The sequence below is a fragment of the Oncorhynchus tshawytscha genome, linkage group LG09 (assembly GCF_018296145.1).
Source record: "Oncorhynchus tshawytscha isolate Ot180627B linkage group LG09, Otsh_v2.0, whole genome shotgun sequence".
In the NCBI taxonomy this organism is placed as follows: Eukaryota; Metazoa; Chordata; class Actinopteri; order Salmoniformes; family Salmonidae; genus Oncorhynchus; species Oncorhynchus tshawytscha.
This window is the reverse complement of record NC_056437.1, coordinates 69,894,271-69,966,359: the sequence shown is the minus strand read 5'-3', so window position 1 is coordinate 69,966,359 and position 72,089 is coordinate 69,894,271. Positions and strand designations below refer to the sequence as shown.

Below are 72,089 nucleotides of genomic sequence, written 5' to 3'. Positions count from 1 at the left end.
GAGGCCCATTATCAGCAACCATCACACCTGTGTTCCAATGGCATGTTGTGTTAGCTAATCCAAGTTTATCATTTTAAAAGGCTAATTGATCAGTAGAAATCCCTTTTGCAATTATGTCAGCACAGCTGAAAACTATTGTTCTGATTAAAGAAGCAATAAAACTGGCCTTCTTTAGACTAGTTGAGTATCTGGAGCAACAGCATTTGTGGGTTCAATTACAGGCTTAAAATGGCCAGAAACAAAGAACTTCTCTGAAACTTTTCTCTGAAGATCTCGTACAACGCGGTGTACTACTCCCTTCGCAGAACAGTGCAAACTGGCTTTAACCAGAATAGAAAGAGGAGTGGGAGGCTCCGGTGCACAACTAAGCAGGAGGACACAAGTCTCAACGTCATCAGTGAAGAGGCGACTCCGGGATGCTGGCCTTCTAGGCAGAGTTCCTCTGTCCAGTGTCTGTGTTCTTTTGCCCATCTTAATCTTTTCTTTTTAGTGGCCAGTCTGAGGCTTTTTCTTTGCAACTCTGCCTAGAAAGCCAGCATCCCGGAGCCACCTCTTCATTGCAGTTGCCGTAATAACCATCATACGAAGTACATTTGGAGTCAACCGATAATATGGTGTTTTGTCCTCCCATTTCAACTTGGGAAAACATGCAGTTCATTAGGCTACAGACGAAATAAGTTATGATGAACTTCACAGAGTGGTGAAAGTTCACGGTGAAGAGCTTGATGCTGCTTTCCAATAAATATTGCACTGTACCTTTCTGCGAGCTATTGGCTGGAGCGCAGGTGCCACGACCAGAGTATTTTTTTGCTATTTAACTAAACAGTTTTTGTGACCAAAAAGTTGAAAATGCGATGGAAACACATTGAACTTTAGATTTGTATTTGGTACATGAACACTTATGCGAAAGAGTACATTTTGCGTGCACTACATCACACACTGATTTTCTATCCACAACAAGTCATTTTGGTGGAAACAGAGGCCTACAACTGGGTAAAATGCGCATAATTTATTTAGCCTATTTTAGAATATTCTCATGATAATCTGTCGCCAATTAGATGGAAACCTAGCTAATAACCAAGTTTCCACAGTTTTCATGTGAGTAACGTCATACAGTATATAAAAGAAATCATGACTGCTGTGATGGAAATAGGAAGTTTCGGTACAATTGACCTGGTCTGATCTTTTTGTGTCGATAAAATTAATTATGTGAGAAATGGCTGTGGACACGCCTTTAGGCACAAATATTTATATAATAGCCATCATAGGATTTTGCCTGTGCAAGCATATCCATACCATGATGCAGCCACTACCACACTTGAAAATAAGGAGGAAGTTACTCAGTGATGTGTTGTGTTCTATTTGTCCCAAACACAAGGCTTTGCATTTATGCCAAAAAGTGTATTCCTTTCCTGTGTTTTTTCCCCCAGTATTACTTTAGTGCCTTGTTGCAAACATATGCATGTTTTTGGAATATTTTTATTCTATATATTTCTATTATTATTTTCAAAATTGTGGAGTCCCTACAATGTTGTTGATCCATTTTCAGTTTTCTCCCATCACAGCCTGTAGCTGTAGCTCTGTAGATGTTTTAAAATCACCAATCCCTAAGCAGTTTCCTTCCTGTCCTGCAGCTCCGTTCAGAAGGACAACTGCCTCGTTGATGTGTCTGGGTGGTTTAATACATCGTCCACAGCATATTTATTAACATGACCATGCTTAAAGATATATTCAATGTCTGATTTGTTTGTTATTACCCATCTACCAATCACTGACCTTCTTTATGAGGAATTTCAAAAAATCTCTCTGGTCTATGTAGCTAAATCTGTGTTGAAATTCAGTACTTGACTGAGGGACCTTACAGATGTTGTATATATGGGGGAACGATGAATAAAATCATGTCAACCACTATTATTTCACACAGAGTGAGTCTATAGAACATATTATGTGATTTGTATTACAATTACATCTATTTCAATCCCACCTTGTAATAAAAAAACATGAGGTGGCGCACACCCAGAAAAAAAAAAACATTTTATGTAGAGGTGTTGACTAACGGCGAATAAACTACAAGCTATAAAAATTAAGAGAGTTGCACACTCCATATATACACTGTTGGGTAAAACTTTGTAACACAACAAAATGTGAAAGGCACTGTATGTGAATGACTCCAGTTATGTTGGGCAGGGCAGAGGTGTAGAAGCTTGATGCTCTCTCTGCAACTGCTTGGAGAGGACTTAAGGAATTGGGGATCTGGAACCTGAGATGACTGCCTTTGACCCCACGGTGTGTTAAGAAGGCACCTGGCAACCTGGTCCCGAGCAAACAATCTACAGAGATTGTCTCTGAGAGAGGGCTGTGAGATGGTGTGCTAAGAGTCACCGGTAGGTCATTCTGTAGCACCATTTGTACAGCTGAAACTTGTATGTGTTATGTTTGTTCCTTATATAGTGACAAACCGGGACGTAGGTTTAACTACTTTTAATGAACATACTGTATACTTTTTAAAAGAAAACTACTTTTCTATGTAACTACACGTCACATCACATTTGTTTACTCAAGCTGCATAACATGCCATTTTCAAGCTGCATAACATGCCACATTTCTTTCCCCAATTTTTTTAAAACATTGCTCTCATCACTTAAGAGGCAATAAACATATTCCGATGTATTGTTATTATTTTTTTCAACTAAATATAGTCTGTCCAACAATACTTTATTGTGGCTCTATTTCTTTTCACATAAACAAAACATTCTGTCACGACTTCCGCCGAAGTCGGTCCCTCTCCTTGTTCGGGCGGCGTTTGGCGGTCGACGTCACCGGCCTTCTAGCCATCGCCGATCCACTTTTCATTTTCCATTTGTTTTGTCTTGTTTCCTTCACAACTGGTTTGCATTCCCTAATCACACTGCATGTATTTATTCCTCTGTTCCCCTCCATGTCTTTGTGTGAAATTGTTTTGTGTTTACGTGGTGTTTCGCGTTATAGCTGGTTTGTTCGTGTATTGTGTACACGTAGATGGTTTGTTTGTTAAAAACCTTATTCAGGTTGTGATGTCTCGCGCTGTACACTTTTCCTGCCAAATAAAGTGTGCGCTTGTTTCACAACTCTCTGCTCTCCTGCACCTGTCTTCTTCACCAGCAGCGCCCAGCCTTAACAAAAACTTAGAGCATTGTATTTGGTACAAATCATATCCTATATTCTAGACCTCAGTTGAATCTGGTAATGAATGGTGTGGCTGTTGAACAAGTTGAGGAGACTAAATTACTTGCCGTTATCTTAGAGTGTATACTGTCATGGTCAAAATATATAGATTCAATAGTTGTAAAAATGGGGAGAGGGCTGTCCATAACAAGGAGATACTCTGCTTTTTTGACACCACACTCCAAAAAGAAAGTTCTGCAGGCTCTAGTTTTGTCTAATCTTGATTATTGTCCAGTTGTGTGGTCCAGAGCTGAAAGGAAAGACCTAGTTAAGCTACATCTGGCCCAGAACAGAGCGGCAAGTCTTGCTCTTCATTGTAATCAAAGGGCTGATGTAAATACATTTGTTCACCTTTATTTAATTAACCTTTCTAGCGCAGGCATTCCGCTAGCGGAACCCCTCGACAACATTCCACTGAAAAGGCAATGCGCAAAATTGCAAAATATTTTTTTTAAATATGTAACTTTCACACATTAACAAGTCCAATACAGCAAATGAAATATAAACTTCTTGTTAATCTACCCATCATGTCCGATTACAAAATGCTTTACAGCGAAAGCACAACATATGATTATGTTAGATCACCGCCAAGTCAAAAAACACAACCATTTTCCCAGCCAAAGATAGGAGTCACAAAAAGCAATAATATAGATCAAATTAATCACTAACCTTTGATGATCTTCATCAGATGACACTCATAGGACATCATGTTACACAATACATGTCATTACTCCAAGGTGGCATAGCAGTTCAGACGTCTTTTGTCCTCGTCTTGTCGTGTCCTGTATATATATATATATATTTACAACTTTTTTCACATACATTTTATTTTTTATTTTCCATCAACTCATCTTCAAAACACTCTCCTGCAACCCGCCTCACCAATTTATATTTATAAAAAAGTATTATTTACCTCAAATCTGTAATCCTCCATGAAGCTAGCCAGAAACTCCAAGAAGCTAGCCTGAAACTAGCCAGAAGCTAATCCAGAAGCTAATCAGAAGCTAGTTCAGAAGCTAGTTAGCTTCTTTACTGGCAAATCGTTAGTATTCAGCTAACCACGGTTTGTGGTCATCAGCTATCCTTTAGCTCGAAAATCTATCGCCAGTTCTGTACGGCGCAGCATGGCTCGGAACGGAACATACCGGACCAATTTTTCTCTCCATGTCCCTGGATTTCGACTGCTCTCTGGACATTCATACCCGGATCTCACAGCTAGCTAGCTGCTATCCGTGTGACTATCGGCCTTCGTCAATTCCGGAGCAAACATCAATTATTCCGGAGCTAGCCAGCTCCGTCAATCACTCCTGAGTTCCATCAATCACTCCTGGGCTGCAGTCACCTATCCGGACCCGTTTTACTGCCTACGCGGAGCCCCACCGGGCCTTCACAACTGGACTGCCGACGTTATCTACCCGAAGGAGATCCGGCTGGCTCCTCCGTCGCGACGTTACCTGAACGCCCATAGGCGGGCCTGCTAACCGTTAGCTGTCTTACCGGCTGCTATCTGAATAGACAATCGGACAATTTATTTATTTTTATTATTATTATGTTTTCTTCTTGGGCCTCTATAACTATATCTATTGTTTTTATTTTTGTTGTTGTTGTGTGATTTGGATTAATCCCCTCTACCACACGGAACCCCACTAATCTACTGACGGAACGCAAGAGGTGGCTAACAACAGACCTCCATCCTATGCTAGCTTGCTACCGATGGCCTGGCTAGCTGTCTAAATCGCCGTGACCCCCAACCAACCTCTCCACTCACTGGACCTTTTGATCACTCGACTAAGCATGCCTCTCCTTAATGTCAATATGTCTTGTCCATTGCTGTTCTTGTTAGTGTTTATTGGCTTATTTCACTGTAGAGCCTCTAGTCCTGCTCACTATACCTTATCCAACCTATTAGTTCCACCACCCACACATGCAATGACATCTCCTGGTTTCAATGATGTTTCTAGAGACAATATCTCTCTCTTCATCACTCAATACCTAGGTTTACCTCCACTGTATTCACATACTACCATACCTTTGTCTGTACATTATACCTTGATGCTATTTTACCGCCCCCAGAAACCTCCTTTTACTCTATGTTCCAGACGATCTAGACGACCAATTCTCATAGCTTTTAGCCGTACCCTTATTCTACTCCTCCTATGTTCCTCTGGCGATGTAGAGGTGAATCCAGGCCCTGAAGTGCCTAGCTCCACTCCTATTCCCCAGGCGCTCTCTTTTGATGACTTCTGTAACCGTAATAGCCTTGGTTTCATGCATGTTAACATTAGAAGCCTCCTCCCTAAGTTTGTTCTATTCACTGCTTTAGCACACTCTGCCAACCCGGATGTTCTAGCTGTGTCTGAATCCTGGCTTAGGAAGACCACCAAAAATTCAGAAATTTTAATTCCAAACTACAACATTTTCAGACAAGATAGAACTGCCAAAGGGGGCGGTGTTGCAATCTACTGCAAAGATAGCCTGCAGAGTTCTGTCCTACTATCCAGGTCTGTACCCAAACAATTTGAACTTCTACTTTTAAAAATCCACCTCTCTAAAAACAAGTCTCTCACCGTTGCCGCCTGCTATAGACCACCCTCTGCCCCCAGCTGTGCTCTGGACACCATATGTGAACTGATTGCCCCCCATCTATCTTCAGAGTTCGTGCTGCTAGGCGACCTAAACTGGAACATGCTTAACACCCCAGCCATCCTACAATCTAAACTTGATGCCCTCAATCTCACACAAATTATCAATGAACCTACCAGGTACCTCCCCAAAGCCTTAAACACGGGCACCCTCATAGATATCATCCTAACCAACTTCCCCTCTAAATACACCTCTGCTGTCTTCAACCAAGATCTTAGCGATCACTGCCTCATTGCCTGCATCTGTAATGGGTCAGCGGTCTAACGACCTCCACTCATCACTGTAAAACGCTCCCTGAAACACTTCTGCGAGCAGGCCTTTCTAATCGACCTGGCCGGGGTATCCTGGAAGGATATTGATCTCATCCCGTCAGTAGAGGATGCCTGGATATTTTTTTTAAATGCCTTCCTAACCATCTTAAATAAACATGCCCCATTCAAGAAATTTAGAACCAGGAACAGATATAGCCCTTGGTTCTCCCCAGACCTGACTGCCCTTAACTAACACAAAAACATCCTATGGCGTTCTGCATTAGCATTGAACAGCCCCCGTGATATGCAGCTGTTCAGGGAAGCTAGAAACCATTATACACAGGCAGTTAGAAAAGCCAAGGCTAGCTTTTTCAAGCAGAAATTTGCTTCCTGCAACACTAACTCAAAAAAGTTCTGGGACACTGTAAAGTCCATGGAGAATAAGAACACCTCCTCCCAGCTGCCCACTGCTCTGAAGATAGGAAACACTGTCACCACTGATAAATCCACCATAATTGAGAATTTCAATAAGCATTTTTCTACAGCTGGCCATGCTTTCCACCTGGCTACTCCTACCCCGGTCAACAGCACTGCACCCCCAACAGCAACTCACCCAAGCCTTCCCATTTCTCCTTCTCCCAAATCCATTCAGCTGATGTTCTGAAAGAGCTGCAAAATCTGGACCCCTACAAATCAGCCGGGCTAGACAATCTGGACCCTTTCTTTCTAAAATTATCTGCCGAAATTGTTGCCACCCCTATTACTAGCCTGTTCAACCTCTCTTTCGTGTCGTCTGAGATTCCCAAAGATTGGAAAGCAGCTGCGGTCATCCCCCTCTTCAAAGGGGGGGACACTCTTGACCCAAACTGCTACAGACCTATATCTATCCTACCGTGCCTTTCTAAGGTCTTCGAAAGCCAAGTCAACAAACAGATTACCGACCATTTCGAATCTCACCATACCTTCTCTGCTATGCAATCTGGTTTCAGAGCTGGTCATGGGTGCACCTCAGCCACGCTCAAGGTCCTAAACGATATCTTAACCGCCATCGATAAGAAACATTACTGTGCAGCCGTATTCATTGATCTGGCCAAGGCTTTCGACTCTGTCAATCACCGCATCCTCATTGGCAGACTCGACAGCCTTGGTTTCTCAAATGATTGCCTCGCCTGGTTCACCAACTACTTCTCTGATAGAGTTCAGTGTGTCAAATCGGAGGGTCTGCTGTCCGGACCTCTGGCAGTCTCTATGGGGGTGCCACAGGGTTCAATTCTTGGACCGACTCTCTTCTCTGTATACATCAATGAGGTCGCTCTTGCTGCTGGTGAGTCTCTGATCCACCTCTACGCAGACAACACCATTCTGTATACTTCCGGCCCTTCTTTGGACACTGTGTTAACAACCCTCCAGGCAAGCTTCAATGCCATACAACTCTCCTTCCGTGGCCTTAAATTGCTCTTAAATACAAGTAAAACTAAATGCATGCTCTTCAACCGATCGCTACCTGCACCTACCCGCCTGTCCAACTACTCTGGACGGCTCTGACTTAGAATACGTGGACAACTACAAATACTTAGGTGTCTGGTTAGACTGTAAACTCTCCTTCCAGACCCATATCAAACATCTCCAATCCAAAGTTAAATCTAGAATTGGCTTCCTATTTCGCAACAAAGCATCCTTCACTCATGCTGCCAAACATACCCTTGTAAAACTGACCATCCTACCAATCCTCGACTTTGGCGATGTCATTTACAAAATAGCCTCCAATACCCTACTCAACAAATTGGATGCAGTCTATCACAGTGCAATCCGTTTTGTCACCAAAGCCCCATATACTACCCACCATTGCGACCTGTACGCTCTCGTTGGCTGGCCCTCGCTTCATACTCGTCGCCAAACCCACTGGCTCCATGTCATCTACAAGACCCTGCTAGGTAAAGTCCCCCCTTATCTCAGCTCGCTGGTCACCATAGCATCTCCCACCTGTAGCACATGCTCCAGCAGGTATATGTCTCTAGTCACCCCCAAAACCAATTATTTCTTTGGCCGCCTCTCCTTTTAATTTTTATTTATTTATTTATTTTGCTCCTTTGCACCCCATTATTTTTATTTCTACTTTGCACATTCTTCCATTGCAAAACTACCATTCCAGTGTTTTACTTGCTATATTGTATTTACTTTGCCACCATGGCCTTTTTAGCCTTTACCTCCCTTCTCACCTCATTTGCTCACATTGTATATAGACTTGTTTATACTGTATTATTGACTGTATGTTTGTTTTACTCCATGTGTAACTCTGTGTCGTTGTATCTGTCGAACTGCTTTGCTTTATCTTGGCCAGGTCGCAATTGTAAATGAGAACTTGTTCTCAACTTGCCTACCTGGTTAAATAAAGGTAAAATAAATAAATAAATAAATAAATGTATGTTTTGTTCGATAATGTGCATATTTATATCCAAAAATCTCAGTTTACATTGGCACGTTACATGCAGTAATGTTTTGATTCCAAAACATCCAGTGATTTTGCAGAAATACTCATAATAAACATTGATAAAAGATACAAGTGTTATTCACAGAATTAAAGATAGACTTCTCCTTAATGCAACCGCTGTGTCAGATTATTTAAAAACTTTACGGAAAAAGCATTATCTGATAATCTGAGCGCTCAGAGCCCAATCCAGCCAGAGAAATATCCGCCATTTGGAGTCAACAGAAGTTAGAAATAACACTATAAATATTCACTTACCTTTGATGATCTTCATCAGAAGGCACTCCCAGTAATGCCAGTTCGACAATAAATGACTGATTTGTTCCATAAAGTCCATCATTTATGTCCAAATAGCCACTTGTTGTTAGCGTGTTCAGCCCAGTAATCCATCTTCATGAGGCGCGAGCACTTCATCCAGACAAAAACTCGAAAAGTTCCGTTACAGGTCGTAGAAACAAGTCAGACGATGTATGGAATCAATCTTTAGGATGTTTTTAACATAAAACATCAATAATGTTCCAACCGGAGAATTCCTATGTCTGAAGAAAAGCACTGGAACGAGAGCTAACTCTGCCGGGAGTGCACGTCACGAGCCTGGGACACTCTGCCAGACCACTGACTCAAACAGGTCTCATGAGCCCCTCCTTTATAGTAGAATCCTCATTCAAGTTTCTAAAGACGGTTGACATCTAGTGGAAGTCGTAGGAAGTGCAACTTGACTCCATAGACACTGGTAGGCCAAGCTTTGAAAAACTCCAAACCTCAGATTTCCCACTTCCTGGTTGGATTTTTCTCAGGTTTTCGCCTACCATATGAGTTCTGTTATACTCACAGACATCATTCAAACAGTTTTAGAAACTTCAGAATGTTTTCTATCCAATAATAATAATAATATGCATATATTAGCATCTGGGACAGAGTAGGAGGCAGTTCACTCTGGGCATGTTATTCAGCCAAAACTGAAAATGCTGCCCCCTATCCCAAAAAGGTTGGAAGGCCAATTGAGAACAAGTTCTCATTTACAACTTCGACCTGGCCAAGATAAAGCAAAGCAGTGTAACACAAACAACAACACAGAGTTCCACATGGAATAAACAAACGTAAAGTCAGTAACACAATAGAAAAGTCTATATACAGTGTGTGCAAATGAGGTAAGATTAGGGAGGTAAGGCAATAAATAGGCCATAGTGGCGAAATAATTACAATTTAGCAATTAAACACTAGAGTGATAGATGTGCAGAAGATGAATGTGCAAGTAGAGATACTGGGGTGCAAAGGAGCACAACAAAAAGATTATCAATATGGGGATGAGGTAGTTGGGTGGGCTAAATAAAGATGGGCTATGTACAGGTGCAATGATCTGTGAGCTGCTCTGACAGCTGATGCTTAAAGCTAGTGAGGGAAATATGAGTCTCCAGCTTCAGAGATTTTTGCAAATCGTTCCAGTCATTGGCAGCCGAGAACTGGAAGGAGAGGCGGCCAAAAGGAGGAATTGGCTTTGTGGGTGACCAGTGAAATATACCTGCTGGAGTCAGTTTTATGAGGGTATGTTTGGCAGCATGAGTGAAGGATGCTTTGTGAAATAGGAAGCCGATTCTAGATTTTATTTTGGATTGGAGATATTTAATGTGAGTCTGGAAGTAGAGTTTACAGTCTACCCAGACACCTAAGTACAGTGGGGCAAAAAAGTATTTAGTCAGCCACCAATTGTGCAAGTTCTCCCACTTAAAAAGATGAGACAGGCCTGTAATTTTCATCATAGGTACACTTCAACTATGACAGACAAAATTAGAAAAAAAATCCAGAAAAACACATTGTAGGATTTTTTATGAATTTATTTGCAAAATAAGTATTTTGTCACCTACAAACAAGCAAGATTTCTGGCTCTCACAGTAACTTCTTCTTTAAGAGGCTCCTCTGTCCTCCACTCGTTACCTGTATTAATGGCACCTGTTTGAACTTGTTATCGGTATAAAAGACACCTGTCCACAACTTCAAACAGTCACACTCCAAACTCCACTATGGCCAAGACCAAAGAGCTGTCAAAGGACACCAGAAACAAAATTGTAGACATGCACCAGGCTGGGAAGGCTGAATCTGCAATAGGTAAGCGGCTTGGTTTGAAGAAATCAACTGTGGGAGCAATTATTAGGAAATGGAAGACATACAAGACCACTGATAATCTCCCTCGATCTGGGGCTCCATGCAAGATCTCACCCCGTGGGGTCAAAATGATCACAAGAACGGTGAGCAAAAATCCCAGAACCACACAGGGGGACCTAGTGAATGACCTGCAGAGAGCTGGGACCAAAGTAACAAGCCTACTAGTAACTTTTGTTCTTGACCAAATACTTATTTTCCCCCATAATTTGCAAATAAATTCATTAAAAATGCTACAATGTGATTTTCTGGATTTGTTTTTCTAATTTTGTCTGTCATAGTTTAAGTGTACCTATGATGGAAATTACAGGCCTCTCTCATCTTTTTAAGTGGGAGAACTTGCACAATTGGTGGCTGACTAAATACTTTTTTTGCCCCACTGTATTTGTAGTTGTCCACATATTCTAAGTCAGAACCGTTCAGAGTAGTGATGCTAGACGGACGGGCAGGTGCGGGCAGTGATAGGTTGAAGAGCATGCACTTTGTTTTACTTGCATTTAAGAGCAGTTGGAGGCCACGGAAGGAGAGTTGTATGGCATTGAAGCTCGTCTGGAGGTTTGTTAACACAGTGTCCAAAGAAAGGCCAGAAGTATACAGAATGGTGTCGTCTGCGTAGAGGTGGATCAAGAATCACCAGCATCAAGAGCGACATCATTGATGTATACAGAGAAAATAGTCGGCCCGAGAATTGAACCCTGTGTCACCCCCATAGAGACTGCTAGAGGTCCAGACAACAGGCTCTTCGATTTGACACACTAAACTCTGTCTGAGAAGTAGTTGGTGAACCAGGCGAGGCAGACATTTGCGAAACCAAGGCTGTTGAGTCTGCCGATAAGAATGCGGGGCTTGACAGAGTCGAAAGCCTTGGCCAGGTTGATGAATACGGCTGCACAGTATTGTCTTTTATCGATGGCGGTTATGATATCATTTAGGACCTTGAGCGTGGATGAGGTGCACCCATGACCAGCTCGAAAACCAGACGAAGGTACGGTGAGATTCGAAATGGTCGGTGATCTGTTTGTTAACTTGGTTTTCGAAGACCTTAGAAAGGCAGGGTAGGATAGATATAGGTCAGTAACAGTGTGGGTCTAGAGTGACTCCGCTTTGAAGATGGGGATGACCTCAACAGCTTTCCAATCTTTGGGGATCACAGACGACACGAAAGAGAGGTTGAACAGGCTAGCAATAGGGGTTGCAACAATTGCGGCGGATAATTTTAGAAAGAGAGGGTCCTGATTGTCTAGCCCAGTTGATTTGTAGGTATCCAGATTTTGCAGCTCTTTCAGAACATCAGCTATCTGGATTTGGGTGAAGGAGAAATGGGGAAGGATTGGGCAAGTTGCTGTGGGGGTGCAGAGCTGTTGACCGGGGTAGGGGTAGCCAGGTGGAATGCATGCCAGTATCTATTGGCTAAGGGTTGAGGTGAGACTGAATTCATCACCTCTTCTTTTTATAAGAAACATTAATCTGATGAACATCGCAAATTGTTTGCATAGTCAATTTACACAGCTCTTACCCCACCAGACATGTATACTTTTTTTTCACAGTCCCCGAATCCAGAACAAATTCAAGAAAGTGTACAGTGTTATATAGAGCCATTATTACATGGAACTCTGTTCCATCTTACATGTACGATGCGACTACGTGTCTCAGCAGCATGCCGAAAACCAGCCCAGCCTCACACATTCAATTCGCGCATATATGTACAAAATGTATTTCAACAGATTTCGTGCGTTTTTGTTTATTTTGTGTGGTTCAATTCGTTCGAAAATACACGAATGTATGTGCTACTTAATTCGTGCGAAAAAACACGAATTTAACCAGTAGGCGACACACAAGCCTTTGCAACAACCGTACCTTTCAAAGCACCAAAATAACAAGGGTTACAAAAGCATCTCTCCATTGAATACAGGCGGTTGACGTCAACAACCCTTACTGAATATTCAAAAAACGATTAAAATAATGACGTAACCCAAATATAAAGAAAGGATAGACGGGAGATAGATAGACAGCCGGTGTGCTGCTTTGCGGACATCGATTCCCATTGTTAGGGCAGAGAGACGTGTTCCTTGTCAATATATCCCTAATCTTTGGTTTACCCTCTGATCATATCTGCTGTGGATTTTCTTTTTTCAATAGTTAAATGACTAGACAGACTGGACCATCGTAGAATTGTGTGCAAAAAGGTTTGTATTTTAGCCTTACTTTTCACTTAGCAGTTTTAAAATTGTGTTAGATTTTTCCGTTTGTATAGACTAGTAGGCTTAAATAGTTTTAAATGACTGTTTTGTATTGTCTGGAAACTCACTTGTAGAATTCGCTTGCAGCAGGTCTCTTAAAGAGAAGCCGTGCAAGGTTATTAAACAGAGGTGCCTAGTTTTTCTTCTTTTGTTGATATCAAGTAACGTGCAACCTAACCCTGGCCCTAACCCTGGCCCTGATATGCAATGTCTCCAAACCCCCTCTGATTTTAAATCAAGATCTGGTTTTGGTATTTTTCATTTAAATGTACGCAGCCTGTCAAAAATTGATGGGGTTAGGATTTTGGCTAAATCAACTGATGCAATTGTGTTTTCTGAAACCTGGCCGAGGAAGTCTGTTTTTGATAAGGATATTTGTATAAATGGTTACAATGTTTATCGCACTGATCGAGTTATGAAAGGTGGGGGGGGGGGGGGGTATATATGTAAAAACTAAATTCCCTGTAAGTGTGTGAAACTCTTTGTAAACAGTTAGAATTTCTTGCTTTGAATATTGAGGTTTCAAATAGTCTCTATATAACTGTGATTGGCTGTTATAGACCCCCCTCTGTTCTCGGTGATGCATTTTCTTCTTTGACGCACCTTATGTCTAAACTTCTTTACAGTGAAATGATCTTGATTGGTGATCTCAACTGGTGTTGGTTAAAGCCGGTGTCTGATTTAAAAATGTTTTGTAATTCTAAGAATCTTACCCAGTTGATTAACTCGCCCACTCGCCCAAATCTTAAATGCCCAGATAAATCTACCCTGATTGATTTGATATTGACAAATGTTGCACAGTGACCATTGTGCTGTTGTTGCTGTTAGAGATACTACGGTTCCTAAGACAAACCCACGTTTTATTCGTAAGAGAAATTTGAAGTGTTGTAATGAGCAGGGTTTCTTTCATGATTTGTTTTATTTTGACTGGAGGAAGATTGAGTTTATCCCTGATGTGGAAACTGCCTGGAAATTCTTTCATTATGGTTTTTTCCAAATAGTAAACAAACATGCCCCATTCCGCAGGTTCAGGGTTAAAGGGCGGGATAATCCATGGTTTTCTCTTGAGCTGTCTTGTATTATTCACGACCGTAATGTAGCCTGGGCTAAAGCAAGAAAATCATGTTCTGATGCTGATTGGCTTATTTTTAGGCAGTTACGAAACAAGTGTTATTTTCTTCTCAGGAAGGCCAAGTCTGAATATTTTATGTCAGTTCCCACTGATAACCTGAATGACCCTAGAAAGTTTTGGAAGGCTATTAAGTCTATGTCTGGTAACAGTAATGTTAATGAATTAATGTCATGTGTTTTGAAGGACTCTGTTGTTGTATATGACAACTGAAATGCTGAATTGTTTCAATGAGCACTTTGTATCATCTGGTAGGCTGCTTGATTCAGTGTCCTCTGTCTCTGTACAACCCTGTGTGGATGAACCAGTGAGAGCTGGTCAAACCTTTAGCTTTTTGCCATTCTCAGTGCAGGTGGTACATAAAGCCCTGAAATCCTTAGATCAGAGAAAACCTTCAGGTCCTGATCTTTTGGATCCCTGCTTTTTAAATCTGGCAGTTGATTTCATAGCTGAACCACTTACATATATGTTCAATATAACCCTGGAATGTAATGAAATTCTGGAAATCAGCATTTGTCCTACCACTTTTAAAAGGGGGAGATCCAACTCTCAACTTTATAATTATAGGCCAATCTAAAAGCTGTCACCCCTGGTGAAAATACTTGAAACCCTTGTGAGTGAACAGCTAAAAGAGTTTTAATTTACTAACTCTATTTTATCAATAATCCAAGATGGCGTAGCAGTCAGCCGTCTTTGTCCTGTCGTGTCCCTTGTATATATCGTTTTACATATTTTTCGTCACATATCCTTTAAAATATTTTGCTAAACCTCAACTTCTAAATACTCTCCTGCAACCCGCCTCACCCAATATGGCGTGGATCTTTTTTCTAAACTATTTATATTTACTTCGGATCTGGAATCCCTCAACTGAAGCTAGCCAGCTAACTACCAGCTATCAGTCAGCAAATCATTGCCAGCGGTCATCAGCTAACCTTCAGCTCGGAAAGCTCTCGCCAGTTCGAACAACGTGACTCTAACCAGAGCATAATGGACCTATTATTTTTATCCCCGGATTCCTACCGCAAACTGAACATTTTCATCTGGATCTTCACAACTAGCTAACCGCAATCCCGGATGACTACTCCTGGCTAGCGTTTCCATCCCAGAGCAAGCACCAATTAGCTTGAAGCTAGCCCGGCCAGGGCTCCTGTGCTACCACCGAAGCATACTCCTGGGCTACAATATCTGGACCCCTTCTACAGCTGGTACGGGGCATGGAACCCCGCAGATCCCCTACGACTGGAATACCGACATAATCTGCCCGAGGACTCCAACAGGCCCCTCAGACGTGATGTCCGCTGAAGGCCCATTAGGCCTGCTAGCTACCTAGAGCTACTTGGAACCCTACTAATTCCACGACTGGTCTATCGACGTCACCGCATGAAGAGTCAAAAGAAAAACAGACTTACCCCCATCGCAACGTCCCCCAAAGGCTAACTTTCTAGCCCCTGCTATCTGCTTGCTTGCTAACCCGGTCTGCTAGCTGCTAGCTTGCCAGGCCCGGTCTAACTGCTAGCTTGCCTGCCCGGTCTGCTAACTGCTAGCCTGCTCTGGTCTACACTCTGCCAACCCAGATGTCTTAGCCGTGTCTGAATCCTGGCTTAGGAAAACTACCAAAAACCCTGAAATAGCCCCCGTGATATGCAACTTTTCAGTGAAGTTAGGAACAAATATACACAGGCAGAAAACAAATATACACAGGCAGAAAAGCTAAGGCAAGATTTTTCAAACAAATTTGCATCCTGTAATACTAACTCAAAAAAGTTCTGGGACACTGTAAAGTCCATGGAGAATAAGAGCACCTCCTCCCAGCTGCCTACTGCTCTGAGGCTAGGAAAAACTGTCACCACCGATAAATCCACCATAATTGAAAATTTCAATAAGCATTTCTGTACGGCTGGCCATGCTTTCCACATGGCTACCCCTAACCCGGTCAACTGCCCGGCACCCTCCACAGCAACCCGCCAAAGCCCCCACCATTTCTCCTTTACCCAAATCCAGATAGCTGATGTTCTGAAAGAGCTGCAAAATCTGGACCCCTACAAATCAGCCGGGCTAGACAATCTGGACCCTCTCTTTCTAAAATTATCTTCCAAAATTGTTGCAACTCCTATTACTAGCCTGTTCAACCTCTCTTTCGTATCGTCTGAGATTCCCAAAGATTGGAAAGCTGCCGCGGTCATCCCCCTCTTCAAAGGGGGTGACACTCTAGACCCAAACTGCTACAGACCTATATCTATCCTACCCTGCCTTTCTAAGGTCTTCAAAAGCCAAGTTAACAAACAGATTACTGACCATTTTGAATCCCACCATACCTTCTCCGCTATGCAATCTGGTTTCAGAGCTGGTCATGGGTGCACCTCAGCCACGCTCAAGGTTCTAAACAACATCATAACCGCCATTGATAAGCGACATTACTGTGCAGCCGTATTCATCGACCTGGCCAAGGCTTTCGACTCTGTCAATCACAACATTCTTATTGGCAGACTCGACAGCCTTGGTTTCTCAAATGATTGCCTCGCCTGGTTTACCAACTACTTCTCTGATAGAGTTCAGTGTGTCAAATCGGAGGGCCAGTTGTCCGGACCTCTGACAGTCTCTATGGGGGTGCCACAGGGTTCAATTCTCGGGCCTGTATTCTGTATACATCAATGATGTTGCTCTTGCTGCTGGTGATTCTCTGATCCACCTCTACGCAGAAGACACCATTCTGTATACTTCTGGCCCCTCTTTGGACACTGTGTTAACTAACCTCCAGATGAGCTTCAATGCCATACAACTCTTCTTCTGTGGACTCCAACTGCTCTTAAACGCAAGTAAAACTAAATGCATGCTATTCAATCGGTCACTGCCCGCACCTGCTCGCCCATCCAGCATCACTACTCTGGACGGCTCTGACTTAGAATACGTGGACAACTACAAATACCTGGGTGTCTGGTTAGACTGTAAACTCTCCTTCCAGACTCGCATTAAGCATCTCCAATCCAAAATTAAATCTAGAATCAGCTTCCTATATCGCAACAAAGCATTCCTCACTCATGCTGCCAAACATACCCTCGTAAAACTGACCATCCTACCAATCCTTGACTTCGGTGATGTCATTTACAAAATAACCTCCAACACTCTACTCAGCAAACTGGATGCAGTCTATCACAGTGCCATCCGTTTTGTCACCAAAGCCCCATACACTCCCACCATTGCGACCTGTACGCTCTCGTTGGTTGGCCCTCGCTTCATACTCGTCGCCAAACCCACTGGCTACAGGTTATCTACAAGTCTCTGCTAGGTAAACCCCCTCCTTATCTCAGCTCACTGGTCACCATAGCAGCACCCACTCGTAGCATGCGCTCCAGCAGGTATATCTCACTGGTCACCCCCAAAGCCAATTCCTCCTTTGGTCATCTTTCCTTCCAGTTCTCTGCTGCCCATGACTGGAACGAATTGCAAAAATCTCTGAAGCTGGAGACTCACATCTCCCTCACTAGCTTTAAGCACAAGCTGTCAAAGCAGCTTACAGATCACTGCACCAGTACATAGCCCATCTGTAAACAGCCCATCTATCTACCTACCTCATCCCCATACTGGTATTTATTTATTTATTTATTTTGCTCCTTTGCACCCCATTATCTCTACCTGCACATTCATCTTCTGCCAATCTACAATTCCAGTGTTTAATTGCTATATTGTAATTACTTTGCCACCATGGCCTATTTATTTCCTTAACTTACCTCATTTGCACTCACTGTATATAGACTTTTTGTTTTCTTTTGTTCTACTGTATTATTGACTGTATGTTTTGTTTATTCCATGTGTAACTCTGTGTTGTATGTGTCAAATTGCTACGCTTTATCTTGGCCAGGTCGCAGTTGCAAATGAGAACTTGTTCTCAACTAGCTTACCTGGTTAAATAAAGGTGAAATAAAAATGTACCAATTGGGCTTCAGGAAAAAGCATAGCACAATTACAGCAGCCATGAAGGTTTTAAATGATATCACTGAAGCCCTTGACAAAAAACAGCACTGTGTCTCACTTTTTATTTGTCTCTAATGCTTTTGTTACAGTTGATCATGCTATACTAATGCAGAGATTGTCGAGTGTAGGTCTTTCAGAGCATGCAGTTGCATGGTTTGCTAACTATATGTCAGATAGAAGCCCATCAAATTGAGTGCACTGAGTTCTGTCTATTAAATTGTCTGTTTAATGGTGTGCCCCAAGGCTCTGTACTTGGTCCTCTCTTATTCACTATTTATATAAATGATTTAGACAAAAAATTTCAAAATGCGCAACTTCATTTTTATGCTGATGATACTGTTATTTACTGGTGTGCCTCGTCTCTTACAAAAGCTTTCCAGAACTTGCAAACAGCTTTTTATACTGTTCAACATACCTTGTGTCAATTGAAGCTTATCCTCAATACTGACAACTAAACTAATGGTGTTTTCTAAAGCAAGAAATAGACCTCTGAACCTTTCACCTATTACTACCTGTCAGGGCAAGGAGATTGAGGTTGTAACCTCATAATAATATATTGGAATTTGAAATTGATGACGGCCTCTCTCTTAAATTGCATATTCAACAACTTACAAAACAATTTAAGCTGAAATTGGGATTTTATTTTAGGAATAAGGCCTGTTTTTCTTTTGAAGCCAGAAGGAGGCTAGTATCAGCTACATTTATGCCTTTACTAGACTATGGGGATATTTTATATATGAATGCTTCCGCTCAGTCATTGATCAATTCAGATTTATTTTAAACGGCAAAACCTTATTTACAAAGCCAGGGTTTTGGGTTTAGGCTCAGGCACTGGTATACTTTTTTTATTTGGGCATTTGGGCATTTCTATTGTTCAGAAATGTGGTGGGTACTCTCTTTGTTCGCTGGACTTTATCCTGCTAACTGTTCCAAATGTCCGAACTGAATTTGGTAAAAGGGCTTTTATGTACTCTTCGCCATCGTCTTGGAACGCCTTACAAAATACTTTTAAACTGGAAGAACTTGTCCCGATTGATATTTTTAAATAACGGATGAATGATCTTGAGACTGATTCCCTGACCTGTCAATGTTTTTAATTAGCTGTTTTTGATTTTGTTATACTCTTGTGAATTCTATGGTTTTCACTAGATTTACTTGTAGTTTTTCATGTTTGTCTGTAATTTTTGTAATGACTTGGTGCTGCCCATCTTGGCCAGGACGCTCTTGAAAAATAGATTTTAAATCTCAATGAGCCCTTCCTGGTTAAATAAAGGTTTACATTTTTTTTATAGTAAATCTACGGAACATTCATTAAATGAATAGTAAACATTCACATTTGCATATTGTCTTATGTAAATGTTTATTATTAATATCATGAATTTGGCATAGCCAATTATTTATAGGGCTATGGCTATATTATTATAACACGTTTTTTGTATTTACATTAGGATATTCAACTTACATTGTATTGTGGTTTATCCATTCAATGAGGATCTGTAAGCCATTCTTCAAAATCGGTCGATTTAAAAAATTTTTTTTATATATAACTGATATTTATTTACCTAGGCAAATCAGTTAATAACAAATTCTTATTTACAATGAAGGGCTACCCCAGGCAAACCCTAACGACCCTGTGCCAATTGTGCACCGCCCTTTTTGTGGTAATTTTACCCGATATGCAGCAACTATTGATATAATAACATCATATTAAACATGGAGTCCCGCGATGGTGTTTTGTGGTACCCCTAATATGACTCAGGAAAGCATGCAGTTTATTAGGCTACAGATCAAATATGTTATGAACTTCACAGGGTGGTGAAAATGATGTGACGGGTTTCATACTACAATAAATATCGAGGCTTATTCTGGTGAAATCATGATACAGTGCCTTTAACCACTGTGGCACTCGGGAGCTACCCTTGAGGAATTACAATACCCCTGTCAATAGGTGTAACCAGACCTCACCTTCTTTTGTTAAAATGCAACCTTAATTTAACTTGGCAAGTCAGTTAAGAACAAGTTCTTATTTACAATGACGGCCTACTCGGGCCGAAACCTAACGACGCTGGGCCAATTGTGCGCTGCCCTTATGGGACTCCCAATCACGGCCGGATGTCATACAGCCTGGATTCGAACCAAGTACTGTAGTGACGCCTCTTGCACTGAGATACAGTGCCTTTTAAACCACTGCGGCACTCTCCAGTAGGAAAAATGTGTTTCTCCTTCCTCAGAGCAACATATCTATACGTGCTTTATTTCAAAGGGATATTGGATCCTTATGTCACTGGAATACATTTGTCACTAATATATGTCGGAACAAATCTATATATCTAATTGTTCTAATAGCAACTTCATATTCATAAATCTAAATTCACTCATAAAAGAACAGTCTTCCATGTTTTCTATAAGGAATTTAGCAGTACATTAAGAACATTCTACAGTCTTTCAATAAGAAAGCTATTAAAACAATCAATACCTGCGTATCTTTTAAGGTCTCTGTATAATCTGCCATTTGTTGTGCCCCCTAGCACATCAAATCATTTCAAATTGTATTTGTCACATACGCCGAATACAACAGGACGTAGACTTTAAGTGAAATGCTTACTTACAAGCCCTTAACCAACAATGCCGTTTTAAGAAAATAACCCCCCGAAAAAAAGTACGAGATAAGAATAACAAATAATTAAAGTCATTGTCTGTTTTGTATACTTATTGTAGGTATACCGGTGTTTCTGCAATAACATCTGCTAAATGTGTGCATGTGACCAATAACATTTGATTTGGTAGGAGGAAATTATAGTCCTAAAAAGCTTTCCAGTTTCAATGACTCACCCAAAGATATGTAGCTCACTCACTGACGGTAGCCGACGCGCTCCTGCCCAAAAGCCTATCTTTCTCGTTCTGTGTAGTTCGTAAAAAACAATGTTCGCACAATAGGCCTATTTGGACGTCTCTAAATTATTTTCGTTGCCTACAGACAGAAGTCTTTTTTTAAAATGTTTTATTTAACCTATTTATCTAGGCAAGTCAGTTAATAACAAATTCATATTTACAATGACAGCCTACCAAAAGGCAAAAGGCCTCCTGCGGGCACGGGGATGGGATAAAAAATAAATTATATTAAAATATGGGACAAAACACACATCACGACAAGAGAGACATCACAACACTACATAAAGAGAGACCTATAAGACAACAACATAGCATGTTAAACAACAACATAGTAGCAACACAACATGGCAACACCACAAAACAGAGTATAAACATAATTGGGCACAGACAACAGCACAAAGGGCAAGAATTTAGATACAACACAATACATCATGCAAAGCAGCCACAGCAGTCAGTAAGTGTCCATGATTGATTCTTTGAATGAAGAAATTGAGATAAAACTGTGTAGTTTTAGTGTTTTCATGCAGCTTGTTCCAGTAGCTAGCTGCAGCGAACTGAAAAGACGAGTGACCCAGGGATGCGTGTGATTCAGGCCACCAGAGGTACCGAATCCTGGAAATTAGGTTCCGCAACGAAACAGTCCAAAACTGAAAAAAAATATTTCGATATGATTATTATTATATCAATATTTCCGCATAAAGCCGTTTCCACCGCCATTTCTTGCATAATTACTTTTACAGACACAAAAAGATCCCACCATGTCAACGAACAAATTAGGTCGGCATTTATAAAACTGTACCGAAACTTCCTGTTTTCATCACAGCTGTCATTACTTTTTTTTATATATGGTATGCCTTTATTTGCATAAAAACTTGCAGAAAAACTGTGGTTGGAAACGTGATGATTGAAACTTTTGGCAAAACAATTAATAATAAGCTAATACTAACACTTCACTTTTGTTTTTCAGGACCCTGTCATTCAAATATAATTTGTAAAAATCCAAATAACTTCACAGATCTTCATTGTAAAGGGTTTAAACACTGTTTCCCATGCCTGTTCAATTAACCAAACAATTAATGAACATGAACCTGTGGAAAGGTCATTAAGAAAGTAACAGCTTACAGATGGTAGGCAATTAAGGTTACAGTTTTGAAAACTTAGGTCACTAAAGAGGCCTTTCTACTGACTCTGAAAAACACTAAACGAAAGATGCCCAGGATCCCTGCTCATCTGTGTGAACATGCCTTAGGCATGCTGCAAGGAAGCATGAGGACTGCAGATGTGGCCAGGGCAGTAAATTGCAATGTCCGTACTGTGAGACGCCTAAGACAGCGCTACAGGGAGACAGGACAGACAGCTGATCGTCCTCGCAGTGGCAGACCACGTGTAACAACACCTGCACAGGATCGGTACATCCGAACATCACACCTGCTGGACAGGTACAGGATGGTAACCACAACTGCCCGAGTTACACCAGGAATGCACAATCCCTCCATCAGTGCTCAGACTGTCCGCAAAAGGTGGAGAGAGGCTGGACTGAGGGCTTGTAGGCCTGTTGTAAGGCAGGTCCTCACCAGACATCACCTGCAACAACGTCGCCTATGGGCACAAACCCACCGTCGCTGGACCAGACAGGACTGGCAAAGAGTGCTCTTCACAGACGATTTGCGGTTTTGTCTCACCAGGGTTGATGGTCGGATTCGCGTTTACGTCGAAGGAATGAGCGTTACATCGAGGCTTGTACTCTGGAGCGGGATCGATTTGGAGGTGGAGGCTCCGTCATGGTCTGGGGCGATGTGTCACAGCATCATCGGACTGAGCTTGTTGTCAATGCTGGCAATCTCAATGCTGTGCGTTACAGGGAAGACATTATCCTCCCTCATGTGGTACCCTTCCTGCAGGCTCATCCTGACATGACCTTCCAGCATGACAATGCCACTAGCCATACTGCTCATTCTGTGCTTGATTTCCTGCAAGACAGGAATGTCAGTGTTCTGCCATGGCCAGCGAAGAGCCCAGATCTCAATCCCATTGAGTACGTCTGGGACCTGTTGGATCGGAGGGTGAGGGCTAGGGCCATTCCCTACAGAAATGTCCGGGAACTTGCAGGTGCCTTGGTGGAAGAGTGGTGTAACATCTCACAGCAAGAACTGGCAAGTCTGGTGCAGTCCATGAGGAGGAGATGCACTGCGGTACTTAATGCAGCTGGTGGCCACACCAGATACTGACTGTTACTTTTGATTTTGATCCCCCCTTTTGTTCAGGGACACATTATTCCATTTCTGTTAGTCACATGTCTGTGGAACTTGTTCAGTTTATGTCTTAGTTGTTGAATCTTATGTTCATGCAAATATTTACACATGTTAAGTTTGCTGAAAATAAATGCAGTTGACAGTGAGAGGGCGGTTCTTTTTTTGCTGAGTTTATATATATGATGGCAATAACGCTGATTCAACCAGTTTGTTTCCAGTGGGTAGCCCCTTCAAGATTTTACATTGCTTCCCTGGTCAGAATTTGATGCTCTTGTCTTCTACAGATGGGCAGTCTTCGACAGATGGGTAGAGGCACGCAGATACTTGTCCTAGCTATTTTCTGTCTGTCAGCATCAGTGATGTACTCCTTCATATTCCACTATAGCGCAACAGAGGAAGACTCAGATCAATTAGTTCCTCAGCAAATAAGGTACATTTTTATTTTTCAGCAACTGTTTGTTTGAGCTAACTTATTGTGATGGCTGAAATCACTTAGACATTTCAAAATGTAAAGGTACAACATACTTGTTTTTAAGACCGTTCTGCCACCGTGAAAATTAATAAAGTACTATACCATTTTAAAACTGGTATATCTTCAGCAATGGAACCTGTCCAGTTCTTGTAGACTATGTTCTATTTCTCCCTGTGAATCAATAGAGCCTTACCATCCAGCAGTCCCAGACAACCCAATTGCACCTGTCAGGGAAGCGGAGTGTTTGTCCTGAAAGATCATATTCCAAAAGACCAGTATGATGACATAGTCAAACGAAGAGCTGAGGAGTACAGGAAGCATCATATCAGGTGGGTAAAATACTACAAATGTAGCCTGGTGTTACGGAAATCAAGTAGCTTGATTAGCGAGTAACCCCCCCCCTCTGAGTCGGCTCATACCAGGCTCTAACTCGGGACCTCTGCTTCGCAACACTCGTGACTGCCCTCCTTAATAACAACATTTCAAGCTAACTGTGTTTATGGCACTTCTTAATGCCGTTACACTGGCAACCAGGTCATTTCTGGACATGATATTCTTCCAGTTCAAGAAGAATATCCACTAAGTTGATTGTTATGTCTTAAATATGCCTATGCATGCTGTCCTCAGGAAACATTTATGGGACGATTTGATCTTCTCCTAGGACAAGCTCCAGTCTGAACAGGCTTATCTTTGCTCCATCCAACTCCCCTCTTCAGTATCCAATCCAGGGGTTCACTGTTGTCCCACTTCGGAAGACATTGATACCAGGTAGTCTATGCAAGAACCGCTTGTTTACGTAGCCTCCATCATCAATAAAGAAAAACGGTATACAGTATGTTCTCTGCAAAGCAGTTACACAATAGATTAGTAACTCAATATTTAAATTGTGCTATAAAAATATTATTTCAGGTTTAGCTCTCCATGCAGCAAAAAGACAAAATTACAAGGTTGGTTCGAAACGCTTTGAATGGATAATGGACTTGAGGGTCTTATGTTGTAATGAACAACTGTTTGTTGGTGTTTGATTGGAATCTTTGGTAAGACTTTACAGTAAGGGTAAGGGCAGGACACAAACAATGTCAATTTTACCCTTAATGTTAAGAGTTACCTGCTCTTTTTGGTGGTGGTTCTTTACATCAGGTGTCATATCTACCATTTTCTGCTTAGCTTTTACTTCATGCTGGGAGGAACCGGGATGAAACTAACACTTCGTTTTTTTTCCTATTTACTCAGAGATCGATAGTGCTAGAGAAACCATATTTTATGATAAGCAACTTATATGTCCTCTACCATTAGCAACTGTAATTAAATGTCTAGGACTATTCACTTTTAACTAAAAATAGCTATATTTTTTTTAAACCACTAACCTATCAATAAAAGCAAATGGTCAATTAAGGCATCAATTTTGTCCCACCTGGCTCTCCTGTAACTTCTCCCAGGCTAACACCCAAGACTAGCTAGCATGATACTTAACCCATCTAGTGACTAAACAACAGAATAGGTTTTAAGACATATGTATGCACAACTCTACAACCCAAAAAACATTTTGGGGTCCGATGCAGGGAGGTCATCCTCCGCATTAGGGATGTGCTGATTTCACATTCTAGCTTCTGTGTTATCTGAGAAAATGGGCATGTTACTTTCATCCAAGTGTTATGATACTCCTGATTTGTCCCACAGATGGTTTGTTTTATGTTTCTACCGTTGTGACTAGATGGAGTAAGCCTACACCAGCTTAATCTCGTGGACACATCTGTTGTTGACAACTGTAGCATTGTAGCAAACCCTAACCTATATTCTCCTAACCTGCTGCGTTACTTCTCCTAACCTGCTATGTAAACAAACCATCTGTGATGACAAATCATCAGTACCATCACACCAGTTCTCCCTGTGTTCCTTCCCTTTTTGCAATGAAGTAAGCAGCAAATCGTTTTTTCCCCCACTGGTCCATTCCTCAGTCACCGTATGTCTGTTTGAGACTGCATTGATATGAACTGGATTGACAAGGTAAATATTTTACATAGCTAACTGCCTTCCACAGACGGTTGCACAAATATTAAAGGCACTAAAGGCCCATGTTCAAATGAAAGTTTTACCATATAGAACAAATTAATCCACCTATTTTTTTCACATGTGTTTACAATGACAGAAATGCCTACAAGTTTTGTGCTTCAAAAGATACAAATCATTTTTGAACTATACATCTAAATGCTAAATCTCAATTCACATGGTGTTGTTCAGCTTCAATCTAACTTCTAACAACCAAACTTAATTTGAATACACCTTGATTAGGGAGAGAGAAGTATGCAAATGCTAACAAGAACCACATTGATTCAACAACTGTACAATCACATAAGTTCCATAGAAGTGAAAAATGGTCCTTCTCAACCTTTGGCCTGAGTTTATGAAAACGCTATGGTGTTATGTACCTGCAGGTGACTCTGAGTGTGTCCAGTGGTGTCCTGGCCATCGAGACCCTTGGAGAGGGGGACAAAGAGGGACAGAAAGAGATCACTGTCCAGTCTACCAGCCTATCTGACCTCAACAATCTTCTGGGACAAATTACCTACACCAGCACTGTGTACCGAATGAGGACTGGAGATCTGGGTAAGGCCGTAGATCCAGGCTTCCTACCATACCCATGGCTTCCTGTCTACATCTGAGACCATCATATGACACCACCCTTCCCTGCTCTTTCACCAGCTCACTTCACGTTTGAACACCATGAGGCTGTCTTCCCCATTGTCATCCAGCAGACATCAGTGCCTGTTTTATATGACATAGGAAATGGTGAGATCCCCTTTATTCCCTTGTAATGTAGCCAGTATCTGAATGTGAAATTGGGGAGAAGGAATCAACCATAGGGTGAGGATCAAGACTGGTGATCAGAGTAGTGGGATATAAATAAAGGCTACACGAAAGATAATGTGATTGATAATCCATTGTTTTTGGTCATGAAGCTTCTACAGATATGAGCAAATGGCAGCGTCTTTAAACTGCAAAACTTAGGGCTATCATCAGGTACCAAGATTAGGTCATTAGGAAGAGTTATGACATCACCCCTCATAAACTCAGCAAAAAAAGAAACATCCTCTCACTGTCGATTGCGTTAATTTTCAGCAAAGTTAGCATGTGTAAATATTTGTATGAACATAACAAGATTCAACAACTGAGACATAAACTGAACAAGTTCCACAGACATGTGACTAACAGAAATGGAATAATGTGTCCCTGAACAAAGGGGGGAACAAAATCAAAAGTAACAGTCAGTATCTGGTGTGGCCACCAGCTGCATTAAGTACTGCAGTGCATCTCGTCCTCATGGACTGCACCAGGTTTGCCAGTTCTTGCTGTGAGATGTTACCCCACTCTTCCACCAAGGCACCTGCAAGTTCCCAGACATTTCTGTGGGGAATGGCCCTAGCCCTCACCCTCCGATCCAGCAGGTCCCAGACGTGCTCAATGGGATTAAGATCCGGGCTCTTCGCCGGCCATGGCAGAACACTGACATTCCTGTCTTGCAGGAAATCATGCACAGGACAAGCAGTATGGGTTGTGGCATTGTCATGCTGGAGGGTCATGTCAGGATGAGCCTGCAGGAAGGGTACCACATGAGGGAGGAGGATCTCTTCCCTGTAACACACAGCGTTGAGATTGTTGTCGTTGCAGGCAAGCTCAGTCCGATGATGCTGTGACACACCCCCCAGACCATGACGGAGCCTCCACCTCCAAATCGATCCCGCTCCAGAGTACAGGCCTCGGTGTAACGCTCATTCCTACGATGATAAATGCGAAACCTGAACATCAACCCTGGTGAGACAAAACCGCGAATCGTCAGTGAAGAGCATCTTTTGGCAGTCCTGTCTGGTCCAGCGACGGTGGGTTTGTGCCCAACGTTGTTGTCAGTGATGTCTGGTGAGGACCTGCCTTACAACAGGCCTACGAGCCCTCAGTCTAGCCTCTCTCAGCCTATTGCGGACAATCTGAGCACTGATGGAGGGATTGTGCGTTCCTGGTGTAACTCAGACAGTTATTGTTGCCATCCTGTACCTGTCCCGCAGGTGTGATGTTCGGATGTACCAATCCTGTGCAGGTGTTGTTACACATGATCTGCCACTGTGAGGATGATCAGCTGTCCGTCCTGTCTCCCTGTAGCGTTGTTTTAGGCATCTCACAGTACGGACATTGCAATTTATTGCCCTGGCCACATCTGCAGTCCTCATGCTTCCTTGCAGCATGCCTAAGGCATGTTCACGCAGATGAGCAGGGATCCTGGGCATCTTTCGTTTAGTGTTTTTCAGAGTCAGTAGAAAGGCCTCTTTAGTGTCCTACGTTTTCATAACTGTAACCTTAATTGCCTACCATATGTAAGCTGTTAGTGTCTTAATGACCGTTCCACAGGTGCATGTTCATTAATTGTTTATGGTTCATTGAACAAGCATGGGAAACAGTGTTTAGACCCTTTACAATAAAGATCTGTGAAGTTATTTGGATTTTTACGAATTATCTTTGAATGACAGGGTCCTGAAAATGGGACGTTTCTTTTTTTGCTGAGTATATAATGAAAATATGAAAGCAGAGCTTGCCAACTTCAACATTCCATAACCCTACTTCCTCCATTCCTGAAAATTGGGCTTTAAGCATCTTCATCATGAGCTCCACAAACTCTGCTGGCTTACCAACTTCAACATGCCATCACCTAACTGCTATCAGCAAGGCTAGTGTATTGACATAGTCAGGTCATAAAAGTATTGGCATCCTTGATAAAGATGAGCTGAAAAGACTATAATATAAAAAACACTGAGTTGCTGTATATTGTATGCAAGAAAAGAGAGGTTATGTTATAGTAATACAATTGCTCAGAGAATGAGATTTTGTTTAAGAACTAAAAAAGCTGGGGTCAAAATGATTATTTTCAACATTCCTCCATACAGTATCTTTGATGTCCTGGTACTTGGTAAAGGTAATGATGCCGTTGACGTTAAGGGCCCCTGGACCAGTGGAAGCAAAAATAGCCCCATAATATCAAAGATCCAGCACCATGCTCAATGGGTGATTATGATATATGGGTGACATATGGTGAGTATGCAGGCCTTGGAAGAACTGGGGCGTTTTCAGCTTCCAGGAAGTGTACAGATCCTTGCGACATGGGGCTGTGCATTATCAAACATGAGGTAATGGTGGGCAAGTGGCACGACAATGGGCCTCAGGATCTTGTTACGGTATCTCTGTGCATTAAATTGCCATCGATAAAATGCTATTGTGTTCGTAGCTTATGCCTGCCCATACCATAACCCCACCGCCACCATGGGGCATTTTGTTCACAGTGTTGACATCAGCAAACTGCTCGCCAACACAACGCCATACACGCTGTCTGCCATCTGCCCGGTCCATTTGAAACCGGAATTTATCCATGAAGAGTAAAATTCTGCAATGTGCCAGTAGCATTTGTCCACAGAAGTTGGTGACGACGCCAAACTGTAGTCAGGTCACCTGCAGCTTCCCTGAGGTGGTTTCTGACAGTTTGTGCAGAAATTCTTCGGTTGTGCAAACCCACAGTTTCATCAGCTGTCTGGGTGGCTGGTCTCAGAAAATCCTGCAGGTAAAGAAGACAGATGTGGAGGTCCTGGGCTGGTGTGGTTGCATGTGCTCTGGTTGTGAAGCCGGTTGGATGTACTGCCAAATTCTCTAGAATGACATTGGAGGTGGCTTATGGTAGAGAAATTAACATAAAATTATTTGGCAACACCTCTGGTGGACATTCCTGCAGTCAGCATGCCAATTGCACGCTCCCTCAACTTGAGACATCTGTGAAATTGTGTTGTGTGATATAACGGCACATTTTAGAGTGGCCTTTTATTGTCCCCAGCACAAGGTGCACCTGTGTAATGATCATGCTGTTTAATCAGCTTCTTGATAATCCATCCACCAGACACGTGTGGCATATCTTGGCAAAGGAGAAATGCTCACTAACAGGGATGTAAACAAATTTGTGCACAACATTTGAGAGAAATAAGCTTTTTGTGCATATGGAACATTTCTGGGATCTTTTATTTGAGCTCATGAAACCAACACTTTACATGTTGCGTTTATATTTTTGTTAAGTATACAAATCAAACAGACACGTCCACCTCCAATTGCAGTAGGATCTAGGATGTCGCTGCGTTAAACCAGAGATGATCTCTCATTGCAGATATCAACTCCCGGGTGACCATCGTCACCAAGACGTTTTTGAGATACACCGAGCTGCAGGCCCTCATCAGTAGCATAAGGACCTATTACAAGGACATCAAAATCATCATCGCCGACGACAGCCTGGAGCCACAGAAAGTGAACGGCTCCAACATTGAGCAGTACATCATGCCCCCAGCACAGGTACAAGCTGGTTTTGGTCAAATTGAAAACCTCAAAGTGGACATTCAATGTGAATTGATGATGAACATAACATACATATTGAGCATGTGTGATTGAATTTCTGAGTTGAAAGGAACAGAAATAAGATTTTATTGAATTGTTAATTATTGTGATGTGCATGTCTTAAATAACCCAGGTATACAGTGGGGCAAAAAAGTATTTAACATGCAGACATGCAAACATGCAGTTGTTCCCGAAAACACTTCACTCGCGCTAAAGAGGGAGGCTCGCTGGGCTGGTGTTATCACATGCGCAAATCCAATACCACTGGTACGCTGATTTAAGGTGTTTACATGTCCTAATCATTTGAAAGATTGCCCAGAAAACCAGGTGTTTTAATCAGCCTATGCTTACTTCGATTTTGACCTTACGCCAATTAAGATAAACAGAGTAAGGTGTTTAGATGACTATTGCACAATCTGCCTACTGCCATAATCAGTTTAATATCCAATTATTCGTGTGCATGTAAACGTACTCACTGATTGAAGTGGATTTAACAAGTGACATCAATCGGGGATAATAGCTTTCACCCGGATTCACCTGGTCAATCTCTGTCATGGAAAGAGCAGGTGTCCGCCCATTTGTTAGACATCTGCAGCTGCTAAAGAATTTCCGTTACTGCAGGGTTTCCTTTCCTATGTTATAAGGGTGTAGGATCTTAATTTGATCACTGTTGCTGGGCATTTTCCTGCACCGCAGAAAATACAGATGAGCTTTGAAAACCCATACTCACTGAAAACCCATACTAACACATGGCTATATTAACAGTATTGCACTTTTTATTTGGTGTAATTTTGGCCAGCTAATAGCTTAACCACCAATCAAGCAACATTATGTACTAAACATTCAAATTCCTTTGCTGCAGGACTATTTTGCAATGACAATGCTGGTCAAATTAAGATCCTACATCTGTATGCCTTTGAACATTCTGCAGTTACAATTCTTTTATAGGATAAAAAAAATCACCACAGATAGCCACTGCTACAAAGTAATTTTGAGGACATTTTCCTTCCCAAAGGGCTGGTTTGCTGGCAGGAACCTGGCTGTCTCTCAGGTCACTACCAAATACTTCCTCTGGGTCGATGACGACTTCCTGTTCACAGACAAAACCAAGATTGAGAATCTGGTGGAGGTGATGGAGGCCACACCAGAACTAGATGTGGTGAGCAGAGTAACTGTAGCCTGATCCCCAATCTGTCACCAGGCTAGAACAAGTGTTACCTGTTTTGCTTAGACTTGGGCTGGAACACACTTTCTCTTTAAATTATTGATGGTGTCAAGGTCCTCCCCTCCAGTGAGGTTCGAAACCTTGGTGTGATACTTGACAGCCAGCTCTCGTTTGAGGTCCTCATCAAAAGTGTGACCAAAGTCCAATTTTTCAATCTATGGAACACTGGCAGGTTACGACCTATGCTGTCACATTCTGCAGCTGAGCCACTCACCCACTCCTTTATCTCATCCTATCTGGACTATTGTAATGTCCTGTTTATTGGTATATCTGCCAAGTGTCCAAAACTGTGCTGCACATGTTTCAAGGACCTCTGCTAATTCTCTATTTTAATGTCCTCTGGATCCGACGACACATGAATATAGCTTTGTTTGTTGTCTTTCTTTCCAGAATATTGGAAAAAAGGGTTCCAAAAGGGTTCTACAGCTGTCCCCATAGGATAAACCAATTTGGTTCAAGTTAAAATATTTTTGGTTACGGGTAGAACCCTTTTGGGTTCCATGTAGAACCGTCTGTGGAACAGTTATACTACATGGAAGCAAAAAGGGTTCTACCTAGAACTAAAAATAATTATTCAAAGGGTTCTCCTATGGGGACAGCAGAATAATAATTTTAGGTTCTAGGTACCACTTTTTTTTCTACGAGTGTATGTGTTTTTCTGTGCTTTGGATTGTTTTTATTGTATTTTTTTCCTACGCATTGGGTCTGAGAAATGTGCTTTACAAGTGAAATTAAGAATTATTATGATTTCTACTACATGTGGACCTGCTCTGTTCTCTGCCTCCTGTGATCAGGTGGGCGGCTCTGTGGCGGGTCACGGCCAGTTCTACTTCTCTTTGGTGTACGAGGATGGTAATGGGGAGGACGGGGGTTGTCTGAACAGAAAGGGTGCAGTGACATACCAACCTGTTCCAGGCTTCCCCACTTGCTCCTTTACCAGCGGGGTGGTCAATTTATTCCTTGGTCGCACAGATGCTGTGCGCAAAGTGGGCTTTGACCCCCGACTGAAGAGAGTGGCGCATTCAGGTGGGCTTTATTACATTTTTATTTATTTAACCTCCATATATCCAGGAAGTCCCACTGAGGTTTGAAGATCTCAATTAGGAGGGATATGAAATAACACATATGGAATCCTGTAGTAACCAAAAAAGTGTTAAACAAATCAAAGTATATTTTATATTTGAGATTCTTCAAAGTGGAAATCTGAGAGAATGCCAAGAGAGTGTAAAGCTGTCATCAAGGCAAAGGGTGGCTACTTTGAAGAATCTCAAATATAAAATATATTTTTAATTGTTTAACAGTTTTTTTTTTTTGCTTACTACATGATTCCATATGTGTTATTTCATAGTTTTGATGTCTTCACTATTATTATACATTGTAGAAAATAGTAAAAATAAAGAAATACACTTGAATGAGTAGGTGACCAAGCTTTTGACTGGTAATATATATATCATTTTTTATTATTTTAGGCGGGAGACTTGGCCAATATGTATTCTGTATGTAGATATACAGTATGAGAAGTGCACAATGTGTATGACAGAGGTATCATGTAATATATGTACAATGTTGAGTGTGTAATGTACAGTCAGTCTATTTTGTACTGTATATAGCAGTACTTTGTGTCTTAAGACAATTTTCCTACCAGGAACATTAAAGTTCATCCTATGCTAAGAGGGCAGTTAAAAGCCCAGTAAAAACAGTTGCACACATTTCACATTTACATTTTAGTCATTTAGCAGACACGCTTATCCAGAGTGACTTGCAGGAGCAATTAGGGTTAAGTGCCTTGTTCAACAGCACATCGACAGATTGCAGCAAGTCTGTAAACTATGTCAAGAGGAAATCTGGAAAGCTGCGTCAATAAGAAAGACAGATGGACACATTTGAGAGTGATGTTCAGTTTCAGTGTTGTGTTAAGTTTTGAAGAAGTCAATTGTTTCTATAGATGATTATTATCATGTTGCTGATATTACGCTTAAGGCACTGCTCTGTCTTTGGTAATTCATCTTTGGTCCATTCCATTTTCCCTGTCCATATGTTTGTTTCAGAGTTCTTCATGGATGGGTTGGGCAGTTTGCTGGTTGCCAGCTGTAGTCATGTCAGCATCGACCACCAACCCAAAATTGAAAACGCAAAGTACTCGTCGTTCCGAAATCAACAATCAAAAGACATAGAAGACAAACTAGCCAACCACTTCTTCAAGAACCACCTGAAATGTATCCATTATGGATAGTTTACAAAGAAGTAAACAGTGAAAATAGTGGCGCAATAGTGAGGTGCAATAGTCAAATATGTAGTCGCGGCATCCCATCTGAAGTGGCGCAGTTCTCTTCAAAAAATGTAAAGCCACAGGGATTTCCAGGAAGCAAATGAGTATGAGGCGATCGTCGGGTTGGAAAATTTAACCCATATGGCTTTCACTCCTATCAATCACACCATTAAAACAATCAGGCGCATCACAAAGAATGACATCGATGGTTTTGTCATTATAGCCCAAACATGAAGGACACAATACACCTTGAATTGGTATCTTTTTTTGACTGTTTATGATAAAATAATGTTTTCACAGAGTCACATTTAGAGCTGTCTAAAAACTGTGTTGCTCTAGGTACTTTCTCTACTGAGTTCTGTGGTCACAGGAGTGACAGAGAGAATATAGTAGACTGTTGCTGTCAAAAAGTGATTGAGTTATTCCGGTATCCTGTGTTAATGCCCTTTTTTAGGACATCCTGTTTGGATGTGCTCACGCTATTTCGAGTGTGCTTATGTAAATTGATAGTGAAGCTGTCTCTTTGAAGTAAAGCACATGCTTGAAATAAAATGTAATGGCCTGGTGATTGATGTGTGTGTGTGTGTGTGGTGTAGAGACCTTTTAAAGAAAAAGTGTTTGAAATTTGGAAACCGGTTTTGTAGTGAACTTATGAAGCTCCTGTGTAGTGAGCTTGTGACCCCTTGTAGAATGAAAAAGTAATTTCCGGGTAGGTCTGCCTGAGTATAAGTAAGTGCTAGACTTGTCATGTGATCACTACGAGCGACAAGAAACCTCAAAAGAGAGAAACTACAGAAAACATGTATCCTAGACCAATTCTAGGTGTATTGTCATGTCTGGGCCACAATGACAAAACCATTGATGCCATTCTTTGTGATGCACCTAATTGGGGAGGGGGGTCTTGATTGCATTGGGAGGTGTCAGGTTACAAGCTATGGGTTTACAAGCAGAGGAAAATACTCAAGGACTTTTTTTCTAATAAAAAATACATTTTAAAACAGTCTTTACAACAAAAATAATTATACTTTACCGTTCAAAAATTTGGGGTCACTTAGAAATGTCCTTGTTTTTGAAAGAAAAGCACATTTTTTGTCCATTTAAAATAACATTAAATGTATCAGAAATACATTGTTAATGTTGTAAATTTATTTTACGAGGCAAGTCCGTTAAGAACAAATTCTTATTTTCAATGATGTCCTAGGAACAGTGGGTTAACTGCCTTGTTCAGGGGTAGAATGACAGATTTGTACCTCTGTCAGCTCAGGGATTTGATCTCGCAACCTTTTGGTTACTAGTCCAGGCTCTAACCACTAGGCTACGCTGCCGCCCCAAATAACTATTGTAGCTGGAAATGGCAGATTTTTATGGAATATCTACATTATTGTACAAAGGCCCATTATCAGCAACCATCACTCCTGTGTTCCAATGGAACGTTGTGTTAGATAATCCAAGTTTAAAATTTTAAAAGGCTAATTGATCATTAGAAAACCCCTTTGCAATTATGTTAGCACAGCTGAAAATATTTTTCTTTGCAACTCTGCCCAGAAGGACAGCATCCTGGAGACGCCTCTTCACTGTTGACGTTGAGACTGGTGTCCTCTTGCTCAGTTGTGCACCGGGGCCTCCCACTCATCTTTCTATTCTGGTTAGAGCCAGTTTGCGCTGTTCTGTAGTACAGTATTGTAGGATATCTTCAGTTTCTTGGCAATTTCTCGCATGGAATAGCCTTCATTTCTCAGAACAAGAATAGACAAACAAGTTTCAGAAGAAAGTCATTTGTTTCTGGCCATTTTGAGCCTGTAATCAAACCCACAAATGCTGATGCTCCAGATACTCAACTAGCCTAAAAAAAGCCAGTTTTATTGCTTCAGCACAACAGCACAACAGTTTTCAGCTGTGCTAACATTGTTGCAAAGGGGTTTTGTAATGATTAATTAGCCTTTTTAAAATGATAAACTTGGATTAGCTAACACAACATGCCATTGGAACACAGGAGTGATGCTTGCTGATAATGGGCCTCTGTATGCCTATGTAGATACTCCATAAAAAAATCTGCTGTTTCCAGCTACAATAGTCAATTACAACATTAACAATGTCTACACTATTTCTGATCAATTTGATGTTATTTTAATGGACATAAAATGTGGTTTTCTTTCCAAACAAGGACATTTCTACGTGACCCCAAACTTTTGAATGGTAGTGTATAAACATTTATTGGGTATTAAAGTGTAGTATTGTATAATAATAATAATAATAATAATGTGTATGATTTTTATATAAAAGGTTTAGTAAAAACATTAAGGTTATAGTTTAACATTGCACAGTAAATGTTTTAATAATTGTAATATGTATGCATTTCTGTACTAAGAATTTTGAAGAAAATAAAGGGTTTTAAAGGTAAATTACATTTTCTTTTAATGAAATCTGTCTTTCTCTGTCTCCCCAAACTGTTTCTATCTCTTTCTCTACACAAGAGCGCTTGGTTCTTGGGATGTAGTGTCTTTGAAGCAACTGTTTTACACACAAAAAAAGAGTTCTCAGCTATCCAGATGTAATGGTCAACACGTTGTTAATCTAGGTGGTCCTAACACACAAGGGGCCAATATGTACACAAGGGGCACCCCAAATTGTCTTTGAAACAACAGTTTTAAACCTGTTTAACCTTTACCCGTATAAAAAGAGTTCTCAGGGTGGGCAAGATATACCCTTTATTGCTGATCCTAATAAAATCCTAATAAAATCCCAAACCTTTACCTTTAACCTCAAGGGGGGCATCCGGGGGGGCATCCGGGGATGTCCGTGGAATGTCCGGTGGATCCCCCCAAAATCCCCCCCAAAATAATCCCGATGCCTCACACCATTATTGAAAGGGTTATTGTAATCTTAAAGATATACCCCTTACTGCTGGCCTTAACAGATACTTTTTACACCCCCAAGGTCTTTATTCATACTGTTTGTAGACAATAGATTCTGCCGTCTTATACGGAACCCAAACCGGCTGCGCGCGTGCACCATCGTGCATAAATGTATTTTGTCCCCCTACACCAAAAGCGATCACGATACGCAGGTTAAAATATCAAAACAAACTCTGAACCAATGACATTAATTTGGGGACAGGTCGAAAAGCATGAAACGTTTATGGCAATTTAGCTAGTTAGCTTGCACTTGCTAGCTAATTTGTCCTGGGATATGAACATTGAGTTATTGTACCTGAAATGCACAAGGTCCTCTACTTCGACAATTAATCCACACATAAAACTGTCAACCGAATTGCAACTTTCATAAATTACATTCATTACCGCCACCGGTCTATTTCGTCTTTAGTACCTGCTTCTATAAACCAATGAGATGGGAGAGGCAGGACTTGCACCAGCGATCTGCATCAGAAATAGAACTGACTTCTATTTTAGCCATTGGCAATGCAGACGCTCGTTGGCGCATGCGAGCAGTGTGGGTGCAATAATTGAATAATATAGATTTCTAAATGTATTTGTAGTCAGCCTGTAACGTATGTCAGTGGGTTTAGGAACAGCAGTAACATCAGGCAGGATTTAGGCTACCAACTGCCTCGCCAGTTGTAGCTCACTCTTGGTTGCAATGATCACGTTCCCGCACTGACTGTGTGGAGGCTCATTGATTTAACATTAAGTTAGCCTACATGATACACTAGTAAAGTAATAAAATATATAGCTGTCGGCGATATTATCCACAACTTACCGTTCTTTGTGCAGCTTCAAATGTCGATCATAATTGGAAATTGTTGCACATCCGTCTGCAATTTTCTTCTCGCATGTTTTGCAAGTTGCATCTGTTTTTTGTTGATACAGCATCGTCTTTATATCCGGGTATCATCTTTTCAAGGGCTCCATCTGAATTCACCCGCTGACGTTCCTCTGTACTGCCACACACTTTTTCTCAGCTGGCACAGTTTTATTGGCTGCTGTCCGTTTCAAACTGTAATCCGTTAAATGAAGAGTTGATGCACTGCACACTTTTTTAAATAGCATAATTTAAATGACTTGGGCTTGGGGAGGGAATCAAGTCAGGTCGAGTCGTAAGGCTCAAGTCCAAGTCAAATCACAAGTCATTGGTGTTAAAGTCAAAGTTGAGTTGCAAGTCATCATATTTGTGACTCGAGTCCAAGTCATGTGACTCGAGTCCATACCTCTGGTATTTGGTATTTTATTAGGATCCCCATTAGCTGTTGCAAAAGCAGCAGCTGCTCTTCCTGGGGTCCACACAAAACATAAAACATGACACAATACAGAACATCAATAGACAAGACCATCTCAAGGACAGAACTACATACATTTTTTTTAAAGGCACACGTAGCCTACATATCAATGCATACACACAAACTATCTAGGTCAAATAGGGGAGAGGTGTTGTGAGGTGTTGCTTTATCAGTGTTTTGAAACCAGGTTTGCTGTTTATTTGAGCAGTATGAGATGGAAGGAAGTTCCATGCAATAAGTGCACTATATAATACTGTACGTTTTCTTGAATTTGTTCTGGATTTGGGGTCTGTAAAAAGACCCCTGGTGGCATGCCAGTCGCGTAAGTGTGTGTGTCAGAGCTGTGTGTAAGTTGCCTATGCAAACATTTTGCGATTTCCAACACAATGTTTCTTATCAAAAGAAGTGATGCAGTCAGTCTCTCCTCAACTCTTAGCCAAGAGACAGGCATGTATAGTATTAATATCAGCCCTCTGATTACAATGAAGAGCAAAACGTGCCACTCTGTTCTGGGCCAGCTGCAGCTTAACTAGATGTTTCCTTGCACCACTGGACCACACGACTAGACAATCAAGATTAGACAAAACTAGAGCCTGCAGGACTTGCATTTTTGGAGTGTGGTGTCAAAAATCACAGCATCTCTTTACTACGGACAGACCTCTCCCTATCTTTACAACCATTGAATCTATATGTTTTGACCATGACAGTTTACAATCTAAGGTAACACCAAGTAATTTAGTCTCCTCAACTTGCTCAACAGCCACAACATTCATTACCAGATTCAGCTGAGGTCTAGAATTTAAGGAATGATTTATACCAAATAAAATGCTCTAAGTTTTAGAGATGTTCAGGACCAGTTTATTACTGGTCACCCATTTCAAAACAGACTGCAACTCTTCGTTAAGGGTTTCACTGACTTCATTAGCTGTGGTTGCTGATGCGTATATGGTTGAATCATCAGCATATATGAACACACATGCTTTGTTTAATGCCAGTGGCAGGTCATAGGTAAAAATAGAAAAGAGTAGAGGGACTAGAGAGCTGCCCTGCAGTACACCACACTTTACATGTTTGGCATTAGAAAAGCTTCCATTAAAGAAAACCCTTTGAGTTCTATTAGATAGCTCTGAATCCACGATATGGCAGAGGTTGAAAGGCCATAACACATATGTTTTTTCAACAACAGGTTATGGTCAATAATATCAAAGGCTGCACTGAAATCTAACAGTACAGGTCCCACAATCGTCTTATCACTTTCTTTCAACCAATCATCCGTCATTTGTGTCAGTGTTGAGTGCCCTTCTCTATAAGCATGCTGAAAGTCTGTTCTTATTTTGTTTACAGAGAAAGAGCATTACTGTCACGCCCTGGCCATAGAGAGCCTTTTATTCTCTATGTTGGTTAGGTCAGGGTGTGACTAGGGTGGGTTATCTAGGTTGTTTTATGTCTATGTTGGCCTGGTATGGTTCCCAATCAGAGGCAGCTGTTTATCGTTGTCTCTGATTGGGGATTATATTTAGGCAGCCTTTTTCCCCACTGGGTTTTTGTGGGATCTTGTTTTTGAGTTAGTGCATGTAGCACCTCTTATGTTATGGTTCGTTGTTTGTTTCTTTGTTTCTCTACACACAACCCGTGACACCAAGCACTCTTAGAGAGAGAGAGAGATTTCATTAAAGGTATAAATTACATTTTCTTTCAAACCTTTTATTTTCTTTAAAATCTTTAGTACAGAAATGCAGACATATTACAGTTATCAAAATGTTTACTCTGCAACATTAAACATTAACCCTAATGTTTTTATTATATATTTTTTACTAAACCTTTATATAGATCATACATATCTTTATTACACATACATATTATTATTACACAACACTTTTGCCAATAAATATTTATATTTTTAATTATTAATTTTTTTATTAGAAAGAAGTCCTTTAGTATTTTCCTCTGCTTGTAAACCCATAGCTTGTAACGTGACACTTCCTTATGCAACCAAGACACACACACACACAATACTTGGGGTGGGGGGTGGGGGGGGGGGGGGGTCAGGAGGAAGGTACATAACATTTTCTTATAACCCTTTTATTTTCTTTAAAAACTTTAGTACAGAAATACATACATATTACAATTATTCAAAAAGTTAATGTTAATTAAGTTAATGTTAATGTCAGCCTAATGTTGTTTTAATAAACATTTGTATAAATCATACATATTATTATTACATGTACATATTTATATGTATAATTATACATTTTGTAACGTTTTTTTTTAAAAGAAGTCCTTGAGTATTTTCCTCAGCTTGTAAACCCACAGCTTGTAACCTTACACCTCCCCATGCAAACAAGACCCACACAGGTTTGGGTAAGGATTAGGTTAAGGGGTATGGTTAGGGTTAGGTTTAAAATATTTTTACGCCCCCAAAAAAATACCCCCAAAAGTCCTAAAATTTCATTGGAAAAAAGCTGTGTATATGTGTGTGTCCGGTGTCTTCTTGTGTGTGTATGTCAGCTTGTCAGCTGCAATGTGTATTGTAACACAGTGGTCACGCAATATTCTATTTTAGTTTACCCCTCCCCCCACACACACAAACACATACAAGAGGAAGTTACAGGGTTCAGTCATTAATCTAATGGATTAAGACGGACAAGACTCTGAAATGGGATTGGGAGGATTTGACTCAGGAAGCGTTCTGTCTCTGGGCTAAAACGGTTGGTGTGGGGCAATCTGGGATTGATACACAATTTTGGATTGTTGATATATAGCCATTGATTTTTGAAGAATATCAATAATAAATGCCTCATGAGATTAGTTCAACTGTCTTTCTCCATCATAATCCCAAATATTAGATTTTTAACTAAATTATTGTAAGCTTCAAAACATGGTTAAAAGATTAATTTTTGATAAAATAGATCAAGAAAATACCATCTATACATGTGACATTGTTACATTTCTCCAGCCCTACAGATGCAGGATCTTCATTTGAGCCAGTTTGCTACAGCAAGAAAATAAGAGTGGTTGATACAATTTCCGTTAGGGCAAATCAAGTCGGACATTTTAAAGTGAAAATTATAAACTTTAGAAGCCTTTTTTTAACATTGAATACACTATAAGTTTGCATTTCCGGCTGTGCAGGAAAATTCTCAACAACAAAAGACTGATCAAATTAAGATACTACATCTGTATTCATCAATCCTACATCTCTATCTGTCTGAGATTGCTCCTTTAATAAGAGATGACGTGGGGCCAGATACCAAATGGGAAGCAGACGACCAGCAAGGTCACTGTTAAGAGGCAAAACATGTGAGGGATTGGAATTGTTTGAGCAAGTGAAGTCCTGAAGGATTTAGAAAAGTTTGAATGGGGCTTGCCTAGAAACCAACTCATAAGATGCCTGACAATTAAACAATAAGTCTTTGTTACTTTGTTATACTGTATAGGTCTTATACCGTAAATGTTCTTATTAACCCCCCCCCAATTCAATCCATCACAAGGTCTGTAAGTGGACAGTTTTAAAATGATTTCCTGGTCAATCAGAATGCTCATATCCGTGTTCCATTTCAAACTTTTTTCTCCCGTTTCGACCTCTGAGAGTGACCCAGGTGAGAGTGGAAGTTGCTCATAATCAGCACAGATCTAGGGCCAGTTTAAACTTTGAAACCCCATGATAAAGGTCAGGATTGGCATTGTGAGAGCTGATCCAGGACCTGTGGTTTGGGAGCATTTGGCTGGAGCTGATACTCTCTCTCTATGTCCTCCTGTGATACTCAAAGGTAATTTGTGATTTGAGGTTGACATTTGGCGCAGCTAATTATAATAGACTAATCTGATTAGGAACGGGGGTGGGGGGGGGTCTGTACAAGAGTCTCCTCTCAATCTGTCATCGTGCCATCTGGAGAACATCCTGAAGAGGAGAGTTGAGGAACAGGGTGATCCAGTTGGACACCCCGAACACTGCGTTCCCATAGAGGGCGAGTGACTACACTTTCCCTGCATCGACTGTCCCCACAACCAATAGGTGAGTGTCGGCCCGAGGAGAGGATGTAGCGACTAACTTCAGTCTTGGCCATTAGCCTGGACCAGTGTTCAGGGAGATTCTAGCTCAACTGAGCAATTCACTCAGTTAAATGCATGCATTTAGAACGTCTTTTTCCATTTTTTTATTGAGGGATGGATTTTTTTTATTGACGGAAGTCAACAAAGCCATACTACTACATTTTATGTATTTTTATCAAAATTCAAATAGGATCAATTAATCGATGTGTTTGTATAATTGACTACTCTGAGTTGTTTTCACTATTGTTAGACGTAACTCAGAGGTCTCTTTCTAGACTCATAGGCCATATCAATGGCCTTTTTGGGACAGAAATAAATGGATGAATGCAGTGTGTGTTTCCTCAGTGTGTCCAGAAGTCACAATGTAATAAATCTGTTGTTTGCACAACCCACTGTCACAGTGGCTTCCTTACCTGTTATAATTGTTCATGTGACATAAATGCTCGTTTTGGGTTTGGCTGGTTGCCTGATTATGTAGGCACAGCGTGTTGGTAGAAGGTAGGACTGAAGTAGTACCCAAAAAAGAACACCAACCACGTAGCCTTTTTATTTCCAAAGTTCAGTTGTATGACAGATTCTTTTAGGATAGGGAAGAGTCAACAAGCACAAGGCCATGGAAACAGACATGTCAATAGTTCATTGGGGTTGTTCATACACGGATGTCTAAGGCTCCCATTTTGTAGGCCAGCGGATTCATTTCCCTCCCCCAAAAATATAATATGTACTGTATATATTTTGGAACTCAGTCAGGGTATTCTCACATCCCCATGGCAAAATGTGTAGAATTGCAGGAAATTAACTCTACAACTTAAAAAATGTCTCTCTGCTGTCAAGTGACCAGCGAGCCACTGCGGCCCCTCATGATCAGTTCAGTTTTTTTGTGGCCCCCACCCCATCAAAGTTGCCCATCCCTGACCTGACATGTCTTTTACTGTGTAGAGATCAACTCTACTTAAAAACAAGATATTATTAGAGTAGAATTCCTGGCGACTAGCCATACAAAGCTACACAATGTATAGGGTGTGGTCTTATTGGGTAATCCTGTCCCGCAACATTCTTTAGCTTGCTGTGACATCCTACAGTTATTTTACCACACATGACATTCTTAAGAAAGAGGAATTATATGGATTTGAAAGGTAAAGATTAAGGTCTGGGTTCAACCCACTAAAGCGCGTTGTTGAAGACTGATACAAGAATATCAAACAAGTATGCCGATCTGTGCAATAAGTGAATTCATTCACAAATCCAGAAGGATTTAGATTCATTTGGATCTTTACTGACGAGCAACAAGATAAGAGTTACTTGTTATAGCGTGGTGAATGTTTGATGTTTATTTTGTGTGCCCTCTCTCACTGATCCTCTCCCCCTCCTTCCTTCTCAGGGAAAGATGGCTCGGGATATGTCAGACATTGACATCCTTAAGATGGAGCTGGAACAGCTGAAGAAAGAAGTCTCGACACCCAGGGAGCCTGTACGTAAAACCAATGGGTCCATAAAGAGAAGCTCTGTAGCATTACAAAGGCATCACCGTGCACTGATACAGTCCCATTGAACTGAATTAGAATGCTTCTATTGACCCCTCTCCGTTTCTTTTAGGTGTCCAAGACATCCAAGGACACCATGGACTGGTGTGAGGCTGCGTCTTGTACCGACCTCCTGATAACAGGAGTACCAGATGATAAGAACCCCTATAAGCCTGAGAAGGGAGGCTGCATAATCACCTAGCCCGCCCGGGGGGACAAACAGCCCCAGGCGGGACACAGGGAAAAACATCATGTTGTACTTACATAGGAACACATGGCAAACGTATTGCAGCTATGTATCACTCTTTACAGGGCTGAAGAGGCTGAAACTGGAGAGAAGAAATCGGAGAGACGTCCACTAAGTCAGCCGGTTTAGGACAACACAACATGTCACACTGACTAGGCTACACAAGGTCACCTGAGTTCACTGGGAGCTGAGGAGGAGATTTATCCAGGGACGATTCAGGGGATTAGAAGGATCACTTGGTTACAATGGTGTCCTTCCTTTCTCCTTGAAGACCTATGACCCTATCCCCCTCACCTGTCAGTTGCCTCTGGCGGTTATAGAGCTTCCAAACAGGCTCTGGAATGTTCCAATTGCACCCACCACTGACTGGCTTTTGTTTCGCTTGTAAATAAAGTGTACCCAGTACAGCAGTTTCTTTGACGTCTTTTGGTTCTCTCTGTGACTTCTCTCTGTGACTTCTCTCTTGTTTTGAACCTGATATGAACATGGATCCTCTCATGCTGCACGTGTCCCTTGCTTCAATCAAGTTGTAATGTATGTTTTAGAAATAAACATTTGTATCAGGAGGTGGGTTGATGTCTGATATATCACCGTGAGCTGATACAGACCCATTGAACTAGAACGTTGAATTGTAAGAATTCAAACTCTTTTTCAGTCACACTTTTTTTGGATAGTCCCATACTGATGATCTACAGATTGGCACACTATCAACAAACAATCTCTTGATATCCAACAGCTTGTTAAGGTTCCAGTTAAGGTTTGAATAAGGGTAACGGTAACAGTTACCTTTAGGGTTAGGATAAAGGTTAAGGTTAGTAGTTAGTTAGTTGTAATGTTGAAAGTGGGAGGGATTAGCCGGATGAAGTGGGCCGACAGCACCCACTCCTGGAGGTGGGCCGCTGTACAGCCACTACTGATGAGCTCACCTGAGGCCAATTGACTGATTATTGTTTGTGCTATCTTAAGGGGCAGAATGATTATGAACCGGAGATGGTGAATATGGTGAATTCCAGGACAGTAGGATGCCCTGTTATAGGTTCGGCTCAAGCTGTTGGATTGGCGTGTGGTAGCAACTGTTAGTTTTTTGTGGGGGGGTTTGTTTGGATAGCCATTACCCTGGCCTTTGTTTGTACGGTCCCGGGGAGAGTTGAAAGAATAACTCCCGAAACAGTTTCCTTCTTTTTGTTGAAGTCACGTCTCTGTGTCTCATTTCGTGCTGTCCCGCCCAGGATTTTGTCAGTGGATAGGTATGGCCTTTCACAAAAGTTATTGAACTACAAAGCATCTACTTGGGACTATCCAAATAAGTGGTGTCACTCTCTCTCTCGCTGCATGAATGGCAAAACTACTGTTGTTAAAGCAAAGTGAGATAATGAGAATAACAGTAAAAAACAAATAACTCATGATGCCATCTATGTTGAGAAGTACACCAGTCCCTCCTGCAGCAAAGCACCACCACAACATGATGCTGCCACCCCTGTGCTTCACGGTTGGGATGGTGTTCTTCGGCTTGCAAGCCTCCCCCTTTTCACTCCAAACATAACGATGGTCTATTTTTTTTCATCAGACCAGAGGACATTTGTCCAAAAAGTACGATCTTTGTCCCCATGTGCAGTTGCAAACCGCAGTCTGGCTTTTTTATTCCGGTTTTGGAGCAGTGGCTTCTTCCTTGCTGGAGTGGCCTTTCAGGTTATGTCGATATAGGACTTGTTTTACTGTGGATATAGATACTTTTGTACCCGTTTCCTCCAGCATCTTCACAAGGTCCTTTGCTGTTGTTTTGGGATTGATTTGCACTTTTCACACCAAAGTACGTTCATCTCTAGGAGACAGAACGTGTCTCCTTCCTGAGTGGTATGACGGCTGTGTGGTCCCATGGTGTTTACACTTGGATACTATTGTTTGTACAGATGAACGTGGTACCTTCAGGTGTTTGGAAATTGCTCCCAAGGATGAACTAGATTTGTGGAGGCTTACATTTTTTTTCTGAAGTCTTGGCTGATTTATTTAGATTTTCCCATGATGTCAAGCAAAGAGGCACTGGGTTAGAATGTAGGCCTTGAAATACATCCACAGGTACACCTACACCTTCTAAAGCCATGACATAATTTTCTGGAATTTTCCAAGCTGTTTAAAGGCACAGTCAACTTAGTGTATGTAAACTTCTGACCCACTGGAATAGTGATACAATGAATTATATGTTAAATAATCTGTCTGTAATCAATTGTTGGAGAAATGACTTGTGTCGCGCACAAAGTAGATGTCCTAACCGACTTGCCAAAACTATAGTTTGTTAACAAGAAATTTGTGGAGTGGTTGAAAAATGAATTTTAATGACTCCAACCTAAGTGTATGTAAACTTCCGACTTCAACTGTATATATACAAGTAACATAAAGGAAACACCAACATAAAGTGTCTTAATAATAGGGTCTTGGGCCACCCTCCCTCTATTAGAGGGATGGACACCATTCTTCCACAATAAATTCCACCATTTGGTGTTTTGCTGAGGGTGGTGGAAAACACTGTCTCAGATGCCGCTCCAGAATCTCCCATAAGTGTTCATTTGGGTTGAGATCTGGTAACTGAGACGGCCATATGGTTTACATCGTTTTCATGCTCATCAAACCAATCAGTGACCACTCGTGCCCTGTGGACGGGAGCATTGTCATCTTGGAAGAGACCCCTCCCTTAAGGATATAAATTATTCACCATTGGTTGAGGGTGATTGTAACAGTTTTCCTCCTCTTCTGAGGAGGAGTAGGAAGGATCGGACCAATATGCAGCGTGGTAAGTGTTTGTCATTTTATTAAACTGAACTGAACTGAACACTACAATACAATACAATACAATACAATACAATACAATACAATACAATACAATACAATACAATACAATACAATACAATACAATACAATACAATGTGAACAACCGAAACAGTTCCGTCTGGTAACTAATACAAAGACAGAAAACAACTACCCACAAATCATAGTGGGAAAACAGTCTGTCTAAGTATGGTTCTCAATCAGAGACAATGATAAACAGCTGCCTCTGATTGGGAGCCATACCAGGCCAAACACAGAAATACAAAAACGTAGAACAACACATAGAATGCCCACCCCAACTCCCAAACTAAAATAGGGACATAAAAAAGGAACAAAGGTCAGGACGTGACAGTGATCACACAGAAGGGCTGGCTGTGTGTTTAATTGGTGTTTACCTTTCCCTGTAAAGGGATGAGAGGACCTAAACCATGCCAGGAAAATATTATTTTATGAATACAAATTTAAATCAATAAAAATAGTAATAATAATGAGATAATATAAAAAGCATTTGCTTTGATAAGTAAACAAAAAAGAGGAATATATGAAAGGTTTATTTCCAAAATGCTATATCCACCAATTTTTCACAATTGTGTTTTTTCATCAGATATTATTGGTACCTACATATGTGTGTAAAATATTGCTGTTCTCAGATTTTTTTATTGATAGATTGTTTTTGCAAAAAGCTATATATCCATTGTTTAGCTGGAATGGAATGTTCATATCCTGTGTATTTGACTGATATGTGGTTGTCTCACCTAGCTATCTTAAAATGAATGCACTTGCTGTAAGGCACTCTGGATAAGAGCATCTGCTGAAAGACTAAAATGTCAAATGTAAATGTTTTACATAGAGATCTCATATCTGTCACAAATGTATCATTTGGACATTTCTTTATAATTGTTTTTGTTATTTGTTACATTTGACTGTGTAAATCCTAGCAGTACTATTTATTTATCTGAGTGAGGCATTTTGCAAAAAGACATGATTATTTGTCTCTCTGCAATGAAACCATTTATTTCACTATGCAAGTGAGTTAGGAACAAATTCTTATTTAGAATGACAACATTGGGTTAACTGCCTTGTTCAGGGGTAGTACAACAGATGTTTACCTTGTCAGCTCGGGGATTTGATCCACCAACCTTTTGGTTACTCCACTAGGCTATCTGCCGCCTCCAATGGATAGAGTTTAAACAAATACATGTCTATCATTGAACAGCCCCATGCCATGATTAGATGGTTAAAAAAACACACCAATCTCTTTCCTAATTTCTTTCAATAATAAAAAGCTAATTTAGCAACATAAAAAAAATGATATATAGCATTTTGGAAAGAAACTTCATACTGTGCCTTCAGAATGTATTCATACCCCTACACATTTTGTTGTGTTACAGCCTAATTTCAAAATGGATTAAATCGTTCACCAATCTACACGCAATACCCCATAATGACAAAGTGAAAACATGTTTTTAGAAATTTTTGCAAATGTATAAAAATAATCAAAGAAATATCTAATTTGCATAATAATTCACAACCCTGAGTCTACATATTATAGAATCCCAGCCACCTGCATCTACCTGTAAAAACGGCCATTTCGTCTCCTTTCCAAGACCCCAAATGTCTTTTGGTTTTCCTATTGGAATAAGGTCATGCCAATCATCATAATTGTATTAGCCAATCAGCAGCCTTCTTTCCTAGGACTTAGTGTAATACCCAACCAGGCAGGGCCAAGGGCCTCAGGGTTAGGGAGGCAGTCTGTAGTTTCCATTCTGAGGATCAACCTGTTTTTCTCTATGGCTTATTTTACCTCCTTAGAAGAAATGGCTTTTTCTTTCTGCTGTTATTGTGCATGCAGCTAAATGTAAGTGCCAAAATCTTGATGTTTTGTTGTTTGGAGCTAAATAGTGTCTGTTGTAAATTGGTCCTCAATAGGTCCTCAATGATGTCACCATTGCCCTTGATTCTAAGCAATGTTGTGCTGCTATTTCTATTGACTTGGCCAAAGCTTTTGATACAGTAGACCATTCCATTCTTGTGGGCCAGCTAAGTATTGGTGTCTCTGAGGGGTCTTTGGCCTGGTTTGCTAACTACCTCTCTCAAAGAGTGCAGTGTATAAAGTCAGAAAATCTGATGTATCAGCCACTGCATGTCACCAAGGGAGCACACCAAGGCTCAATCCTAGACCCCATGCTCTTCTCAATTTACATCAACAACATAGCTCAGGCAGTAGGAAGCTCTCTCATCCATTTATATGCAGATGATAGTCTTATACTCAGCTAACCCCTCCCTGGATTGTGTTAAATGCTCTACAACAAAGCTGTCTTAGTTTCCAACAAACTTTCTCTACCCTAAACCTTGTTCTGAACACCTCCGAAACAAAGGTCATGTGGTTTGGTAAGAATACCCTTCTCCCCACAGGTGTGATTACTACCTCTGAGGGTTTAGAGCTTGAGGTAGTCACCTCATACAAGTACTTGGGAGTATGGGTAGACAGTACACTGTCCTTCTCTCAGCACATATCAAATCTGCAGGCTAAAGTTAAATCTAGACTTGGTTTCCCCTATTGTAATCACTCCTCTATCACCCCAGCTGCCAACTAACCCTGATTCAGATGTCCATCCTACCCATGACAGATTACATTATCATTTATAGATCGGCAAGTAAGGGTGCTCTCGAGTTCTTTACCATTCGGCCATCAGATTCGCCACCAATGCTCCTTATAGGACACATCACTGCACTCTATGCTCCTCTGTAAACTGGTCATCTCTGTATACTCGTCTCATAACCCACTGGTTGATGCTTGTTTATAAAACCCTCTTAGGCCTCACTCCCCCCTATCTGACATATCTACTGCAGCCCTCATCCTCCACGTACAACACCCATTCTGCCAGTCACATTCTGTTAAAGGTCCCCAAAGCACACAAATCCCTGGGTCGCTCCTCTTTTTTGTTCACTGCAACTAGCGACGAACGAGCTGCAAAAATCACTCAAACTGGATAGTTTTATCTCAAGCTCTTCATTCAAAGACTCAATCATGGACACTCTTACTGACAGTTGTGGCTGCTTTGTGTGATGTATTGTTGTCTCTACCTTCTTGACCTTTGTGCTGTTGACTGTGCGCAAAAATGTTTGTATCCTGTTTTGTGCTGCAACCATGTTGTGTTGCTACCATGGTGATGTTATGTGTTGCTGCCAAGCTATGTTGTTGTCTTAGGTCTCTCTTTATGTCGTGTTGTGTTGTCTCTCTTGTTGTGATGTGTGTTTTGTCCTATATTTACGTTGAATTTATGCTTTTTTTTTATCCCATGCCCCCGTCCCCGCAGGAGGCCTTTTGGTTGGCCGTCATTGTAAATAATAATTTGTTTTTAACTGACTTGCCTTGTTAAATAAATAAAATAAATAAATGTACCATTTGTGTTAAACTTGCTAGATAGCTTGCGTACTCCTGCTAGCATTGTCATTCAGAATGCATTACTATTTAGCATGCTTCTTGGCGATTAGCATTTGTTAGCATTTGTCTGTGGTGCTAGGCTATTTCCGGTTGTAGATTGCTCATGCTTGTTATGTTTTATAATGTGTAGATATTGCTACATTGCTCAACTGTTCTTTATGCATCTAGCATGTGTTTGGGTCCACAGTCTGTTTCGTTGTTGACATGCAAATAGGCATATCTTTTCCCATAATGTGCTATAGCCTAAGTTCTCCTCTTTTCTTTACAGAACCACAATTAATATCAGAGAGAGTGGTGTTGTGGGTGGGTGGGTGTGTGTGTGGATCTTCATTCAACCCTTGAACTGGAACTACTGCTTGTGTTCTGAATGGACACCCTGTGGTGGTTGCTACCAGCCTCAAATCCAGCACCTACGTTTTTTTTCTAGCCCTTTTTATGGTCCTTCCGATTCATAAACAAACCATATTTTTCACTACCAATAGGGGCCCTTCTTTACTAGGCATTGGAAACCCTCCCTGGTCTTTGTGGTTGAGTCTGTGCTTGAAATCCACTGCTCTACTAAGGGACCTCACAGATAATCGTATGTGTGGGGTACAGAGATGAGGTAGTCATTCACAAATCATGTTAAACGTCATTATTGCAAAGGGGTTGAATGCTTATCGACTCAAGACATTTCAACTCTTCAATTAATGTGTACAAATTTCAAAAAACAGAATTCCATGTTGACATTATGGGGTATTGTATGTAGGCCAGTGACAAAACAAATCTCAATTTAATCCATTATATATTTAGGCTGTAACACAACAAAATATGGATAAAATCAACACTCCTGTATTGAGTTGCACCCCCCCATTTTGCCCTCTGAACAGCCTCAATTCGCCAGGGCATGGACTTTACAAGGTGTTGAAAGCGTTCCACGGGGATGCTGGCCCATGTTGACTCCAATGTGTCCCACAGTTGTCAAGTTGTCTGGGTGTCCTTTGGGTGGTGGACCGTTCTTGATTCCCACGGGAAACCCAGCTGTGTTCCAGTTCCTGACACAAACCGGCGAGCCTGGCACCTACTACCGTACCTTGTTCAAAGGCACTTAAATCTTTTGTCTTGCCCATTCAGTCTCTGAATGGTGCACATGCACAATCCATGTCTCAAATGTCTCGAGGCTTAAAATCCCTTCTTTAACCTGTCTCCTCCCCTTCATCTACACTGATTGAAGTGGATTTAACAAGTGACACCAATAAGGGATCATAGTTTTCACCTGGACTCACCTGGTCAGTCTATGTCATGGAAAGAGCGGGTGTTCTGAAAGTTTTGTGTACTCAGTGTCTATAGATACAATGAGATCATGCAGTATATGTGGAACAACATTGAACAGATACAATGAGATAATCTACGGAATACAGCCGTGCGTGCAGGTCAGTAGTGGGTGTCTGCGTTTTGTGTTTTTGTGTGTAGGTGTGTGTGTGCGACGTATGCACATGGTTCTGTATGGGTCTGTCTCTCTCGCGCTCCCTCTCTATCATGCTTTCTTGCCCATATATATGTCTTTGAACGTAGTCTCTGGGACTTAACGAAGAGTGTTGCACATTAATATTGAGAGACTAGAGGGCATCTTTCTACTGGTCGTACTGGAACCCTTAATCTGATCTGATTAATTCTGTAATCTATTCATGGTCAGGATCAACCCCTTCCCCCTCGCTCTCAGTAAATAATGTACTACCCTCCCACATGCCAACTTTCTTGAAAAAGTGTGTTGAATCATCCCTTTGTCCCTGTATTCATTTGAATATTAACTATGATATGTACTTGTTTTATCTACCTTAGTTGCATACGCTTGACTGTAAGTCACTGTGGATAACAGTGTCTGCTAAATGGCAAATGTAAATGTACAATTCATCAGTACATAATTTTCTATTGAGGTCAGCCTAATGACAAGCTTTGTTTGTTGTTTGTGTCTGAAGCTCCCATTTGAAATGGAATGACTAAGTGAACAGATGCAGTTTTTTGTAAAGTGGGAATCATGCCACCTTGCGACCTGTTTTTTCAAAAGCAAGCACACGAATGGAACGTCTGGCTCTTTTTGACATTACATGATACCAACACTAGGTGGTGCTGTTGACCACGTTTTCAATGGTAAACTTCCAGCAATAACAGACTGTTTTGGTATGGTTCCAGATTACTTGCATTGGAAACTCAGCCCAAGGCTAGATATCTGTACCCTTTATCTAAACTCTCTCAAATCGGTGAGTGGAGGAAAATGTATTCTCCAAAATGGCTTAATTTGCAAACCAGGCCCAAATATTAAGGACATAATCTAACATGATTTAAAGCGGTCTTTTTTCCCCTTTTCTTTTACTGAATGTTGAATCTGAAAGCCATCTAAAAGACAGTAGGGCCTACAGTGTACTCCTCTCGTATGAAGTACATCAGTTTTGGATGGCTTTATCCCAGAGATTTTGAAATTGTGTGAGCGTGCATGCGTGCGTAAGTGATTGGTGCATGGGTGTATGTGAGCAGGCATGTGAGCAAGTGGGCATGTGTGTCCGAGTCAGCTCTGGAAACACTTGCTATCCTACTGTGTGCGAACTGCAGATCTGTGTATGTGGCAGACTTGTGACAGTGAGAGACAACCTCCTTGAACCTTCATTCACTTCACTGCTATTTCCCCTTAAAGGAGTGATGGTGGTGACTAACAGGCTTGGAGCTCCCCCTGCAGGTCAAACAGCCTCATAGCTTGCAGAGACATTTCCCCCGTTGAGACTTTCCAAAGCTGGGCTAGTATACAGGGCCGCATCCCAAATGGTACCCTAGTCCCTTTACACTGCACTACTTTTGAGGTCTCTTGTCAAAAGTGGTGGGCTATATAGGAAATAGGGTTCTATTTTTGAGGTAGAGAATAATAGTATGAAACAAATGCTGAGAGGGTATCTTCTGAGACCTTAGTAGAAGACACATTGGAAGTGCAATTGAATGCATTTGAACAAGAAACAACAGGCCCTTGTTGCATCTTGTATCATAGCTTTCATAGCCACACCAAGTGGCCTACATCACAGAAAAGTAATTGTATGGAGTTGCTGACACCAGTTCATCCCAATAAAGAAGTTGCAAGGGAACAATTAGGTGAAGTGTTTAGTGGGCCCTAAGCATCAATTGATCCTATGTAAAGTGGACTTGGAGCAAGATCTTAAGCATGAATCTGCTGAGGGCTCCGAGAAAAAAAAGTGCTAATCTTTGCTTTAGCTCAGGCACATATGGTGTCATGGGGGTGGTCTCACAGTAGGCTGCTCCTGCCACAGCACAGGCTCCAGTTCAAAACCTATGGGTCTGCACTGTAGAACCTGACACACACAGGGATTAGAAATGGAAAAGCAACTTCTAGCAGTTGAAGGTTTGAAATATGCATATATGTGTATTTTTGTATGATTGTGCTTTATTTTTTTCTATTGTTCTTTGTTTTTCTTATGCTCCTGCCTTGATTGTGTACGTGTTTGGTCTTGCCATGCAGGGCTCCCTCGCAAAAGAGACCTTGGTCTCAATGGGACTCCCCTGCCTAAATGAAGGTCGCATAGATACGTAATACATACTGTGGTCATGTATCAACATTCACTTATGGACACATCGGCATTTGACGACACCCTACTGTTCACGCAGCAGATTCATCTCTCCTCATATTTCCCTGGTGATGTCATATCATTTGGTTACAATCCGTTAACTATTGCAACTGAAGAGCTTCAAGTTGTCAAGGAGAGAACTAAATGAGTCAAGGGCATGTTTGTCTGCAGCCTTTGATGTTTCTTGGCAAAATATTGACAGAAGAAATGGGTGTCTTCTCTGTTATTCTTTTTTTTTTAAATGCCAGCAATGGAGTGACAGATCTGTTTATGAGTGTCGCTATGTCTCCTTAGTTCTGTAGCTAGGATTGAAGTAGGGATGTAATTGTAAGAGTGTAATTCCTTGATACAAGTCTGTATTGTCTTTATTCTACAGGTACGTCGCCCTACACAATGCATCTGCATTTTGTGCACAAAACAGGATTTGATGCAGAGGCATTTGATGCAAAGCGAGTTGATGCCCTTTGCTACACTGTGAGGTAGAAGGACCGATGGACGGACACACACACACACACACACACACACTGACACAGACACACACACTCCACCAGAACATCTGATGATACTCATGTCTCATATCCTGTAACAGCTCTGTTGCCATTATAAGATAAGACACTATGGAACATCTCACTGGCCAATCAATATTCACCAGATGGGTGGCTACTAGCTACTGGCTAATGCCCTCATACAACCCTCTAGAAATATATGTTTTACCTCAAGTTCACAGCATTAGGTACAGTAGGCCTCTTAATGAAACATGGGAAAAATGTAAAGTGGTGAAAGTGAGCAGTTACAAGGCTGGCATTTGAATATGAAAACAGGTTACCTTTGGAGGTGTCTGAAGGCATCCTCATGAGAATTTGTCTTCGCCCAGTGCGTTTGTTTACCAGGGGCCTCGCGGGGCTCGTCCCCCCAGGTCGCCCAGACCCGTGTAATCGCCCAGGCAACTATTTTGACTGGGCCAGAATCAAAGGTGCTGTGGGAAGCCGTCGACTTCCTAGGACTAAGTGGACATTTCCTAAGGAAACACGGAACAGGTTGACTGCGCCCAGTGTGGCAACCTGGAGGATAATGCCCTCTTTGTGAGGAACTGGCTAGCAGCAGCTCACCTACCCCTCCTTTCTTCTCTTTACTCTCCATCTCTCTCTCTCTCTCTCTCGTGTGCCTCTTTCTGCTGATGGCTTACTGTAAAATGGCTTACTTTGTTTGTGTCCTTTGCACTCGTGACAACTGGCTTGAAAGATATCATGACAGAAAATTCACATCATATTGTCATAGGTGTAAACGTTTCATACTGTGGATTAGGGTTGCACATTTTGGGGAATATTCAAAGGTAGAAACTTTCCGTGGGAATTAATGGGAGTATATCGGAAATATATGCAAATTATTTTTAATACCATTTAAATGTAGATGTTTTTTGCATTGGATATATTTACCATAACATATGGAGACAGAAACATAAACCTTTTAACTTATCATAAGTAGAAATCATTTCAAATGATTAAATCCTTCCAATAGACACTGAACTGTAATTAAATGAGTTGACTCTTCACATGGGATGATTTCACTGAACAACAAAAGAAAGGAAATCTTGAATGATCCCCAATGATCCATCGCATCTCCCAAAATTGTTTTCAACGTACATCTGTAAAATGAAACTAAGCTTTGGTTGTCTTCCTTTCAGGCTTCCGTGTCTTCTCCCTGGACCTCCTCAATGTCTACCTCTTGAACATCAGACTCTGAGGTCTCATCTTCACTGCCACTTTCCAACCTTGTTGAGGATGGCTCGTTGTCAGGCTCAAAAAGACTCAAATTTGAGGCAATAGAGGAAAGAGCATCAGATCCACAAAGTCCCTTCCATAATTTGGCTGATGAGACATGTTGGCATGACGGCCATATTGCATCTCCATCCCAAAGCCCTTGCTTGGAAGTGTACTCTGCCAGACTGCCAAGAAACCTTTCCCTCATCCAGGCCAATGTGGCGAGACATGGTAGTGATGACACCATAGGCCTTGTTGATCTCTGCGCCAGACAGGATGCTCTTGCCAGCATACTTGGGGTCCAACATGTACTCGGCGGCATGTATTGGCTTCAGGCAGAAGTCTTCACTCTTTTTGATGTATTTCAGAACTGCAGTTTCCTCTGCTTGGAGCAACAGTGAAGTGGGCAGGGCAGTAGGGATATCTTCTCTTACATCTGCAAGCAGAGTCTGAATATCAGAAAGGATGGCATTGTCTCCATTAATCCGAGCAATGGCTACTGCTATAGGTTTCATGAGTTTCAGGCTGCTTACCGCTCTCTCCCAAAATACATCATCCATGAGGATCCTCTTGATGGGGCTGTCCATATCGGCAGACTGTGATATGGCCATTTCTTGGAGAGACTCCTTCCCCTCCAGGAGACTGTCAAACATGATGACAACACCAACCCAACGGGTGTTGCTGGGCAGCTTCAATGTGGTGCTCTTATTCTTCTCACTTTGCTTGGCGAGGTAGATTGCTGCTATAACTTGATGACCCTTCACATACCTAACCATTTCCTTGGCTCTCTTGTAGAGTGTATCCATTGTTTTCAGTGCCATGATGTCCTTGAGGAGCAGATTCAATGCGTGAGCATCACAGCCAATGGGTGTGCTGTGAGGTTCGGACTCCTCCACTTTAGACCAAGCAGCCTTCATGTTCGCAGCCTTGTCTGTCACCAGTGCAAATACCTTCTGTGGTCCAAGGTCATTGATGATGGCCTTCAGCTCATCTGCAATGTAGAGACCGGTGTGTCTGTTGTCCCTTGTGTCTGTGGTCTTGTAGAATACTGGTTGAGGGGTGGAGATGATGTAGGTAATTATTCCTTGCCCACGAACATTCGACCACCCATCAGAGATGATTGCAGTACAGTCTGCTTTCTCTATGATTTGCTTGACATTCACTTGAACTATGTTGAACTCTGCATCCAGCAAATGAGTAGATAAAGCATGTCTGGTTGGAGGAGTGTATGCTGGGCAAAGAACATCCAGAAATATCTTCCAATACACATTGCCTGCATCTCTATATCGAGCAAGATTTGCTTGACATTCACTTGAACTATGTTGAACTCTGCATCCAGCAAATGAGTAGATAAAGCATGTCTGGTTGGAGGAGTGTATGCTGGGCAAAGAACATCCAGAAATATCTTCCAATCCACATTGCTTGTGAGCATCAGAGCAGTTGAACCAGTTGCATACCCAGCTCAAGCAAGACATTTATAACTAGCAGAAATGGTTAACAAGTTAGAAATGATTTAAACACACTTTGCTGTAGGCTACTGGTTAACAAAAAATGTAATAGAAAATATATTCACCCCACCCAGTATTGTAATCAAAGCTTACCAGAAAGCATGTAATCCTTGGCTCAGTGTTGTAGCGTGGGCTCAATCGCATTTCATTAGTGTGCAAGATCTTGAGAATCAGCTGTACATGTGATGGAAGAGTGCACTGCACATGTGATGGAAGAAGGCACTGTGCATGCAGAGGGTTGCAATTCCATTGAATTGTGGATAGTTTAACCCAAATATGCCACAAGACCTAGAATTGCCTTATGTGTATCCCACACAAAAAGGTTCACTGTTATGAGCTAACTTTTTGGGGGGGGATGAATTTAAGCAAAAATTCCCCAAGATATTACCGGAAAGTTTCCGACCCTTTGCAACCCTACTGTGGAGCATAAGTGATGTGCTTGTGGGACTTGTCAATATTTTTGTCGAGGCCTATTTCTCCATCTTGAGAAGAAACCTTGGAAGACTTGCATAGTCTTTGAAGTGAGTAGACGGCGTGCCGAGGAGTAAAGAGGGCATCTAAAGGCCCAGAGGCGGTCATTATAACGGGTCAAAAATAGTTTATTGTGTGTACTTTGCCCTTCAATGGCATCTTGAATGGTTTCCCACCCTTTAAGATTGCAGAGCTGATGGATAGAGAAAGGAATTTGAGCCGTTACCGAACATAACTTCTAAACTGTTGTTCTTTTTTTGGAAGAGTTTATTTTTCCTTTTTATACATCCAAGGTGAGCTATCGGCTCAAAACCCGGTCAGCATCTTTCCCTAAGCCACATGGGCAAGTATCATAGTGGAATTGTTTGCAGGAGCAGGACGAGCAGTGAGATATATTTATCTTAAATACTGTAATACTGCAAATAATAATGTGTGCTCGCACGCACTCGCCCAATGTGCATGACTGTTTGACCCCTTGTAGACTGTGAGCAGATGACCTCTCCCTAGGGAACTCCAGCCAGTCACAGAGCCGAGAGCCTGGCCAGTGAGTCACAGTTTGTGGGTGTGGGATCGGCCTGACCAACACTGGCAGTGAGAGCAGTCAATTATACTGGAACTAGCATTTTCTCTGGGTGTGCGCCAGCTCATGTTTTTTTATTTGAACGTTGAAAGAGTGAAAATGTTACAGAAAAATCACTAACACTTTTTTGACCAATTTTGATAAATGCCCAGAATAGAGTCGAAGATACAGAAGAATACTGCCAGAGACAGGCAGATCAATTCCTGTTATTTACTATCTGTGATTCTGGAAATATACATAGCCATGTTCTGTAGGACATACCCATGGTTCAATTGGGAATTCAAAGATGGGGGAGCCCTATTTGGAGGGGTTTAAGGTAAGGGTTGAACATAAGACTAGGTTTAGGGTTAGTACTTTTATCCTACTCCTTTTGGGACCGATACGCTGCTGGAGTTTGGCTCCTACCTGGCTTTCTTTTTGACCCAAGGTGGAGGATTGGGCACACTGTTGTGAAACAAAATCATACATTTCTTACTGGACATGCCCAAATACCTCCCCATTTCACTCTGTTTCAAAACCTTTCCTCCTACTGAACACGACCTAGGTTTGCCCAGACTGACTTGTGAGCCTGGGGGAGGAGGAAGAGGGAGACTTTGTCAGTCTTTCTAAGTTGAGCTCTGGGCTCCTCTGGCTGGCCTGACTCTGGCTCTACTCTGACAAAACTCCCAGCTGCAGCTGCAGCCAAGATGTGAGCTGCCGGCCAATCAACTCAACCCCAGCCCGGAGAGAGACAGGGCTCAGGTTCAACTCACACATGGACTTTCCTTAGAGGTGTAAGGTCCCAAAGTGAGTTTCCCTGATAACTATATCTATCATTAAGTGGGCCTTGAAGAAACCCACATTAGATGATTGTTTGAGTGGGTGATGGAGATTGTGGTGGAACTGTTTGATTATTGAAATTATTATGGTTTTGTTACCCTATTTGAACACTGAAAATACTGTATATTATGGTTCTAGATTATGACAATGTGTTATGATACAGTATGAACTAACGAGAGAGAATTAGGCCATAGTTACTATTGTGTAAAGGTTGAATTACATAGATTATGTATAGGTTGAATGACTTAGATTTACACAGACACTGAGCCCAGCTCTATAAATAATAAAACAAATACTTACTCCAGTCTCTCTACTCTAGAGGAAGTAGAACCAGACTGGCTGTTCAGCTCTACTTACTGTCCCCCCTCCCCTACAGTACACACTCACTCTGTTTTTTTTTCTCTCTCTCTCTCTCTCTCTCTCTCTCTCTCTCTCTCTCTCTCTCTCTCTCTCTCTCTCTCTCTCCAGCTGTGACGTCATCCTGAAGTGGACTGACTCCTCCTGGTTTCAATATGGCTCTCTGTACTGTCTGTAGTCAAGAGGAGTTCTCCATAGCTGCAGTGTACAGTCAGATCAAGGGGACTGGCACTCCCTGCACTAGCAATGTACCGTACTACCATTGGGTTCAGCTGTTTGTAATATTGGCGGAGCAGCGTGTACTATACACATAAATAATGCCACATGCTTCAGCAAGCCCAGAGAAGAAGGGAGAGACTGAGGCCCTTATAGGGGGAGAGGACACATCTAATGTATTACAATCTACTGCTGTGATAGGGAAACTTGGAAGCACTAGAATGGCTAGTCTTGTCATCTTAAATTGATTGTGTCTCCAGTTTATGCTCAGCCATTAGTATGATCTAGATGTTAGTACACTTTTAGAAAAATACATTGTACCAAAAAATCAACTGAAATCAGTGAACATTCTTACTACTTCACTATATCTGTATCTACAAACTATTGGAGAAAAAAAAACTAGAACCCAAACGGTTTCCACCTGGAACCAAAAAGGGTTCTTCAAATGGATCTCCTTTGGGGACAGCTGAAGAAACCTTCTGGGTATTAGATAGCACCTTTTTTTCTCCAAGAGTTTGTAGATACAGATATAGTGAAGTAGTAAGAATGCTCACTGATTTCAGTTGATCTTTTGGTACAATATACAAAGTGTGTGAAATGAGCACACTGTTGCCTTTCAGGGATATCAAAATGCCACATTGTGTGTATCATAAAGCATGAGCTCATCATCGTGATATCCTTTGCGTTCCACAGTTAGCTGTTGCTACTTCAATCTCCTATCCCTACCATTGATCTACTGTAGGAAAAGTTGAATAACGTTGGGAGTGAAGAGTGCGGTGGAGTAGGTGGGCTGTCAGAGTCTTATGAGATAGAGTGATTGCTGGCTGAAGATCAGTCTCTTGCCTGTATCGGCAGCTATCTAGAGGAGATATGTAGGTAACAAACTGGCAGGGGTTGCAGGAAACGCTCACACCTGGAGCACTTTAGCGTTCCCTCTAGCTGAAGTCTTTCAATTCGTGCCTCTTCCTTTTTTGGAATCCCTTCTGTTCCCTCTCTGCTATCAGTTGGATTCTCCATTTGTCCTCACACACACTCTAATATAGATTTCAAAGTGGAATCCCTTCTGTTCCCTCTCTGCTATCAGTTGGATTCTCCATTTGTCCTCACACACACTCTAATATAGATTTCAAAGTGGAATCCTTCTGTTCCCTCTCTGCTATCAGTTGGATTCTCCATTTGTCCTCACACACACTCTAATATAGATTTCAAAGTGGAAAGCCTGAGTCTGGACTTATCTTCATTCAGGGCAATTCGAGATCCATATCTGGAGAGTATATGACTATTGAAAATACTCATCTGTGCTATTTTGTCTCTTATGTTGACAATAGTCTCCACTGTCGCCTGTGAGTGTGTATGTGTTTTAAGGATGTCTGTTTGTGATTAAGTGTATATTGTTCTAGGAGTGCAGAGCAGGCCCCTTTGATTTTCCTGGAAAGGTTTCAGTGAGCTGCTCTCCTATTGGCTGGAGAGAAAGACTGACTGATTTGTCCCACATCACCAACCGGAAGTGTCTTTCCAGCATGAGGTCCGGGTTGGGAGACTTCCCTCCAATCACAAGCCTGGCAGTCTCAGGCTAGACAGACCTTTTAAAAAAATATATATAGTTTACCTTTATTTAACTAGTCAAGTGAGTTAAGAACAAATTTTTATTTTCAATGACAGCCTTGTTCAGGGGCAGAACAACAGATTTTTTATAATGTTTTTTTGTTTGTTACCTTGTCAGCTCAGGATTCATTTTTGCAACCTTTCGGTTACGAGTCCAACGCTCTAACCACTAGGCTACCTGCCACCCCGACATGAACGAAGACTCGTTGGTTAATATGAGGTGATCATTTCAATTTCATTGCAGGAGTCAGTCAGTCTCTCTCTCTCTCAATGTTCAATTAAATTCAATTTGCTTTATTGGCATGACGTAACAATGTACACATTGCCAAAGCTTACTTTGGAGATTTACAATATTAACATAATGAAAATAATAATAATCAATATTGTTAATGGGAGAACAGTAACAACAATAACCAAGAGTTAAAATAACCATACATTGAACAATAACAATAAAAATGGCATAAAGGACATGTGCAGGTTGGTTGGTCTGTCAGACACTGTCCCTCATCTTATGGCAGGCAGCAATGTAGTGCTCTGCCAACCCACAGCTCTCTGCGTCCTCCACCAACAGGACAGGTAGCCTATTCTCACCAGAGAGGTCTTTGAAACCTTGAATAAGGGTTTTGAATTTTGGGAAATGACACTCTAATTGTTTTATATTTTGTCAGGAAATGCAACTCTGTCTCGGGTTATGCTGTGGTAGAGTGGTTGCACAGCCTTTCCTCTACAAGGAGCCAGATTTTCCTGTGTCTACCCTTCTCAATGGCAAGGCCTGTACTTTGTCAAGGTTTTTTTTCTACGGTTTTGATCAGCAACCATGGTCAAATAGTTTGCCACGGTGTACTGTCGATTTAGGGCCAGATAGCACTGCATTTTACTTTGTGCTTGTGCTTCCCAATAAGTAATGTAGTTTTGTTTTGACTGTGTCCCTTGGTTTATTCTGATTGATTGGGATGTTCTGGTCCTGAGGCTTCAGTGTGTTAGTAGAACAGGTTTGTGAACTCAGCCCCAGGACCAGCTGGATGAGGGGACACTTTTCTTTGCTCAGCTCTTGGCAGTGCTTGGTAATGATATAAAAGGGGGTCACTGTATTTTAGATGTTTCCAAAATTCATTACTCTTTTTAATTATTTGTGGATATTGGCCTAATTCTGCCCTGCATCCATTGTTTGTAGTTTTCCTCTTGACATGTAGGAGAATCTTACAGAACTCTGTAAGAGGGTCAAATTTATCTCCGTTCTTAAAGATTGGGGTTATGAGTCCTTGATTCCAGATGTCAGGGAAATCAACTACACTCAGGATCAAATGAAACATGTTTAATGTAGCCTATTGAAGTTTTTCACAAGTGAATTTGAGCATCTCATTTAGGATGCCATAAATTTGAGGGCCTGAAGTTTCTTATAGAGCTCCTGGTCAGTGATTCGGGATTCCAATGGATTTTGATTGTCCTTTACAGCTTATTCTAATCCATTCAACTTCTCATGCAATTACCATTATTCTGCGTTTGCATCAATTTGAATGGTGTTGTAGAGTGTTTTAAAATTATATCGTTTTTTTAGGTTTTTCTAATTTTGCCAGAAGTTGTTTGTGTTTATGGACGCAATTAGTGTTAGCTGCTTGCTGTTATTTTTAAAAACTTTTTACCCCAATTTCATGATGTCCAATTGGTAGCTACTGTCTTGTCCCGTCGCTGCAACTCCCCTATGGACTCGGGAGAGGCGAAGGTCAAGAGCCACGCGTCCTCCGAAACAGGATCCTGGGATCGAACCTGGGTCTGTAGTGATGCCTCAAGCGCTGCGATGCAGTGCCTTAGACCGCTGTGCCACTCGGGAGGCCCCTGAGTGTACGTTTATAGAGTTTTAAAGTCTCACATTAATTAAGGTGTAATTCACCATTATTTGGGTCTCTGTGCTTTTGGTTTGATATAGTTTTCTACTTTTTTTTTATCTCTCTCTCTCTCTCTCTCTCTCTCTCTCTCTCTCTCTCTCTCTCATACTATTAAACAAATCATGATTTGCTTAGTATTCTGTTTCAGAAAGAAAGACTTTCTGGAGGAGTGGGTGGAAAAAAATATGAATTTGCTCTCTCCATTCTTTCCTCTTTACCTTTCCCTCTTTTTTTAAATGTGTAACTGAGAATAATGGTGGGTTGTTGGATGATGTTGTTAAACAGTAGCCAGTCCTGCCAGACTACCGCTCTCTTGCCATTTCTCTCCCGCTCTCCATTCTTTCCATTGCCTGTCTGACTATTTTATGAAAGTGTGTGTATAATAGAATGGTAGTGAGACGGTAAAGGTTTCTTTTGAAAGGTGGCCAATTGTCTTTTCATTCCATCTCTCTTTTTCCTCTCCCTGCTCTCGCTGCTCCTCTTCTCTCAATTCAATTCAAGGGTTTTTATTGGCGTGTACTTGTGGATCTATTTCAAGGCCTACCTTCAAACTCAGTGTCTCTCTGCTTGACATCATGGGAAAATCAAAAGAAATCAGCCAAGACCTCAGAAAAAGAATTGTAGACCTCCACAAATCTGGTTCATCCTTGGGAGCAATTTCCAAACGCCTGAAGGTACCACGTTCATCTGTACAAACAATAGTAGGCAAGTATAAACACCATGGGACCACGCAGCCGTCATACCGCTCAGGAAGGAGACGCGTTCTGTCTCCTAGAGATGAACGTACTTTGGTGCGTAAAGTGCAAATCAATCCCAGAACAACAGCAAACGACCTTGTGAAGATGCTGGAGGAAACGGGTACAAAAGTATCTATATCCACGAGTCCTATAGTGACATAACCTGAAATGTCGCTCAGCAAGGAAGAAGCCACTGCTCCAAAATCGCCATAAAAAAAGCCAGACTACGGTTTGCAACTGCACAACTGCACATCTGATCTGATGAAACAAAAATAGAACTGTTTGGCCATAATAACCATTGTTATGTTTGGAGGAAAGAGGGGGAGGCTTGCAAGCCGAAGAACAACATCCCAATAGTTTGGGAAGAGTTGGACCGCAGAGTGAAGGAAAAGCAGCCAACAAGTGCTCAGCATATGTGGGAACTCCTTCAAGACTGTCGTAAAAGCATTCCAGGTGAAGCTGGATGAGAGTATCCCAAGAGTGTGCAAAGCCACCCTCAAGGCAAAGGGTTACTACATTGGTTACTACATGATTCCATATGTGTTATTTCATAGTTTTGATGTCTTCACTATTATTTCTACAATGTAGACAATAGTAAAAAATAAAGAAAAACCCTTGAATGAGTAGGTGTGTCCCAAACTTTTGACTGGTACTGTAGGCATTCAGACACTTAACTCAAGACTTTGTTGAAGCACTTTTGGCAGTGATTACAGCCTTAAGTCTACAAGCTTGGCACGCCTGTATTTGGAACATTTCTCCCATTCTTCTCTGCAGATCCTCTCAAGCTCTGTCAGGTTGGACAGTGTCGCTGCACAGATATTTTCAGGTCTCATACAGAGATGTTTGATTGGGTTCAAGTCGGGGCTCTAACTAGTCCACTCAAGGACATTCAGAAACCTGTTCCAAAACCACACCTGCGTTGTCTTGAATGTGTGCTAAGGGTCATTGTCCTGTTGGAAAGTGAACCTTCACCCCAGTCTACGGTCCTGAGCACTCTGGAGCAGGTTTTCATCAAGGATATCTCTGTACTTTGCTCCGTTCATCTTTCCCTCGATCCTGACTGGTCTCCCAGTACATGCCGCTGAAAAATATCCCCACAGCATGATGCTGCCACCACCATGCTTCACCTTCGGGATGGTGCCAGGTTTTCTCCAGACATGATGCTTGGCATTCAGGCCAAAGAGTTCAATCTTGGTTTCATCAGACAAGAGAATCTTGTTTCTCATGGTCAGAGTGACCATCGGGTTCTTGGTCACATCCCTGACCAAGGCCCTTCTCCCACAATTGCTCGGTTTGGTCAGGCAGTCAGCTCTAGGAAGAGTCTTGGTGGTTCCAAACTTCTTCCATTTAAGAATGATGGAGGCCACTCTGTTATTGGGGACCTTCAATGCTGCAGAAGTGTTTTGGTACCCTTCCCCAGATCTGTGCCTCGACACAATCCTGTCTCGGAGCTCTGCGGACAATTCCTTCGACCTCATGGCTTGGTTTTTGCTCTGACATGCACTGTCAACCGTGGAACCTTATATGGGCAGGTGTGTGCCTTTCCAAATCATGTCCAATCAATTGAATCTACCACAGTTGGATTCTAAGAAAGTTGTAGAAACATCTCAAGAATGATCCATTTTATTTATTTAACTAGGCAAGTCAAGAACAAATTCTTATTTACAATGACGGCCTAGGAACAATGGGTTAACTGCCTTGTTCAGGGGCAGAATGACAGATTTTTACATTTTACCAGCTCGGGGATTCGATCTAGCAACCTTTCGGTTACTGGCCCAACGCTCTAATCACTAGGCTACGCCCCTAAATGGAAACAGGATTTACCTGAGCTCAATTTCGAGTCTCATAGCAAAGGGTCTGAATACTTATGTAAATAAGGTATGTCCGTTTCAAATTTTCTAAACAATAATTATTTTTCTTCGAAAAACCTGTTTTTGCTGTGTCATTATGGGTTATTGTGTGTAGATTGATGAGGGGGAATAAACAATGCAATCAATTTTAGAATACAACTGTAAAATAACAAAATGTGGAAAAAGTCAATGAGTCTGAATAGTTTCCAATTGAACTCTAAGTGATCAGAACACAGCAACATGCTGTCCCTTACATAAATAATACCTTAATCCAGCTCTACAAATACAGTAACTTTTAAGAGATTTCACTGCAACCAAATAGCTGGGATTTTTTTTTTTACAATGTAATGAAGAACCCTCTGGTTAGAACAGTGTAATGAAGAACCAGAAAAACATTTATACAAAAGGTTATACAAAAGGTTATTCAAAGAACCGATTAAAAAGAAAAGGTTATTCAGAGCCTAAAAAAGTGTTCCCCTAAAGGGACAAAATGTTAACTCTTTTTTGGTACTAACTAGCACTTTTTATTTGATTTGTGTACAATCCAGTCCCCTCTCCTTTCTCTCTCCAGCCCTCATTCCCTTTTGTCTCTTTCCTTGTGAAATTGTGAAGTATCTGACTAAGAGGATAGCTGTGGTATGGAGGAGCTTGGAGGTTATTGTTGTACTGTTGCCAGGTATATTTGGCCGGCTGTTCTTAGTCATTCTGAATCAGACTTTCCACAGTGAAATATTCAGGCAGAACAGGGGCTTCACCTTGCCCCAGTCAGACACAATACAGTGAGACGTGGTAGACACACACCCTGAGACGTCTGCCACACCCCTCCCTAGACCACCCAGCTGTTTAACCTAGATAACCTGTTGGTTTTTTTATGATTCAGCTGAGAAACCTATTTACTCTACCCTTAGGGGAGATGACATTTTCTACTATTACTTAGTGCCACACTGGGTTTGACCTAGTGAAAAGGGTTGTTCTCCAATGAGGCAGGCAGACACGATGCATTTGTAGTAGGATTTCCCTCTATGACAAAATATGGTTAAAATATGGACCACTCGTAGAGCAGCCAAAATGCATCGTAAGATGCTTTTGTGCCCTTCCGCGACACTTTATCCACAGAAGATCTTCCGCTAAACATAGAATCAAGATGTTTAGAGTATCGTCTGACTGTGATTACTGATACTTCAGAACGTAGTTGACTACAAATGCAAAGTTGACAAAGTATTTGAAAAAAAAAGTTTTATTGCAGTGAAATGTGTTGTTTTACAGCAGTTATAAACTAATTACATGGAGGGCAGTGGAGGCTGCTGAGGGGAGGACGGCTCATAATGGCTGGAACGGAGTAAATGGAATCAAACACATTTGATACCATTCCAGCCATTAGCACAAGCCCGTCCTCCCCAATTAAGGTGGCACCAACCTCCTGCGATGGAGGGCCTAGTCTGCTGCAGGTTTTTGTTTTTTCCTTTTAATTAAGAAATAGACAACCAGGTGAGCCTAGCGTCTTCCGGGCTTGGCCGGGGTAGGCGTCGTATATATATATATATATATATATATATAAAATGAATAAAAGTAATAATACAAATTAATAAAAAATGCTAGCACGGCACCCCTGGAGACAATTAGGGTTAACTGTCTTGCTTAAGGGCACATCAAAAGATTTTTCATCTTGTTAGCACAGGTATTTGAACCAGCAACCTTTCAGTTACTGGTCTATATAACTTATTTTGTGGTTTGTCCTAGAACCACATGGATTTCTGCACAGGAATGGTGCAACCACGCTGATGTCCCTATGATGCTCAGTGGCTGAGCAACACTGATCTGAAGTCCATTTTAAGTCAATTTGGCCTAGACCTTGACCTTTCACCTTGACTTTTGCGCTAGAGACAAATTGTCTGTGCAGTAAAGATCTACCTATGATGATCGCAAGGATATACTGGAAGTATGCTTTCCCTGTGATGTTCAGAGGAAGGGACAGGGATCTGAAGTTTGTCTAAAAATGAGCAAAAAATGTCATGAATAAAATGTCAGGGAGATATTTATAAAAAGAGTTACACAGAGAAAATGGGACCTCTCTGAAATGAAAATGGATGACTCACCCTTCAGAAAAATAGATGTTACCTAAATCCTCCCTGAATGCTTAAAAATTCCCCTATCCCCCAAAATAATAATTAAATCAAAGTGGATAGCAGAGAACATGTCTACTACCGTTTACCCTCACTTCTTGGACAGACCAGAGCCATAGATATGCAGTTTTAGAAACTGTTCTTTGTGTTGTACGCATTCCGTTGCAACACGGGAATATTGATAGTGCACAGGGCTGCGGGCCGGAAGGTTGTGGGTTCGCAGACCACTGTGGAAAAGAGTAGGGGTGGAAGGCTCTCCTTTATAGTATCTATCATCGTATTTGCAGGTTACGAGAAAAAAAAAGCCTTTTATAAACCTTTTATGCAATTCTACGTTATTTAACATATTAGCGGAATCTTTTTTTAATACCACACAAATTAGAGGAACAGGCCTGTGTGTTCATCATATCATATTTCTCCAATGCTAACTCAGTGTGTGTTTTATTTGCAACGCAACTGTCAATGTTTGCAAATAATTTAGTCTGAGACGTCATTAGGAATCTGAGCATGGTACTTAAAAATGTTAGGCCTACCTTTCCACTCCAGACAGAGTAGGCCTACCTTTCCACCCCAGACAGAGTAGGCCTACCTTTCCACCCCAGACAGAGTAGGCCTACCTTTCCACCGTAGACAGAGTAGGTCTACCTTTCCACCCCAGACAGAGTAAGCCTACCTTTACACCCCAGACAGAGTAGGTCTACCTTTCCACCCCAGACCGTGAATGTCTACCTTTCCACCCAGACCGTGTAGGTCTACCTTTCCACCCCAGACAGAGTAGGCCTACCTTTCCACCCCAGACCGTGTAGGCCTACAGATGCAGAAAAATGTAAGCTTTAACTGCTGGCTACTCTTCTACTGTAGCTTAATCCAACGAGAGAAGGCCATCCCAAGCAAAGGCAGCATCTGAATGTCAAAGAAACTAAACAATGATATCACCATATGCATTGGAGTCATGTTTTTCCCAGATATTTTAAAGCTTCTTTCTAGCATAAAGCATCAGATCTGCTTTTTCTTCAAAATCTTAAGCTAACAAGGGGTAGGTCTGTGCTTTTTGCCATTTTCTTTAATAAAAGTTATCCTATGGAATACCCTCTCATACCCCCTCAATTCGAGTCTTGATTTTAACTTAACAGCACTTCACTGACACGAAGGTAGGCTATTTAAAGAGTGCATGGTGGGTGGAGGAATTGACCACAAATCTATGGATATACAGTAGCAACCTATAGCCTAATTTTGTCTGTCAAACAGGCAGGCCTACCTCTTATTTCTTAAATAGGAAGAAATGGGCTCCGACACAAAGTCCTCTTGTTGTTAGTAAAGTCTTATTCAAAAGAAGACGGTCGAAATGAATTATGCCTACTCGAATTTGCCTACTTTCTCCACCATGATCTGTCCACTTCCGATTGAGTGTGCTGCTACTTCAAGTTTTCGCAGCAAGGGCCTCCAGAGTGGCTCAGCGGTCTAAGGCACTGTGTCACAGTGTTGAGTCGTCACTATAGCCTGGGGTTCGATTCCAGGCTATGTCGCAGCCGGCCATGACCAGGAGTCCCATAGAGCTGCGCACAATTGGCCCAGTGCTGTCCAGATTAGGGGAGGCTCATGGTGCTCTAGCGACTCCTTGTGGTGGCTTCTGGGTTCAGCGAGCAGGTGTTAAGAAGCTGTGTGGCTTGGCAGGTCATGTTTCGGAGGACGAAGAATGTCTCAACCTTCGCCTCTCCCGAGCCTGTTGGGGAGTTGCAGCGAAGAGACAAGATCGCAATTGGACATCACGGAATTGGGGAGAAAAAGTGGCAAAATAAATACATTTCACCACCATAATATAAGTTACTCGAATCTGGCTTATTGGGAGGTCAATAACTCTGATGGGCGAGAAACCTATTATTTTAAATAAAATCAATTATAGTAGTAGGAAGCTTCTCATCTTTTCAAACTGAACAGAACCATCATGCTGGCAGGGTGGTGCCAGGATAACAACATCTCTCTCTCTCTCAACATGATCAAGACAAAGGAGATGATTGTGGACTACAGGAAAAGGAGGACGTCCACATCACCAACAAACTAACATGGTCCAAGCACACCAAGACAGTCGTGAAGAGGGCAGGACAAAACCTATTCCCCCTTTGGAGACTGAAAAGATTTGGCAATGGTTCTACAAAAAGTTCTACAGCTGCAGCATTGAGAGCATCCTGACTGGTTGCATCACCACCTGTTATGACAACTGCTTGGCCTCCGACCACAAGGCACTACAGAGGGTAGTGCGTACAGCCCAGTACATCACTGGGGCCAAGCTTCCTGCGATCCAGGACCTCTATACAAGGCGGTGTCGGAGGAAGGCAATAAAAATTGCCAGAGACTCCAGCCACACTAGTCATAGACCGTTCTCTCGATACCGTGCCAAGTCAAGGCCTAAAAGGCTTCTTAACGGCTTCTACACCCAAGTCATAAGACTCCTGAACATCTAATCAAATGGCTACCCGGACTATTAACCTGTGCTCCTGCATATTGACTCTGTACTGGTACCCCCTGTATATAGCCTCGCTGCTATTATTTAATTGTTGCTCTTTAATTATTTGTAATTTTTCTATTTTCTTTTATTTATTTATTTTTTACTTCAGTTTCTTTTAGTGAATACTTTCTTAACATGTATTTTTCTTAACTGCATTGTTGGTTAAGGGCTTGTAAGTAAGCAATTCACTGTAAGGTCTACCTACACCGTTGTCTGCGTCGCATGTGACAACATTTGATTTTCATTTGAACATAGGCTATAGTCTAGTCCTCATGCAAGAGTGCATTTTTGGGGGGCCTAATCAACAACCCAAAAAAATAAAAAGCTGAAGAAACCTTTGACTCTCCTCCTTAACTGCCAGCGTAGACCTACACAGCACAGCCATTGGTTAAGCGGCACACAAAAAAGGTTTTGATCAGCAAGGGCAGAGAAGGCCTGGGCTCAGGTTTGGAATTTCCATTGCAGTGTGTAATGCAGCCTAGTTTTTATTTACACCATCCCAGCAGCTATCTTTGCTCTGTGCTTTTCTCATTGCTCTGTGCTTCTCAAAGCATGCACTTTGTAGGCTATAGATCATTTGATTGAGACCACACTAAATTGCCTAAAGGTGCACTTGATCAGAATCAGATAGAGGGGCGACATTGGGCACACTTCGATATATATACTCTAATAAGCAACTAATTCTAAAACACTGAGAAATACTGACATTTCATCAAATACAAATGACATGACCCTCCCCTGGACTAGATTGAAAAATACTCCCTTTGACTGAAATAGAAAAAGCATGACCCTCCCTCATTTTCCTCCTGGTAACCATTCTGTAAATTTTGATTGGGCCCTAATTTGATTGATTTATGACTTTGATACAGTAATCAAAAATTTGGCTCTTACATTTTGAACAACTCGGGGGAAAAGGCACACTAGAAAATACTTTCTGGGAGGCTACAATCATATTTAAGATCTTGATGTGCTTACTGTACTCACTGTAAGGGTTGACCTGGAACATAAATGGTGTCAGCCAAAACGAACATAAGGTTAAGGCTAAAAGATACATAGGGCCTATATAGGCTATTTCAAACATATTGAAATAAATGTCATGTTCAATCAATTGTGTCCTATTTTGCGACAAGGCTGTCTATAATTTTCACCTCACCGTGTTTAATGACGTGTGACAACATGTGCGCAATGATGTGCCCAATCTGTGATTTAATGCATTATTATTGGGTAGGCATAATAAGCCGACTCAATAGTCTAGTGGAGCCATAGGTGGTAATATAACCCCCCGTCTCTATTTCTCTCTCTCTGGCTGCCTTGTATACCATATGCATCTACTCTCTCCCTCTGTCCCAATTACCTGACTTCACTTGGCCAGTAAGCGGAAGGTTGCTTGATCGAATCCCCGAGCTGACAACGTAATAATCTGTCATTCTGCCCCTTGAGCAAGGCAGTTAACCCACCGTTCCCCGGGCGCCGAAGACGTCGATTATGGCAGGTCCCAGTACCTCACTGATTCAGAGGGGTTGGGTTAAATGCGGAAGACACATTTCAGTTGAATACATTGGGTTGGACAACTGACTTGGTCTTTCCCTTTTATGATCCAGGTCTCTCTCTTTCTCTCTCTCTGAAAAAACAGATAGAGCCCTATACCAACTAAATCAGAAATGAAAACACCTCTACGTTTAGAAATGCCAAAGACTGATCTTTCCAACATGTCTATGTCTTGAGTTTGGTGTTATCTCACTAGGGTTTACCTGGAGTGATGGGTATTGTGTTTGTATGTGTGCGTGTGTAGGAGGATTTAGCCTGGAGGCCTGTATAGTCCAGAATCCTTTGCAGACCTCAGCTTTCCATAGGCTGCAGAAGGAATGTCTCTAGTCAGAAATCTCTGCTGTTAATATATGGCACACCTAGATGTTCACCTAGATCATTATTGTCAATGGAAGATTTGTTTGCTAAGTCAGGAGCCCTGTTTTATACCTGGTTCTAACATACATCCTTCATTCTGTTGTTTTTCACATTATGATTATGCCCACATTGTATTAAAATGTGTTTCTTTTCAGTCCACTTGATCTGATGTGATTGGACTGAGTTAGGCTGCGTGTGTAAACGCAGCCTTAGAAC

The 72,089-nt window shown here is 41.5% G+C and overlaps 2 protein-coding genes across 2 annotated transcripts; both read left to right on the top strand.

Moving 5' to 3' along the window:
* Window positions 1-12,757: 12,757 nt before the first annotated feature.
* Window positions 12,758-34,691, top strand: LOC112258535 (beta-1,4 N-acetylgalactosaminyltransferase 1). Its single transcript, XM_024432959.2, has 11 exons — window positions 12,758-12,932; window positions 23,516-23,661; window positions 23,889-24,032; window positions 24,365-24,471; window positions 24,613-24,650; window positions 26,139-26,310; window positions 26,407-26,493; window positions 29,897-30,078; window positions 31,136-31,279; window positions 32,140-32,371; window positions 33,394-34,691. Exons 2-11 carry the CDS (start codon window positions 23,516-23,518, stop codon window positions 33,576-33,578), a joined length of 1,437 nt encoding a protein of 478 aa, XP_024288727.1. The 5' UTR covers window positions 12,758-12,932; the 3' UTR covers window positions 33,579-34,691.
* Window positions 34,692-41,699: 7,008 nt separating this feature from the next.
* On the top strand, window positions 41,700-44,237 carry LOC112258534 (guanine nucleotide-binding protein G(I)/G(S)/G(O) subunit gamma-T2-like). The gene is made up of 3 exons (XM_024432957.2): window positions 41,700-41,863; window positions 43,283-43,372; window positions 43,498-44,237. The coding sequence occupies exons 2-3, from the start codon at window positions 43,289-43,291 to the stop codon at window positions 43,624-43,626; spliced, it is 213 nt and encodes a 70-aa protein (XP_024288725.1). The 5' UTR covers window positions 41,700-41,863; window positions 43,283-43,288; the 3' UTR covers window positions 43,627-44,237.
* The last annotated feature ends 27,852 nt before the right edge of the window (window positions 44,238-72,089 follow it).

Bases quoted from the DNA above. Each gene is read 5' to 3' on its own strand.
- LOC112258535 (XM_024432959.2), top strand. From the start codon at position 23,516: ATGGGCAGTCTTCGACAGATGGGTAGAGGCACGCAGATACTTGTCCTA. The intron at 30,079-31,135 runs GTACAAGCTGGT...TCCTTCCCAAAG, and splicing joins ACATCATGCCCCCAGCACAG to GGCTGGTTTGCTGGCAGGAA. The intron at 31,280-32,139 runs GTGAGCAGAGTA...TCCTGTGATCAG, and splicing joins CCACACCAGAACTAGATGTG to GTGGGCGGCTCTGTGGCGGG.
- LOC112258534 (XM_024432957.2), top strand. From the start codon at position 43,289: ATGGCTCGGGATATGTCAGACATTGACATCCTTAAGATGGAGCTGGAA. The intron at 43,373-43,497 runs GTACGTAAAACC...CGTTTCTTTTAG, and splicing joins TCTCGACACCCAGGGAGCCT to GTGTCCAAGACATCCAAGGA.